Source organism: Macaca nemestrina, chromosome 10, assembly GCF_043159975.1.
Source record: "Macaca nemestrina isolate mMacNem1 chromosome 10, mMacNem.hap1, whole genome shotgun sequence".
NCBI lineage: Eukaryota > Metazoa > Chordata > Mammalia > Primates > Cercopithecidae > Macaca > Macaca nemestrina.
In genome coordinates, this window is record NC_092134.1 from 131,388,929 (window position 1) to 131,461,017 (window position 72,089).

The 72,089-nt window shown below is 48.5% G+C and overlaps 2 pseudogenes; one reads left to right on the forward strand and one right to left on the reverse strand.

The window, feature by feature from the left end:
• Nucleotides 1–366: 366 nt before the first annotated feature.
• Nucleotides 367–48,657, reverse strand: LOC139356823 (SH3 domain and tetratricopeptide repeat-containing protein 1-like; annotated as a pseudogene).
• A 13,390-nt stretch (nucleotides 48,658–62,047) lies between these two features.
• Nucleotides 62,048–69,809, forward strand: LOC139356825 (zinc finger protein 669-like; annotated as a pseudogene).
• Nucleotides 69,810–72,089: the final 2,280 nt, after the last annotated feature.

Below are 72,089 nucleotides of genomic sequence, written 5' to 3' on the forward strand. Positions count from 1 at the left end.
GCCACCGCGCCCGGCCAATGTGGGCCAGACACTTAACCTCTCTGTGCCTCTGTTTCTTCAATGGTGAACAGGGGCACTAGCAGCCCCCACATCCGGGCACAGTGGCCTGAAGGTTAAAGGCAAGGGTGGCATGAGACCTACAGCAAAAGCTCTGAGCAGGGAGCTGCCCAGGGAGTTCACCATCTCCCTTCTGGCCACCAAGGAAACCGAGGCTCATGGTGACCTGGCCCAGGTGTGTTGGACTCAGGGTCCTTCCCATCCCCAAGATCAGAGGGCTGCCACCAGGGAAGGAGCTGGCCCCTAGACACACCCCAGGAAGCACACAGGGAAGGATGCCCCGGGGACTTCGGTAGGTTATTGCAAAAAAAAAAAAAAAAAAACTTTATTGCTATTTGACCCCTGCTTTCATGCCTCCATTTCCCAGAAAATGAGCCACGGGAGGCAGGAGACCACCCTCCTTGCACAAAACCCACTCCCTCGGATGCTGTCCTCAGCGAGGGTGGCTGGGGGCCAACCTAAGGGGGCCCACCCGCAGAGTGGCAGAGGAGGCAGGTGGACCCTGCGGACGTTGAGCTCTGTGGCGAAGGTCCTGGCCTTCTGGTAGAAGAAGAGCGACTTCTCGCGGTCCAGGAGAAAGTTGTGGGAGATGGTGGCCGGCCGCGTGTAGATCTTCAGCTGTGCCTCCTTGTTGCCCAGGTCCACAGTGGCTGCCAGTGCCAGCTTGGTAGTACCTGGCTGCATCAAACGGGTCCTGAAGGGGACAGGCCATGGTCAGCAAAAGGGGGACTCAAGAGTCTGTCTTCCCAGAGGGCGTTCCTGTCTCCGGGTCCTTCCATATGTCCAGCCAATCCTGGCTCACCCCATGAGCCCTGAAGCCTGTGACACTGCTGTGGTCTCAGCTGCAGGTGGGGGGGATGACCCTGACACCCCTGGAATACTTCCTGACTGTCCCTACGCCCCCACTCACATGAAGCCTCCTGCCCCAGTCCCACCCTCTCTGCAGGCAGTGGCTGCTTTCCCCATGGGCTGAGGTCAGGGCCGATCCTGCCTGCTCTGAGAGTTCCATGCAGGACCCATGGCTCCAAGCCCCAGCAGGGGCACAGCGTTGAGTGACCCAGGCTCCCCTCTGGCCCCTGTCCTTGCTGACCATTTCCAGGCCCTCCAAGGGCCAGGCCAGGTACACAACCATCTCCCAGGTGTCCTCTCTGGCAATGTTCCCTGAAATATTGACGGAGTGTGACTCCCCAGACATCCACTCCTGTTTTCAATGCATCTTTGGCTCAAACTCACCATCCCTGGGTTGGCCTCCCATACCTCCTCCTTGACCGTCCCATCCCCCACCCGGCTTCTCCTCAGGTGCCGCCTCCACATGGGGGTCACCCAAGGGACCTAAGACTCGAGCCTGGCCTGTCCCCCTTTACCATCTCAAGATGGCTCCTAGGGCCAAGGACAAAGTCCAAGATGCAGCAGTCCATTCCCTGACTGCCCCGCCCCACACACGGAGCAGGGGCGTGAGAAGGCCCTGAGTCACCGCCCAGCCGAACACTGGACTCTGTGCTGGGTGTATGGCTGAGCCTAACATCCTTGCTCCCAGGCTGAGGGACCTGGGAGTGAACACTGACCATACAGGGTGGCCCGGGCTGTGGTAGAGGGAAGCCCAGAAGCCTGTGGGGGGCCCAGGAGGCCCCAGACTCAGCCAGGGGTGGGAGGCAAGGGCTTCCTGAAGGAGTGGGGGCATCCCAAGTAAACAGGAAGGAGCCAGCCAAAGCATATGTCTCTGCGTATGCGTGTGTGTGCGCCTGTGTGTGTCCTCCAGGAAGGAGTTGCTCAGTGCAGGCAGGCCTGTGTGTGTGTGTGTGTGTGTGCCTGAGTGTGCGTGTGCCTGTACATGTCAATGTGCCTGTAGTGTGTGCAGCAACTAGTGAGTGGCAGGCTGAGCCAGGACACACCTAATCCACCCTATTCCAGGGCTCACTCTCATGTGTAGACTAGAGGGGACCCCATTTTAGAGGCAATCGGCAAGAATGCCCATTTACCCCTGCCTCTCCGCCAGCCTTCCAGGCCCCATCCAGCCCGGCTTTCTCTCCCACTCCTCTGGGCCCTGGGTCCAGAGCCTCCTATACAAGGAGGAGGGCGTGGCCTTGGAAAGACAGCCTCCCTTGGGAATTCCGAGGGGGCCTTCCTGTGGGAAGCTGGCCTGCGCTGACAGCATAGTCACAATGAGGCCCAGAGGGCTGTGCGTGGGAAGGAGGTTAAAGGAGGCTTCTGCCCCTCGACCCCAACCGTGGACGTTGGCATCTCAGCTACTGCTTGGCCCTTTCCTTCCTCCTGGGCAGGCGGAGTGGGCGGCAAGCTTGACCAAGAGAGAGAAAGGCCTCTTCTGGGAGGCCCGTCCCCTGGATCCCAGGTGAGCCCCTGAGCAGTGAGCAGTGTCCCTCTGGGCCTGACACCTGGCACCTCCCTGTCTGGCTGGGACCTGGGAGGCCACCGTGACAGCTTCTGAGCACCAGGTGTCGCCAGCACTGGGCGGGGGCCTCCCGGGCAGCCCCAGGCCTGTGGTGGGGGATTCGGGGTGGGGTCTTAAGGCTGCCCCAGCTCCTCATGTTGTTCTAAGGTCCCCAAGATCTCAGTCCCTGGACTGGAGCGCCCTGGCCCCTCAGCCCATAAGGAGCACTGACACGGTGCCAGTGCGATGCTGAGGAGGGGTGGGCACCTGCTGGCCAGAGGGGTGCAGACATCCCAGGTCTGAGTCTGCCAGTCCCAGCTCTCCACCCCTGCAGGGCTGGGGGCAGAGGGAGTACAGGTCTCAGCACCTTCCCGCGAGACAGACCCGACCCAGCAAGGCCTCAGTCTGGCTGGCTTGGGCCCCACCCCATTGCACCTGCCCTGCGCTGGGGTTTCCCTGTCTGTGAAGCACATGGTAAGACACTGGCCCCACCCCACCCTTCCTGGGTGATGTGAAGATTCAAGGTGTCTCGGGACTCCAGGAAGGAGTTGCTCGGTGCAGGCTGGCACCCTGGGCAGGCTTCCTAGAGGAGGCGCTGGGATTTGGGTTGGATCTTGCAACGTGGATTCAACATGAGGATGATGCCATCCTCCTAAATGTCCTCCTCCCGACCCTGTTTTTGTTAAATGCAACTTGACACTTGATTGTCAAGACTCAGCTTTGGTGTCACCTCCTCCAGGAGGGCCTCCCGACTACGATCCCCCTTTACCCAGAGGCCACCATTGCCCGCTCATGTGTCAGCCTCCTTGGCTGAGACTGAGTTCTTGGTGGGGCCTGGCCAGCTTGGGAGCTGGGTTGTATCTGCTAACCTTGCTGGCTCCTCCAGCCAGGTGCAGAGCTCCCGGGAGGCCACTGGGCCATTCCTAAGGAAGGCTGGAACCCAGGCCTCTGGGGTCTGGGTGGAGATCCCACTCCAAGGGGGCCGGGAACACCCCGAGCCCTGCCCCTCCCACGCACCTTCAGGTCGTAGATGATGTCGCCGAGCACCAGGTACACCTTCAGGTAGTAGAGGGTCTCCTGGTCGAACTCCAGCGGTGAGTTGCAGAGCGACAGGGCCTTGAGGTAGAAGTGCTCCGCCAGCTCGCCGTCGCCCAGCCGGTGGTAGGCCACGCACTCATTCAGCTGGTCCCCTGGGGTGCAGGCCAAAGGGGCAGGTGTGAGGACGTGGCTTCCTGGGGCAGGCAGGGCACAGGCCCCTTAGGAGCAGGTATGCAGACCCCGGGCAGCCCCTGGCTTGCCTCCAGGCACCTGCAGTCACCTGGGCAGCTCTGGCCAGTCCCTTCCGGGTTCCCAGACTCGCTTTCCCATCTGCAAAGCAGAACTAATAAGGCCTGCCCCCGTCTACTGTGAGGCTTTGGCAAAGTCGGACTTGGATGGCCCAGCTCTGCCTACACATAGCCACCTGCCTTTGCTCACTGGTTTTAACCAGGGGAGCCCAAAAACCATGCAGTCCAGGTGCTCCCGGGCACCAGGGCTCCAGGCAACCCACAGACGTGACATCGGACTCCTGGGTGTGTCACGATCAGAGCCCCCTACCCTGGGGAGTCACTGCGTGCCTGAGCTCCAGGTCCCCCCACAGATGTGCAAACCCACCTTGGCTGTCTCTGATATCTTTCCCTTTTCAGGGCGAGTGCCGTGGAGCCTGCATTCAATGCATTCCCACACAGCTGCACACCTACTGTGTACTGGGCCCGGAGCACAAGGCGCTGGGGCATGCGGCCTGCCCAGGGCTCCCTGCCTCTGGAGGCAGACAGACAACCCTGGCACAGCACCAGGGGATGCCCGACCTTAAAGGGCAGGCTGCTGGAAGGGGAACTGGGACTTCATCAGCCAGAGAGCTCTGTGCTTGATGAGGGTGGGAAGGGCACAAGAGAAAGGGAATATGCCATTCAGCCAGGCACAGGGACCAACGAGATGCCTGGCATGTCTGGAAGGCACAGGCCACACTGGGCAGCCCTTGTGGTCAGCAGCGGGAAGAGGCAGAGGAAGCAGAGCTCAGCCAGGCAGGGGGCTCAGCACCGCGTGAGAGACCTCGGGATGTGCCCCACAGCCAGACGGGGAAGCCAGCTGGCCAGATCTGCCTGCCTGGGCAGAAGACCAGGAAAATCTGGCAGGTGTTTCAGCTCCTTCCCTGAAGACCTGGAGGCTGGGCTCTGGCAGAGTGTGGGTCCTGGCAGGGTGGGGGCTCAGGGGACTTACCCAGAGTGATGCTGAGTGCTAGGGCCATGTGGGCAAACTCTGTGCCCTCCTGGGCTTCCTCCAGCGTGGCCAGCAGTGCCACCAGCTTGTTGCACAGCCACAGCTCCGCCTTGCAGTTGCCGGTAGTCACTGCTGGGGCAGGGCCCGGTCCTACCACACAGGCAGGTGGGGTCAGGCTTCCCGCAGCACCCACCTTGCCCAGCGCCCCCCTCAGAGCCCGAACATGTGCTTGGAGCTTCCCACGCCCCAGCTACCCCTGGATCTCGACGCAGCTCTGTGCTCTCAGATAAAGCACAATTCAAACACCCAAGTTGGGGGCTGAAGAGTCACCCGAGGTCCATCCAGCTACACCCGGCAGCCTCAGACCCAGCCTCTCCCACCTGGGCACCGGGGGTCTGACGGGGGGGAGCCAGCACTCCTCTCTAAAAACATATTTATCTCTGCCCAGGGCTGAGCCACACCGTGAGCTCAGAGAAAGGGAGAAGCCGTCCCTGCTTTGGGATGCATGCAGTCCTGGACCTCCCACTGACATGCTGTGTCCTTTGACATGTCCCTGTGCCTCTCTGAGCCTCAGTTTCCTCATCTGTAAGATGGGGACAGGACTTCCTGCTCGTGGTTGCTTGAGAGCATCAGGTGCAAGGGTAAGGCCATTGCCATGTCCAGGCCCCAAGCATTTGTCCCAGGCACAGTATCATTCCCGGTGAGACCACTAGGAAACCAAGCATGTGCATGGGTGGCCCTGCCTCCAGGTGCGAGGCCTCTGCCCTGCCACACCTGTGCCTCAGCCCTCCAGGTGCCCCCTGAGGCTCACCCACATCAGCCCACAGGCCAGCTCACCCGGTAGAAGGACACGGCTTTCTCCCGCTCCCAGGCCCCATTGAAGAATATGTCTCCAGCTGCCTCAAACAGCTCCAGCCCCAGGTTGGGGTCGCCTGTGTACAGGGCCACATTCTGTGCCCCCTGAAAGGAGGCAGAAGTTCCCTCAAGACCCACACCTGGCGAGGTGGCCACGCCCACCCTCGCCAGCCTCCTTCCTGTCACACACTGCAGGTACACCTGAGCATTTTTCAGACCCTGGGCATTAGGGCTGCCCCCACCACTGGATGAGGACAATGAACTGATGAACCTGAGTGCCAGGAGGTGACTGAGCAGCTGCAGCCCGGGAGCCCGACACCTGTGAATCCTACCACCAGGGCTAGCCCTAGCCCACTCTCCCTGCATTCAAACCAGTCTCCGTGGCCCCCAGCTTGCTGGGAGCCCATCCCCTGGCTCCTTTCTGCATTGCCACATCCCTGCCACAGCTCCGGACTGCACACCAACAGTGTTTGTGGGTGGGCCTGGTCCCCTCTTGGCCATGAGCTCTTGATCCCTCTCCTCAGCTCAAGGAGGTATACAGCAGGTGCTCAATGATGAAAGCTTCACCAGGTTCATGGGCTTCACAAGTTGTTCCAGATCACACTGTTTGGGAAAGCCTCTGAAAACAGCCGCTACGATAGATGCATTTTGTAAGGAGATGTGCCACGTGTCGCCTGGAGCAGGTTCTTCTGTGTGTTAACTGAGTGGCCACATTATTTGAGCATGTGCTGTACACCAGCAGGTGCTGGGCACTGTGAGGGGCCCCGCCTCTGCCCTCAGGGAGAAGATGCTGGCCACTGGGGGAGGATATGAGGGAACCAGTTGGACAGAGGGAAAAGGCATACAACAGATGCTCAGTAGTGGCTTAGGAATGAGTGGATGGATGGATGAATGGATCAATAGATGTATAGACATGGATGGATGCTTGGATGGATGGATGGACAGATGAATGGGTGGGTGGTTAGAATGATGTGTGTATGTATGGGTAGGTAGACAACGTATGGATGGGTGGAGGGTAGATGATGTATGTACATATGGATGGATAGATGGGTGGATAGACAAATGTATAAACATATGGACAGATGAATGGAGGGATGTATTAATAGGTAGACTGGTGGGTAGATGAATGATGGATGGATGGAATGATGAAGAGGTGAATGGATGGATAATGGAAAAATGGATGAACAGGTGAACAGAAGGATGGATAGAAGGATGAACAGTTAGAAGGAGGAACAGTTGGATGGATGATGGAAAGACAGATGGAAGGATGGATGATGGATGGACCCACAGGTGGATGGGTAGATGATGGAAGGATGGATGGATGAACAGGTAAACATGATGGACGGATGAATGGATGGGTGGATGGACAGGTGAATGGATGGATAGACGGGTGAATAGATGGATGATAAAAGGATGGATGGACAGAGAGTGAACAGCACAGGGGCCCTCCTGCAGCCCTTGCCACTCACCTGGATGTACAGGTCCACCAACTCGCTCTGCTGCAGGATGTAATAGATCTTCCCTGCTTGCAGCCAGGCATGTGCCGCCACCTCTTTCTTCTGGAGGTCAATGAAAATCCCCAGACTTCATTTGGTGTAGTCCAGAGCGGATTTGTAGGCCCTGGAATCAGACACAGGTGTCAGAATAAGGGCTCTCATCCTCCTGGAACCAGTCTGCCTCCTCCCATAGGTCTGGTGACACATGAATCTGGAATGTGGGGACTGGGAACGGCCCTCTTGTGTGTGCAGTGTTCTGCCCTTCCCAGGCTGCTGGGAGGGCCAGGGTGAACACACACGGCATGGAAAAGATGAAGGACATCCTTCTGAGGGAATCGAGCATCATGCTGCCCTGTGGCAGGAGGAGTGTGCTAGTCCATCTCCCCTCCTCCCAGACAGGGCCTCTGTCTTCTCCAGACGCACCAGGAGACGTTAGTATTCAGAGGCTATCTAGGCCGATGGTTCTCAAGATGTGCAGGCATCGCAGTCACCTCGAGACCTGTCTGTATAGCTTGCTGGCCCTGCCCCCAGAGCTTCCGGCTCCACAGGCCTGGGGCAGACCCTAGAACTCCCACTTGCCACAAGCTCCTAGGTGACATGGATGCTGCTCTGCTGGTCCAGGCACCACACTTTGAGAAGCATGGCTCTAGCACACTGGCCCATTTTCCTTCTGTGAACCTGAGGCCAAGACTGGAGCCAGTCTCCCAGGTCCCCATGGAATCTGGCTCCTTCTCTGCTCTCTCAGTAAGTCCGACAGTCGAGAGGGTGTGACTGCAGCAATGTCACCGGGCCCTGTGAGTGGGGTGGCCAGGGCCATGGTTACCCCACCAGGTCAGGATGCTCGGGGGAAGCCAAGTGGGCCACATATGGGACATGAGACCTTGAAACCCTGCCCCAGGGAAGCGGGTGACACAACGGGCTCTGGCTGCTGTGGTCACATTTAAGGGGACAGATGAAGGCCAGGAGTGAAGACTCGGGGCAGGCAGAGGTCAGATGATGAAAGCCACCCTAGTAGGAAGAATAGCCCAGACTGCACGTACTGCCTCTGCTGGGGTTGAGATGACCTTTGGGGAGATGTGCAGGCAGGGATGGGAAGACGTGTCACCCAACAAGAGAGGCTCAAGCTGGGACTCGGGCCATCCGCAGCCCTGGGACGACTCCAGGCCCAGCAGCTCAAAGAATCTGATGCCAAGAAACCAGATGATCCCAAGGACAGGGGCTGCTGGGGCCCTGGGCCAGCTTCCCTGTGCTCCCCTCCCTGCCCTGCCCCCCCCCCCCGCCCTCTTTGTGCCCCTCCCCGCAGTGGGGGCTTGGGCGCTGGGTTCCTGGAGGGTCTCCTTCTAGTCAGAGAATGCCCCTGGGGAAGAAGCCTGGGTCTGAACCCCCCACCCCTCCTTGGGCAGATGTGTGGGACCGGGGCCCCTTCACACGGTCCTTTCCAAAATCTCATCCCTCCTAGGGCCAGGAAATGGGCAGATTTGGCCACAGCCCCTGGGGCTCTGGGCCAGGCCACAGGAGGCACCTCTGAGTGGTCTCACTATGCCATGACGTCCATCCTGGGAGGATGGACAAAGCGCTGCAAGGCAGAGGGGATCCACAACAGCATCCCTTGTCTTGGTCATTTCCCTAGACTCAACTTCCTCATCTATCCTATATCCTATTCCTGCGGCCTAGCTTTCGGACAGCCCTGCCCACCTACTGTCCGTTCACTGCTCAGTCTGCAGTGACTGTTCTATAGCACTCCATGGCTCCCCAGTGCTCTTGGGGAAAAGGCCAAGCCACAGCCTGAGGCCCCAGGCCCTGCTTAGCTCTCCAGAAGAGCTTCTCACCATCCAGCACCCAACCCACCCACTCCCAACTCTGCACCTCCCTGTGTAAGCCCGGCTCACTCAACCCTGCTCACACTCCCGCTCACTCACCACCATTCACCCACCGCCACTCATCCTCACTAGCTCACCCCTGGGCCTTCACACAGGCTACACCACCAGCCCCTCTCCCCTACCACCACCATCTATTACTTGACTAAATCCTCTCAACCCTCTGGTCCCACACTAAAGAGGCTTCCTTAACCCGGGGCCAAGTGCTGCCCCGCCATCACGCCACTCACCCTTTTGTGGCTTCTGTGGCCTGAAGCTCACATTCCCACGTTCAGCCCCTGCCACCCAAGGACCCCACAAGCCCCATTTGTGGGTGGGGCCTGGCCCACTCTGCACAACAAACTGCTTTTGCATGAACCGCTCTGCGGCTTTGGGCAATCACCTCCCCCGTGTCCTCTGTGAAGTGGGATGACAGGTGCACAGGCTGCCGATATACCAAGCAGATAACATGGGCACAAGAACCGGCGTTCCAGGCCTGGCTCATGGCAGGGCCCCAAGTCCCAGCTCAGCAGAGCCTGCCTCGACCCCAGGGTTATGTCTAGGGATTCCCAGCATGCAGGACTTTCAGTGCTCAAGGCAGGATGGTCCCTGGGCAAACCGGGAAGAGCTCGCTGCCCCAGTAGGGCACAGAGGGCCTGCCCCTGCATGGGAACGGCCTGTCTCCAGGGCGCTTGCCAACATCTGCTGTTGGCCATGACGCAGCACTTTCGATGGTGGAAAAACCATCACTTGTTTCTGAATCACAAACCCCAGGTGTGCCCTGACCCAGGTGGCCCCAGAAGGTGCACAGGAGGAACTGGGGCACTCACTCTCCACGTGGCCCATCTCCACGGCGACCAGACGGGCCCACTCATAGTAGCCCTTGCCCTGCTGAGCCGGGCCCTGGTGGGTGCAGAGGTGGCCCAGCTGCAGGAGCACATGGGTGAAGTCCCGGCCACACTCTCCACAGGGCAGTCTCGAGAACAGCCTCATGGCCTCCAGGAGGTCGTGCTGGGCCAGCCTGCTGGCACCCGCATGCAGGCACCGGGCCCCGAAGTTGGCCAGGACCACTGCCTGGTTCCTCCGCTGGCCCAGGTCCCGAGCCACCCGTAGGGCACGGTAGTAGCCCTCGGCTGCCTGCCTCATCCGGCCCGTCCTCTTCAGAGCCACGGCCCCCATGTTGGCAATCACGCCCTCCTGGTCCTCGCTGGCCACCACTGGACAGACTGCAGGATGTCCAGGCCACTGGGCTCTGCCCATGAAGCACGTGCAGGCAGTCCACGATGGCGCGGACTCCGGTAACAGCACTAGCTTCCACCGCCTGCGTCAGGAAGGTGATGGCCGGGCCGTGGTAGCCATGGTGGCTGTACAGCTGGACCAGGCTGGCGTGGAGAAGGCCGTGCAGCGCCTGGCCTGTGCCCGGGGTTAGGGAGGCCAGCGCTCACCTGAGGTAGTGGGAAGTCTGGGTGGGCAGGCTGTGGGGCTGGAGGACGTTCTGGAGCACCAGGTTCACACTCCTCAGCAAGTCCTGTGTCCTCAATGAGGCCACCTTCACACAGCTCAGCACCAGGTGGGGCAGGCACTTGCAGCTGTAGATGTCAGCTAGGAGTAGGTGACAGTCTGAGAGCCACGAAGCCTCTGGGGCTCCCGAGTCCCTGTGCAAAAGCAGCAGCTGCTCTAGGAAGGGCAGGGCCTCCTCGGGCTGCTTGAGGTGCACGTGGTGCCTGGCCAGCAGGAAGCAGGCCCGGGCCTTGGCCTGCAGGCTCTGGCCACCCACCGCCTGCTGCAGCACCAGCTGCAGGAGCTCTCCCTCCACCTCAGTGCTGCAGATGTGGCCAGGCGTCCCCAGGAGCAGGGCCACAGCTTTGGGAACCACCTGTGTACACTTCTCCCGGTTCTTCTGCTTCCAGTAAATACTGGCCAGGTTGGCGGACACAGCCACCACCAGGAACAGGTCCCCAAAGCTGCCCTCCAGGGCCCCCGGTGCTTCCTCAAAGTACACCCAGGCCTGGGACAGCTTGAGCCTCCTGCTGCACAGCCGCCCCAGGAGGAAGCAGAGCCTGGCCAGGGCCATGACGAGGCCAGCTTTCTTGGCTGCCCCTCGGGCCTGTGCCAGACACCCAGTCAGCTCCTCGTCGCTAAAGCTGCAGAACACGCTGCTCAGCCATGGCAGCGCCACGTCAGCTGGCCTTGTACCCGGGGGCGTTCAGGAATAGCAGCAGTGAGCTCAGGGCCTCTGGGTCCTCCCGGTCGTCCTCAGCTTCCAAGCAGAAGGAGGGCTCCTCGGGGTCCTGCAAGCTCACGTTGCTGGATGCTGGCTCCTGGGGGCAGCCTGGGCAGGTCTTACATTGTTCCAGAACATTCTTCATCTTCCGCAGGGTCTCCTGTGGCTCCGGGCCCAGGCAAGGTGGAGGTATTTCTGCAAGTCACAGAAACACCTAGACAGATTAGAGTCCAGCAGTGAGTCCTTGGTCCACTGGGGAAAGGGTCCCCGCATCCCTGCCCCCTGTGTCCCTGGTGCAGCTTGCCATGAGCCCTTGAGAATTATGCGCAATACAAACCCGGGGCCTGGAGCACGTAGGAACTCCGGCACTATGGGGACAGAACACGCAGGCCCGAGGCCCGACTATCCTACAAAATCACCCTCCCGTCCTGCTTTGTCGCCCACCTGACAGCACGGTTTTAGGGCACTATGTCAGCTCAGTGATCCCTCAGAGATGCCTTTCCCTTTAGAAAGCAAGCCTAACTGGACCCATGTATATGCAGCACTACAACTACAAATGTAACTTTTGTCAGCATATCCGGCCCCCCGATGGGGTAAAGGAATCCATGAAATCCCCAACAGCCAATCAGCTATTGATCAGCTCAAAAGTTGCTATGCAAAATTGGTAAAGCCACCGACAGCACAGGACAGGGATGTTGTACCCATGTACCCAGCTCCGTGCACGGAAACGGACCATCCCTGCAGGAAGGATGGGAAAGCTTCCAGGCCCCTGTGGCCACCTTCACCTTGGATGGTCTGAAAACCTGAACCCCACAGTTCCTAAAGGGTTAACAAAGGCCAGGCTGCTCAAGCAGCCCGCTGGCATCTGCTGGCTTCTTAGCCAAAGCCCCCTCCCAGAGGTGAGCAAACAAGCGCATTTCCTGTTGGAAAACCTGGGATGAAAGGAGGCATTACTGGGAAAGAAAGAACCTAGATTTAAACAGACTCTGTTTCAAGCTCACATGTAAAAAGTATTTTCAATACAAACTGTCTCCTTATTCATCTGTAAAGCCTTGGAATTAAAAAAATAAATATGATTTAGAGACAAATGTCTGACTTGACTACACTAGGTTAGCTAAGAAATCTCCCCCACCCGGCAGAGGCACACAGCCCCTCCCAGCCACTACCCTGGCCTCGAGGGCAGCTGGAAAGCCACGTGCCTTTGTTCCAGGGACTTCGGCAGAGGGTGGAACCACCCCCTCCCCGAGGCAAACCTACAACAGCCTTCCCTTCCCCACTGGCTTCGCGGGCCGCCTCTGGGACCTTGTGCCTGCATCCCAAATGTACTGGGATGGATCCCATTCCCAGGGAACTTCCAAGGGCCCTTGGGGCGTCCACATCACCACGCTGTCCACATGCGGACCCTGTGTGAGGGGAAGAGACAAAGCCGTAGAGGGGAGACGGGAGGGCCTCCCTGAATCAGCCCCTCAGGAAGGAGCAGACCCTTCAGGGACCTCAGTTGAGGCCCCTGCAACCTAAGACTCTGAATTCTGCCACCCACTGAGGGCAGTGTGGCCTCCCACCTCTGAGGCAGAGCACAGGGCGAGCTGCAGCTTCTCCAGGTCATGAGAAAGGAACCCACAGCTACACGTGGGTCCCAGCAGTGGAAAGGATGCCCCGCCTCTGTCGGGGACCAGGCGGGGGCCAGCATGTTCACTGGAAGAAGTGTGGGACCCCACAGCCTCCAGTGCCAGAGTAGATGGCAGGTTCAGGCCCACTTCAGGCGACGTCCCCCCAGCCCACACCACAGAAGGGTGACAGCCGGATCCAATGCCCACCGTACTCAGCTCTGTCACCTCCCCCGGCATTACCCCAAGGCCCAGCTCATAACCAGAGGAAGCCTGAGCCACGGGCAAAACCCACCTCGTTCCTGCGGCTGCTCGGTCTCAGCTTCCTCTACTGAGTCTGGCAAGGGAGAAAAGAGAAGCCATCAACACCCCCAGCCAGCGCCTCTGGTCCCATGTCAGCTTGAGTTGGTGTCGGTGTTGCAGGGTGAGAGCATTGCAGGGTGCAGGGCTTGAAAGTAATATCATTCTCTTCCCTCCTGGATCATGGGAACAACATCACTGGGGGTGGACACTTTCTGCGATATTGGGAGTAACATCGTCTTCTGTGCCTTGGAATATTAAGGACAATATCACGGGGGGGGGAGGGGGCGTGTACATCTTCTGCAATATTGGGAATAATATTATCCTCTCTCCCCCTGCAAATTCGGAAAGCTATCACATAGTGGGTGTTCACCTCCTGCGATATGGGGATTAATACCATCTTCTCCCCTTCCGGATATCAGGAAGAGTATCACACGGGGGTGTACAGTGTCTGCGATACTGGGAGTAATATCAACCTCTCGACCTTGAGATATTAGGAACAATATCCCAGGCTGGGTGTACGCCTCCTGCTCTATGGGGAGTCATATCATCCTCTCCCTTCCAGGATATTAATAACAACATCTCATGGCGAGTGAACACAGCCTGCGATACTGTAATTATTATCCTCCTCTCCCCCTCTGGATACTAGGAACAATATCACAGAAGAGCTGTACCCTCCCTGCGATATTGGGAGTAATATCATACACTTCTGTGAATATTAGGAGCAATATGACCGGGTGGCTGTCCATTCATTGCTATGTTGGGAGTCATGTCATACTCTACCCCCCTGGATATCAGGATCAGTGTCACAGGGTGAGTGTACACCTACTGCGATATTAAAACTAATATCATGCTCTGTGTCCCTGGATATTAGGAATGACATCACAGGTATGTGTACACCCCCAGCGGTATTAGAAGCAATAATATTATAAATTATTAAACATCAATGATTGATTTTAATAATTATCAGTCTGGTCTCGAACTCTTGACCTCAGGTGATCTGCCCGCCTTGGCCTCCCAAAGTGCTGGAATTACAGGCGTGAGTCACCGTGCCCGGCCAACACTTCTTGATATCTCTTTTTGGACCTCAAATTTAGCATGCCCAAAACGCACTTTTGATTCCCCCTGCTATAACCCACTCCTCCCAGTCTTCCCAATCCCAATAACAGCATCTCTAGTCTTCCAGTTACTCAGACTAAAATCCTTGACATCATCCTTAAAACTTCTTTTTCTCTCTCTTGTCATCCAACCCATTTAAACTCTCCTTTCAAAACATATGCCAGACCTAAGCAATTCTCACCTTCCTCATCATTTCCAACCAGGTCCAGCCCTCATCATACCACTCTGGGTAACTGCAAAAGCCTCCCAATCGCCAGGCACAGTGCCTCACGCCTGTAATCCCAGCACTTTGGTAGGCCAAGGCAGGTGGATCATCAGAGGTCAGGAGTTCAAGACCAGCCTGGCCAACATGGTGAAACCCCTCTACTAAAAATACAAAAAATTAGCCGAGCATGGTGGTGGGCACCTGTAATCCCAGCTATTTGGGAGGCTGAAGCAGGAGAATCACTTGAACTCAGAAGGCAGAGATTACAGTGAGCCGAGATCGTGCCATTGCACTCCAGCCTGGGAGATAAGAGCGAAACTCCATCTCAGAAGGTTAAAAAAAAAAAAAAAGCCTCCCAACCCACCTCTCTCCTTCTGCCTTTCACCCTACCCTGCATTCTACCTTCCACTCTCAAACATTTCAGAAAAAAAAAAATTATATCCACAGAGAGAGAAAGAGAAAATACAAATGGGGTGAAATGTTTGGGGAATCTGAGGGAAGAGCATACGGGAATTCTCTCTACTATTTTTGCAACTTTTCCAAAATTCTGGATTATTTCGAATTCAAGAGTTAAACAAAGAAAAAAAAACAAAAAACAAAAAAACCACTATCTCCTTTTGTGAATCCATCCTGTCTTTCCCCTGGCAACTGAAGGACGTTCTCAACTAAACACATCTATTTTTTCATGAACAGTAAAAGAATCCTTGCCTAGTTTTGTCTTTCTGTGCTTGGCAGTAGAAGTGTGTGTGAGTGTGTGTGTGTGTGTGTGTGTGTGTGTGTGTGTGTGTTTCATATATATGTGTATATACGTGTGTGTGGTGTGTGTATATATAGAGAGAAATATATATGTGTGTGTATATATATAAATATATGTTGCATATTGACAATGATAACGTGTATATATATAAATATATGTGTGTGTGTATATATATGTAATACATACCCCATAGCCTGTCCTTAACCAGTTCTAAACTTAGTGGGAAAAATACATACCTAAGCAGAGAATTTCAAAATAATATGATGAATATTTTGACAGAGGGATGCGTTGCTATGGAACACGCTGCTAAGACACAAAACCTCCTAGATGGGACAAGGAATGAACTAAGTTTTGCACCTATAGGCACCCCCACTGATATCCTCACAAACTTTTATAGTTATATGCATTTGCTTCCCCCGGAACCCCCGTTTCATAAGGGTTAGTCCTAGAGCCTAGTAAGTTCCTACTACAGCTGGCACACGTATGCCATTCAAGAAACAGTGGCTGAGTGAATGACGAGTTAAGAACCATTTGTCAGCCAGTGCTCAGTAATACAACACGCACTGGTATGCAAATTATATTTGTGTTGAAAGCAAGGGCAGGATCACAAATTGTCTTTCCAGAGAAAGCAAACCTCAAAAACTTCTTTGCCCTAGTAAAGCACGTTATAAGAAGCTCCCCTTATATAACAGAAAACCTCCTCATTCGTTACCAATGGCACGTAAACCTAGTACGCCTCCGCCTCTGATGACATCTCTTCCATCCCCAGGGCTAGATAAAGGAGGTTCTGGAAACCCTGGTAGTTGTGAAGGTGGCTCCCAGCTCTGACAGTCTTGAACCCTGCGGCGCGGAGGTCACACAGCAGAACAACAACCGAGGGAAGCATCAGCAGGCTCCGAATATGTTTGAACCAGAGACGGCAAATAGGCTGCAACCAACTGAAAACACCAGAGATTCACGGTGGCCACCTGAGGGGTTGTGCTCTTAAAAAACAAAAATTAAAAATAAAAAGTAAAAAAGTGAAAAAGGAAGGGGTCAAGAATCCATCAGGTCTGACTGAGACATGTATCAGTGACTAACACCACATATGGCAAAAGCACTCCGGTACGCTTTGGGTCCCCACAGCTTCAGCAGTATTCAAACGCGTGTGCTGCCCTAAGACTAAGCCATGGGAATACCCCCAGCAACTCTGCCAGGAGAAACAGCTCACATGGATTTGGCTAGAAATACTGTTGTCTTTAACAAATTAACACTGAATAAATCCTGACTTATTAGAGCCTGCGAGAATGACATTCTCAATGATAACAGTTATCACTACAATCTCCAAACATCTGCAATCCTGCAAGGAGGAACTGTGACAGCGCAGGCCACATGTCCAGAATGCTTCCCAGACTGCCTGTTACAGAATAAAAGAAATGAAACCCCCCCTAAGAATGTCTTCACTCACATTTAGCCAGTTGTTCCTTTGTGTGCATCTCTGTGCTAAAATGGCCATTCTTCCCCACAGCCTGAAGTCCTATGCTAAAATAAATGAGACTCACATGAAGCCAGAAACGTTCAGATGCGAGGAAACCAACACAAACGAAATGGGCTGGAGAGTGTGGCCAGGAGGATGGTACTTCCCAGGAAGCAATTACTCCATCTCTGCCCACGAAGCAGGTAGTTGTCACTGTCCCCCAGGCCCACGCCAGCCACTCGAAGTAGGTTCTAACCAAACTACCTCCAACAATCAACGTAAATACACCACACAATTGGCTTCTGAAAGGACACCTTGCAACCAACAAGAAACTGTAAGCACAACTTTGAAAAACTGTGCAACTAAAAACCTTGGAGAGGGATAAACACTGCCACATTTTGACTCAAATACTGTTACGTGGTAGCACTGCAATAATTCACTGAAACGAAAGAAAGAATGAATGAGGAATATGTTTACATAGGAATCAGGGGAAGCATGACTAATCATTTAAAGAAACAGGTCAAGAAACTGCTAGGTTCAGATGCTACCGTGAGACACTCTCAGGGCCTTAGGCAAATTCACTTCTCTTGGTCGTGTTTCCAGGCTCATCAAAAACCAGCTTTGGACTAGGGAACCTGTTGCTTTCCAATGCCTTCCTTCTGCGATTCCAGCCCAGATTGTAGGACTGCTCTCCCACTTGGTATATGAAAGCGCTTTCAGTGTATAATAGCAAGAGTACATTTCTGTGTTGAATGCGGTCTGGGACCTACTCTATGAGGAACAATATCACCATGTAACTTTAAGCATCATGACAAGGCGCACTCTAGAGAAGGATAACACATAGGATGTGGCCACACGCCTGTGCATGCCTGGCAGGGAGATGGGGAATAAGATGTGGCCACACGCCTGTGCGTTCCTGGCAGGGAGATGGGGAAGTCTCATTTAGTGAGGCCAGGGGGGCCGGTTGTACCTTAACATCCGCAGTCCACGTCAAGTTCGCAACGTCCTTCTGACATCAAACCACAGGTATCACATACTTTTCCATCCTTTCCACCCAAGATTAAAATATGCAGAGCATCGTGATAAAGACGCCTCCATCACCAGCATGTTGGCTCTCGTTCTGTAGAATTACATACTTTCGGTGCAAAATGATCCCCAGGCTGCAGCGGCAAGCAAGACTGGCCTCCATGGGGACAGCAGGCCCTGCAGCTGCCACCACTCCTCTCGCCACAGTCTGATGCAGCTGCAGAGAAGCTGTGGCTGAGGCCATTCACTTTGTAAGAGAACCGCACAGGAGGGAAAAGGTAGGGAAGGTAGGGAAGAGGGCAATGTGGGCCTCTGAGTCCAAGCCAAGCCATCACATCCCCTGTGACTTGCACGTATATGCCCAGATGGTCTGAAGTAACTGAAGAATCACAAAAGAAGTGCAAATGCCCTGCCCCACCTTAATTGATGACATTCCACCACAAAAGAAGTGAAAATGGCCAGTCCTTGCCTTAAGCGATGATATTATCTTGTGAAATTCCTTTTCCTGGCTCATCCTGGCTCAAAAACCTTCCCCACTGAGCACACTGTGACCCCCCCCCCACTCCTACCCGCCAGAGAACAACCCCCCTTTGACTGTAATTTTCCTTTACCTACCCAAATCCTATAAAACGGCCCCACCCTTATCTCCCTTCGCTGACTCTCTTTTCGGACTCAGCCTGCCTGCACCCAGGTGATTAAAGAGCTTTACTGCTGACACAAAGCCTGTTTGGTGGTCTCTTCATACGGACGCACATGACAGGCAGGTGCAGAGCCAGGGAAGGACCTGTGATGAGAACAGAAAGGAATTCGCCTCCCTGTACGCACACTCGGATTTTATGACAATGTGGGCAGGGGGCTGAACTGGATGCCTGAGAACATTCCTCCAAGTTCTTTTGCTGATTTTCTAAATATTGATGTAAAATCTGAACTCAGACAAAATTTTTTTAAATCGCTTTAATCAACATCTTTGTCTGGTGCTCAGCATCATGTCCACATGATCATCTAGAAAACCAACTTCTGTTCTAAGGCTCACATCTTCCTATAAAGTCCCAGGGATTTTACAAGGGAATGCACCTCTCATTCGCATCTAGAACACACACAACTACCATTAAAGAAATGCTTAATTTGCTTACACGATTTTTTAAACACCCAGATTTGAAATACAATAGAGAAGATAACTTTTTGATAGTTCCGCTTTTGAACTGCGAACTGCGAACTGCGAGTGGAGAAAATAACCTACCATGATTTCTAACCAGTCAACAACCTGTCTTCCCTGGCTGCAGTAGGAGTAGTGTTTCTGAGCTCTTTCTGGGTTCTTTCTGAAAAAGAACCCAGCTGGTTAGGGGACAGATAATCAGCAGTTGTCAGCGGGCTTCCCGGGTCCCACATCCCCACGTGATACATGGAAGTAAAAAGCTATCAATGACCAAGCATCTGAACGCTTATCCCACCTCCCCATCTGCTTCTTCTGCCACGCAAATTTAAAATTAATAAGCCTGCTATTAGAGAACAGAGTTGGTGCTGCATCTGTCTTCCTAAAATTATGGATAATTACCAGCCCATAATGGCTTCAAATCAGATTTGAGTAGTCCCTTAGACAGGAAGCTAAAGTGCCTCAGCCCTAAACTGAGAAGAAAACAGAAACTGGAAGGCTCTAGGTTTGATTTTTTCCCCCTTGTTCTAAAGTTGCTGTTCCCAAATCTCCTTCTACTGTCTTGTTTATAAAATGTATGGGAAACAGGGAATTTAAAGACATTATAGAAATGGCCACTTTTTCTAGGTACAAACTTTGTGAACATGATTTTCAGCTGCTGGGCTTTTTCTCCACAAACTGTGAGCCTGGAGTATATTTTCTCCCTCGTGGTTACACATTCAGAGTCAGGGAAGGTGGCTTTAGCAGTAAAGAGGGGACTGCAGTGAGAAGTGACTGGGCACTGAGAAGGGCAGACAGGGACTCTACCTCGGTGGCCTGCAGTGCTCCCGGGCCTCGGCCTTTACTTTTCTATCTGTACAAGGGATCTAAAGGCCCGTGATTCTAGGCCACGACAGCTCTTCATACACACATACGCAAACATCACATGCCTATGTCAAAAGCTGTGACACGCGGCTGATTTCCTGAAGAAGTTATCTTGTATCATTTCTACTCAAGTACTCCACCTCCTTCCAGACAAGTATCTGAGGATGATGGGCTATCCCACAGCAATGTGTGTAACTCTCCTGCTCACGATCCCCGTTCACACAGCGTTTTCCAAAAGCATTTGGCGTGAAGTGACAGAAGAAAGAAGAATAAGGTTCTTTCAGCCCATTCATTCATTCATTCATTCAACAAATATTGACTATCTACGTGCCAGGCACTGGTATATCACCAGGGAGATATATATAGATATAGATATAGATATAGATATAGATATAGATATAGATAGATAGATAGATAGATCTCAGATATAACAGGGAACATATATTTTTGTAGGTGGAGACAGACAACCAAAAAGCATGTTCAAGAGTGATCAATGCTGTAGAGGAAACACACCAGGAAACAGGAAAGAACAATACCCCTAGCCACCCTACACTGGGGTGATGCTAGCGTTACAAAATGGAAACAGCGGCCGGGCGCAGTGGCTCACACTTGTAATCTCAGCTCTTTGGGAGGCTGAGGCAGGCAGATCACCTGAGTTCCAAGATCAGCCTCACCAACACAGCGAAACCCTGTCTCTACTAGAAACACAAAAATTAGCTGGGCATGGTGGCACACGCCTGTAGTCCCAGTTACTCAGGAAGCTGAGGCACAAGAATCACTTGCACCTGGGAGGCAAGGTTGTAGTGAGCTGAGATCGCACCACTGCACTCCAGCCTGGGCCGAGATCGCACGGCTGCACTCCAGCCTGGGCCGAGATCGCACGGCTGCACTCCAGCCTGGGCCGAGATCGCACGGCTGCACTCCAGCCTGGGCCGAGATCGCACCACTGCACTCCAGCCTGGGTGACAGAGCAAGACTCTGTCTCAAAAAATAAAAAATAAAAATACAATGTAAACAGAGAATAAGATACCAAAAGAAAGAACATGAAAGATTAATTGTAACGAAAGGCTTTGTAAGCTGATACTTTCCTTTCTTGCCCCTTACAAATGGAAAAAAAGGGCGGGTAGGGGGTAGCATCAAAATGATGGTGATGTTTTAAGCTGGCTTCGGGTTTCAGATGTCTGACAGCCACACTCATGTACTTCAAGGAAAAAGCTCTGTAAGCCATCTGGGCAATGGTTTAATGTCTTTTTTTTTTTTCCAGAGAGTTTTTAAAATACAGGAAAACGTGTGTGTTTCTTTAGCTGCCCTGTGCCCGCACACGTGCAAACTGTGCTAACAGATTTTTCCACGTTTTGCTGAATTTGCAAGCTTGCCATAAACAGGCTTCCATATCTTCTCTTAATTGTCTATAAATAGCACAAACACCCAAAAATGCAAATCAAGACAAGCTGTCCCTTCAACTGCTGCTGCCAATACCACGAGTAACGCCAGTGATAGACTATGTTTAGCCATAATGACCCATTAGCATTCTTTTTCCTCTAAAATGTTGAAAGAATAACATTGAGTGTGCACTCACGAGGTGCCAGGCTCTGAGTTTTATCTCGTTTAGTTCTTGTTCAAATCCTGTAAGATCAGTACCATATTCTCTCATTTTTCATCAGTGAGGAAACTGAGGCCTAGAAAGGCTAAGTAAGTTGTCCATGGTCACAGGTTATTTAGGAACTTTTCTCCAAACTTTCAAAAGTTAACTACTGTCACTATTACAAATGGGTTTCTCTTTGTTTGTTTGTTTTGAAACAGGGTCTTGCTCTGACCAGGCTGGAGTGCAGTGGCGTGATGATGGTTCACTGCAGCCTCGACCTCCCGGGCTCAAGTGATTCTTGCATCTCAGTCTCTCCAGTAGCTGGGATTACAGGCATGAGCCACCACACCTGGCTAATTTTTTAATTTTCATTTTTTGTAGGGATGGGGTTTCACCATGTTGCCCAGAGACTGGTTCTGAACTCTGGGCTCAAGAGATCCTCCCAGGTCGGCCTCCCAAAGTGCTGGGATTACAGGTGTGAGCCACTGTGCACAGCCCTACAAATGTGACTTATACAAAGTCCGAGCAGTGACAGGAAGAGAACAGAGACTTCAGCGAAGTCTCCTGGCTGTTGCAACACCATATCCCTCCTCCATACTGTAACGTGTCTACACCCACCAAGCTCCTAGACGTTGAAGGCAGGCCAGCTCAGAGACGAAACAGCAGTAAAGAAAGAGAAGGTGCAGACATGTGTCTTGATTTCAGCGCCAGCGTGCCTCTCTGCCCTGCAGCTGCACAGGCAGAAACCAGGGGCCGGGAGTCTGAGACAGTGCGTTTGGTTCCTGGCAGGTAATCTTTTGGGAGACCATCCCATACAATTAGTGTTACACTTCTCAAAAAGGAAGTGTGACTTTTATAGAAAAATCGCTTCCATTTGGGAGAAAGGTTTAATAAAACCACAAAAGGATAATACATTCATACAACAAATTAAATTCATCCGCCACAAACTGAAATCCCAAAGCTCTCTGGGCTGCTTTTCTGAGCTGAAATTCAACTCCAGTTGAGAAACAGGTCAACTTTCCTAAAAAGATTTCTTTTTCACATGTCTTAAATAAAAATTCCTTTCTCTCACTTGTCATTTTCCAGATTTAATGGCTCTGTTGGCCTTCCTCTCATTTAGGCCATGAGCACTGACTGCATGTCTGCTACAGCCAGGACTCCAACGGAGGCACCCTGGGGAACACAGATGACCACAGCACAGTGACACCCTCAGGGAACACACACGGGGAAGGCAAGATGATACAATCGCAGCCTTCACACAGAAAAGAACTTGGCATCCATACCCCGTCCCATTTCTAGAAAACAACGATGCTGAGTCAGAAACATTTACCGAACAGCCTGCAGTGTGGAGGCAGCACCAGGGGGTCCATGCGGGGAAGAGCACCTTCAGAAGGGGGCATGCAAACAACCTGGAGGCAGGAGACGCCCCCACGCACAAGGGCCAGCCTGGGGCCCTGCGGAAATGCCCATGCATCTGGGAGGAGGGAAAGAGGACAAGATACTTAAATGCTCCAAAATGAATAGAAACCTCCCAAGAACCTCCTCGGAAATGGGGCAGGGATTTACAAAAGACCAAAGCAAGCATGCGCAGTTACCTGAGCAGAGCGCCACGAGAGCGAGCTATCGAGGAAGAAACAGGGTCCCTAGAAGCCTGAGCCTCTACTCCCAGCTCTGTGACTCATTCACCCTATGACCTTGGTGAAGGCTCTTAGCTTCTGCGAGCCACAAGAGAATCATGGGAAAACAGAAGATATGAAAACTGCTCTTTTTCACAGAACTGCTGAGGGAATAAAATCAGATAATGGATTTTAAAATTCTCTGTGAATTACGAAGCAAAATACAAACATATGAAATCATTCTTACCATTAATAACAGCACTGTAAAATTAAGAGCAGAGTTAAGACTGCAGCACTTTGCACCCCCCGACTCCCGAGAGAAATAGTGAGTCCAGCCGATGTATTCGGGCAACCCCAGTATCTAGGCTGTAATCCCAGCACTTTGGGAAGCCGAGGCCGGAGGATCACCTGAGGTCAGAAGTTCAAGAACAGCATGGCCACTATGGCGAAGCCCTGTCTCTACTAAAAATACAAAAATTAGCCAGGCATGCTGATGGACATCTGTAATCCCAGCCACTCGGGAGGCTGAGGCAGGAGAATCGCTTGAACTCAGGAGGCCGAGGTTGCAGTGAGCTGAGATCACGCCACTGCGCTCCAGCCTGGGCGACAAGAGCGAAATTCCATCTCAAAAAAAAAAGAGCATTCTTTTTTGCTGATGTTAAATTTCCTGTGCTTAACACAGAGAAATCATACAACACTGAAATCCTGAAAAACTTATCATGAAAAGCATTTAGTGACTGAAAAGACATTCAATATAATCTGTAACAGTGAGTTCCCCTCCTCTTTCCAGCCAGCTCCACTAACGCTGTGACCCTTAACAATGCTTTCACTAACACAGAGGAAAATTAATAGGACCGCTTACCCCTCTCAGCTGACAGTTAAAGCAGTGCTTCTCCCTGGGCTCACTAAAGATGACCTTTACCCAAAACCAGGCTGCAACGACCCCGTAAATGTTGACTAACAATTTCAAAATTCCCATGTTCTTTGTCCACTCCTAAGGAAGATGAACTAAAGCCAGGTGTCTCCAAGTCAGAACTAACGGAGGCCTTAAACATCAGATGGCCCATCCCCTTCTTTCATAACCGGGGGATCTAAAGCCAAGATTATGGAAGAAAACAGCCTGTTTAGTAACAAAGCAAAAACCAAAGCCTAGTCACCTAACCTCTGGTCCAGAACTGCTGCAGCAGCCCAGCACCCACACAGGATGCGTCTCCCTAACCAGAAACTCCGAAATCCACAACTTTTTCAGTGCCGACGTGATGCTCAACGAAATGTTCATTGGAGCAGCTCAGACTCTGGAGTTTTGAATTCAGGATGCTCAACTAGCAAGTATAATACAAATATTCAAAAATCCAAAAATGTAAAAAAAATCTGAGACACTTTTGGTTCCAAGAAGTTTGGATGAGGGATATTCAGCCTGCATTTTTTTTTCCCCCTCTAATGAAGGAAATTAAAAATGAGGCCCGAGCAAAGCCATTCAATCCATACTAAAGCCATTGAATAGTTTAATTAGTACCCATTGAAAGTTAAGTGCTACCCACAGATATTTGAAAGGATGAATACATACATGCCCATAATCCCAGAATTTGGAAGGCCAAGGCGGGAGGATCACCCGATGTCAGAAGTTCAAGACCAGCCCAGCCAGCATGGTGAAACTCCATCTCTACTAAAAATGCAAAAATTAGCCGGGCCTGGTGGCTCACACCTGTAATCCCAGCTACTCGGGAGGCTGAGACACGAGAATCGCTTGAACCTGGGGGGAGCATGTTGCAGTGAGCCAAGATCACACCACTGTACTCCAGCCTGGACGACAGAGCAAGACTCTGTCTCAAAAAAAAAAAAAAAAAAATTAATTTAAATTCTGTTTTCACATGGAGCGCATGTTCCCAGAACACAAGCCCTGCCCTATGCTCCAAGGGCACACAGGGTGCCCCTTTATCTTAATACTCACCATATTCTATGGCAGCCGTTGGCGCGTGTCTGTACGTCACACTAGACTTCCTGCGCATGAGGCAGGGATCATATATTATTACCTCTCTGTCCCCAATGTCTGGCCTAGAAGACACTCAGTAAATGATTACTGAACTAAGTCAGTTACTAAGACATTTTAAACTTGTATTAACAAAATTGATTTAATAAGTTTGCCAATGCAGCGTTCATACCACACAGCTTAAATCTCAACCTGCAGATTTATCTTGTGTTCTGCTAGATTATCACCTATTAACATTCAGGAGGCACCTAGTGTGTGCTAGGCATTACTAATTGCTGGGGACCTAGCAGTGACAAAACAACATTCGTTGTTTAAAGAGAAGTTCTAGTGAAAAGAGGAATAGAAGGAACAGGCTAGATTGATGAGAGAGCTAAGAAAAGGACAGGCTGCCATGGGAAGCACCTGGTCTTGTCTGGATGGTACACAGTTAACGAAGTCTGAGTGCTTTGTACAGCGTAAGATCATCTCCTCCAAAGAAGCTAATGAAGCTTTGATTCCCCAGTACCACAAGTCACCACAAAGGTGCGCACAGCCACATGCTTAGTGTAGGAAGTGAAACCAAACAAACAAAGTTCCAACTTCCAGAGGCAACGGTCCAATTATGAAATCTTCTGGCTACGTTCAATTGAAATTCAAGGTATTCAAGAGGCCAATATTTAAGTGATAAATTAACTCAAACACTTAAAACTAGTCTTTGGTTCAAGAGGTAAGGGTATACTACCTTTTACAAATTTATTAGCTCTTAATATTTACATTTAAATATGATGATGACGGTGTAATAATAACTTCACTGATTAGTTTCTATGTGTTAGGCACCAAACTAAGCACTTTACACACACATTTGCACAATCCTGTGAGATGATAATGACCCCTTGTCATCCCATTTCACAGATGAAAGTCAAGTTTACATAAGCTTAAAAACTTGCCCCAAATGACATAGCTAGTTAGCAAAACCCAGGCAGCCTGACTCCGTAGGCCTTGCTTAAAGAAGTAATAATTATAAACTGTCCAGCACAGCGGTGGTACAAACAAGAGTTTAATAAATGCCTAACGAGCACTTCATATCCAAAATCATTTCCTGCCAATCAAACGAGACTTACACTGGTTCTGCATAACCAACTGTCAAATTATTGTTCCATGAAGAAAAGGTGGAATGGGTAGAGGTCACAACAGAGTGAATAACTGGTAAATATACTTCATGGCAGGTAGTAACAGGATGTGGCATTTAGGCTATTTCCACATTTGTTTGCATAACACTTTTTTTCACAGTTCTAAAGCACAAGAGCCATTTTAAGCTGGTGAAAGCATAAGGCATGTCTACGATCCAGGACTCCAATTCACTGTGGATCAGTGGATCTCAACCTTTACGGTATATCAGAACCACCTGGGGGATTTTAACAGCACTATAGCTGCCCAGGCTCCATTCCTGCAGATTCTATTTCAACTGGTTGGGAGTAAGCGACGCATGCTTTTTTCACAGCCCCCCAGATGCAGCTAGGTTTGCAAACCACTGTCCAAGACGCTCTCACACTTCCGCTCAGTTCAACACACACTCGCTGAGATTCTAAGCACTACGAATCGGGCTAAGTTAACAAGTCAGGCTCCACTCCCTAATAATATTGGCAAAGAAACCAATATCAGAGATTTATTCCAGTCCAAACCAAATAAATTGCCAGGTGAAAAAAATGCCCTGGTATAGTTTGTCATACAAAACAACTTCCTGTATCTTCCCAGTCAGTAGTCTAGGGACTGACTCTGAGCGATGAGAATTCAGAACCAGGGGAAAATGCCAGTCTGAGGCATCTGCCACACTCCTAGCACACCCCCAAAAGCGCCCAGCTACACTTCACATCCACTGTCCTAACAGAGGTCAAAATAGAGAAGAGCAGTGCAATACAGAAAACAGAGCCTGCTGGACATCAAAAGGCTGGGGAATTCCAGTCCTAGCCCTGCTACCAATCAGTCTGGTCACTTCTCTCTGGTCTTGGTGTGGCCAACAGTTACGCGAGAGGGTGAGGCATAAAAACACAGATGTTAGGCAACCTCCAGCATCCAAAATACATAGAAATTAAAAAGCATTAAGGTGATATCAAGGAATGTATGCCATCAACCAGAAAAGTAACTGAAGTATTCCTTTTCCCTTTTCTTTTTTTGAGACAGAGTCTCGCTCTGTCACCCAGGCTGGAGTGCAGTGGCCAGATCTCAGCTCACTGCAAGCTCCGCCTCCTGGGTTCACGCCATTCTCCAGCCTCAGCCTCCTGAGTACCTGGGACTACAGGCGCCCACCACCTCGCCTGGCTAGTTTTTTGTATTTCTTAGTAGAGACGGGGTTTTACCGTGTTAGCCAGGATGGTCTCGATCTCCTGACCTCGTGATCCACCCGTCTCGGCCTCCCAAAGTGCTGGGATTACAGGCTTGAGCCCCCGCGCCCGGCCCCCGCTTTTCCCATTCTTAAGAAATCAAAAGTGGAAGCAGAAAATTGAGCAATCAGCCTACCAAGTTGACTGGGGCAACAAAATACACTCACGGATTCTGCTCATAACAGCGGGGGTGACAAACCAACAGGAGAACTGCAGAGCGTCCCTCTCTCCTCTGTCCACCCATGCCACGAGCCCGTGAGTGCGTCCACATGCAGCGCCCAGTCTCCTGTTCCACTGACGCCAGTGTCCACTCACCGCAAGCCTACTATGTGACACATGTGCTATGATGCTCCCTCATCTCATCACCATAGACATCCCTGCTGGAGGTGAGTATGTGACAGACGAAAATCACGGAGGCCTAGGGAGGTTGAGACCAGCATTCCCACTGCGGTGAGGGCGTGCTTGAGAGGGGACTCCACGGCTGGGCCCTCCATGCCGCTCTCCTCAGTGATCACTCCCAGACCAGAGCAGCCAGGGTGGATTGTCTTCCTCTCACTATTTTCAGCCCCTTGGCTGACCCAGTATTCCCCAGAAAGCTATGGAGTCCTGCCAGCTCTGAGGCCACAAAGCCATAAACGCACGGGACACACAGCCCATCTGTCTCTAACGGGTCTTTTACTTGTCATGCTGGTCATTTCTAAGAGCAGATGGGTTAAGAAAGACTTGGCAAGTTACCATGAAATGACCCCTCCACTCCTCCTCCCTGGGGAAGGCTGACTAGCGAGCAGTCAGGCCGGCTTTCTTCCCCCACTCCCTGCATTCCTGTCCCCAAGGAGCCACAGACAATCTCACCAAATATAGGCAGGAGACAGCGGCCTCCTTCCTACAGCTGGAGTGGGGAAGGGTCCTCTCGGGCCTTTCAAACTGCATGAGAAGCAAACTGTGAGCTGTACTGACCCGGGCCTCGCCCATGTTGCAGGCATGTACAACACAGGCTCTCAGTGGTATCATCAGGCAGAACTACGAATGTACTTTCCATTGTTTTCATACAATGATTCCAGAACCGCTATCCACACAGCTCCACTTCTCACACATACGACGTGCTTCACGGATTACACAGCATTTTCACCAAGCCCCTCATCCGCTCCTCCCAGCAGCCTTGTGTGATCCCTTGAGTATGCTTCCTCATCTCCATTTCTTAAGAAATGGAGTTTCTGAGGTTATGAAACCAAAACTTTCCCAAGAACATCCAGCTAGAATTAGAACCAGGATATGAGGGCTTCTGATTCTAGAACCAGTATTTGTGCCACTGTTCCACATGGGCCCCTCCAGGGATTTCTGCCTGATCTTAAAATGCAGACAGCAAATCCGTCTCTCTAGAGTCCTGGGGTTCCCAATACACAAGAAGTCAAACTTTTAACAGAAAGCTTGTACTTATTTGGAAGGCTACCTGGGATATTTCTTTTAAGTTAGTTTGTTCATGTTTTGGAAAGATTGTTCCAATGGCAATGCAGGGAATGAAGTGTAGAAAGGATTCCATGATGAGGCAGAGAAACAATTCGGTGGCTCTTACAACAGTCCAAATGAGGCATGAGGCGCAACCAGAAAGGACGGAGGGAAAATGCATTGGAAAGAAATGCAAAATGAAGTCCACTCAGACCCAGGATGGAAAAAAGGAGATTAAGCATGATGGTGGTTTCTAGTTTGAAAGACTGATGAACAAGGATGTCACTAACTACTGCAGAGTGGTATCTGGGGCCTGGGTGCACCAGTTTGTTTAACCATTCACCTGCTGAGCAGTCTCTGGGCTGTTTCCAGTTTCTAGCCTTTATAAATAATGCTGCTATGAACAGATACATAGAGGCTTTTGTGTGAACATAAGTCTTCATTTCTCTGGGATAACCGCCCATGAATGTGAGTGCTGCATCCTACGGCAATTGCACGTTTATTTTTTAAGAAACTGTCAAACTGATTTTCAGAATGGCTGTACCATCTTCCGTTCCCACCAGCCAAGTGTAAGTGATCCCGTTTCCCCGCATCCTCACCAGCATTGGTCTTGTTACTACTTTTTATTTTAGCCATTCTGACACTTGTATAGTGACTTGGCTTTAGGGTGCATTTTTCTGATGGCTGATGACGTTGAACATCTTTTCATGTGCTTATATGTTATCTGAAATGTCTCTTCTGGCCTTTTATTCATTTTCAAAGTAGATGGTTTGGTTTCACTGCTGAATTTTGATCGTTCTTTATAAATTATAAATATGAGTCCTTTATCAGACATGTGGTTTGCAAATAGTTTCTCTCAGTCTCTAGCTCCTCTTTTCATGTTTATTTTGCATTTTACATTTTGGTCCATGATCCATTTTGAGTTAATTTTTGTACGAGGTATGAGGTTTAGATCAGAGTTCAGGTTTTTTTCCTATGAATAATCAGGTAGCCAGTAATTTTTTTTAAGAGACAAGGTTTCACTCTGTCACCCAGGCTGGAATGCAATGACAAGATCAGAGCTCACTGCAGCCTGGACTCCTGGGCTCAAGTTATCCCCCTGCCTCAGCCTCCTGGAGTAGCTGGGACCATAGGCAGGTGCCACCATGCCCAGTTAATTTTTTTAGTTTTTGTAGAGACAGGGTCTTGTACCGTGTTACCCAGGCTGGTGTGGAACTCCTAGGCTCAAGTCATCATCCCACTTATATGGGGCCAGGCAGTGGCACATGCCTGTAATCACAGCACTTTGGGAGGATGAAGCAGGAGAATCACTTGAACCCAGGAATTCCAGACCAGCCTGAGCAACAGAGGGAGGCCCTGTCTCTGCAAAAAATTTTAAACATTAGCTGGGCATGGTGTTGTACACCTGAGGTCCCAGCTACTTGGGAGGCTCAGGTGGGAGGATCTCTCAAACCCGTGAGGCTGAGGCTGCAGTGAGCCATGATCACACCACTACACTCCAGCCTGGGAGACAGTGAGACCCTGTCTCAAAAAAAAAAAAAAAAAAAAAAAAAAAAAAGCTAGAGCATCACCCATATTAAAGACAGGTATTGTCTTTTTGAAAATTTATTACTGTTATATAATGGACATGTAAAATGTCCAGTTTGAAAGTCTGAAAATATATAAGTCTAAGTATTCTTACCTTAAAATTCTGATTCCTATCTAAGATATCACATACTGTTTACATAAGTATCACAATGCCTGGACAACAACTAAAAATGTGTACGAGGGAGAAAAATGAGCATGTATGCCTATTAATTAAGGCACATTTCCCCCTTGTTACATAAAAAAGTCATCACTGCAAACCCCCGTGACTGTATCCAAAGCAAGCCTACAGTTTTACTTCTCTGTGTTATAAAATGCAAGGCTAAAATTCAAATACTCTACATTTCCTGAAGCCAAGGGTAGTTTACTTAAAATAAATGCCTAGGGTCTATATCAAAAATATGAAAAAGCTAGCTACTTCATAGCCATTCCAATCTAAGTTCAGCTTTTTCTTTTTTAATTGACATGTAATTGTGTCCTGTACATATGTATGGAGTACCCATAGTGATGTTATAATACATGTAATGTATGTGATCAGCGTAATTAGCATATCCACCATCTCAAACATTTATCATTTCTTCGTGTTGGTAACGTTCAATGACCTTCCTCCAATTATCTGGAACTATATATTCTTTTTTTTTTGGAGACAAAGTGTCGCTTTGTTACCCAGGCTGGAGTGCAGTGGTGCGATCTCGGCTTGCTCACTGTAGCATCCGCCCCCCGGGTGCCAGTGGTTCTCATGCCTCAGCCTCCCGAGTAGCTGGGATTACGGGCGCCCGCCACTGCACCCGGCAAATTTTTGTATTTTTTAGTAGAGGTGGGGTTTCACCACATTGACCAGGCTGGTCTTGAACTCCTGGCCTCAAGTGATCCACCCACCTCAGCCACCCAACAGTGCTGAGATTACAGGTGTGATCCACTGCGCCCAGATAATTTTTGTGTTTTTAGTAGAGACGGGGTTTCACCATGTTGGCCAGGCTGGTTTCAAACTCCTGACATCAGGTGATCTGCCTGCCTCGGCCTACCAAAGTGCTGGGATATCAGCGTGTGCCCCGCGCCCAGCCAGCTGCTCTAGCTTACACTCCCCTACAGTGTGTAAGAGCTCCCTTGTCTCCATATCCTCGCCAGCACTTGTTATTTTTTGTCTTTTTGATAATACCCATCCTAACAGGTGACATGATACCTCACTGCAGTTTTGATTTGCATTTCTCTGATTATAAGTGATACTGAGCATTTTTTTCACATATTTTTTGGCCATTTGTATGTCTTCTTTCAAGAAATGTCTGTTCGGTTGGGTATGGTCACACAAACTTGTAAGCCTAGCACTCAGAACGCTAAGGTAGGAGGACAGCTTGAGCCTAGACCAGGCTAGGCAGCATAGCAAAACCCTAGCTCAAAAAAAAAAAAAAAAAAAAAAAAAGGAAGAAGAAGAAGAAGAAGAAGAAGAAGAAGAAGAAGAAGAAGAAGAAGAAAGAAGAAAGAAGAAAGAAGAAAGAAGAAAGAAGAAAGAAGAAAGAAGAAAGAAGAAAGAAGAAGAAAGAAGAAAGAAGAAGAAAGAAGAAGAAAGAAGAAGAAAGAAGAAGAAAGAAGAAAGAAGAAAGAAGAAGAAGAAGAAGAAGAAGAAGAAGAAGAAGAAGAAGAAGAAGAAGAAGAAGAAGAAGAAGAAAGAAGAAAGAAGAAAGAAGAAAGAAGAAAGAAGAAAGAAGAAAGAAGAAAGAAGAAAGAAGAAAGAAGAAAGAAGAAGAAGAAGAAGAAGAAGAAGAAGAAGAAGAAGAAAGAAATATCTGTGTCTGTTCAGCTTTTTGACCTCCAAAAATTAACAGCCCATTTTAGAATTGGATGACCTGCCTGATTCAGAGACAATCTGTGTTTGGTTCTACTCTGCTACTTCCTATGTGACTTTGGGAAGTTCCCTTAGCCACTTTGAGCTCAACTTCCCCAATATTAACCAGGAATAAGTACCACCTGCCTCTGCTGGTTAACGCTGAGGACTGAAAGGAGAACCTCCACAACGCCACTTGACAATGCCGCCTGGCGGAAGCCCCTCAATGCGGGACTGCTAGGATCATCTGAAGCCAAGTACAACCTTCCTTTCCACTTTCCCAGGCTCACTCTACATACGATTAGCAAGGAATAGCGAATAAAGGAAACCAAAATAATTGCTTCATTTTTAATAAGAAATTTTTTAAAAGTGGGGGTGGTGGAAAAGTAGGAGGGAGAGGAGGGGAAGGAAAAGCAGCCAGTCACAAGTTCTAGTCCAGGGCTCATCCCCGGCCTCCTGACTCAGGTAATCACCAGTCCCCACCTCCTGGGGAGGGGTACTTTCTCGGCTGGCTTCAGCCACATGGAAGGCACTGCCACAGGTGTTCAGAAACCAGGAGCACCTTGAAATGGGCAATGTGCTTTGGGTAGCAACTTCCCTAAAGAAACCACGGCACAAAAGTGACCCACATAGGAGGCACCAACGGCTGTAAATACTTGGTGGCAAAAACTGATGTCATACCTTCTGTACAGGAGATACACACCCAAATAAAACTTGCCAAAATAGCAGAGAAAAAAATACAGCAGACATCCAGTGCCATTCTGTTACAGAAATATTTATATCCCAAAGCCAGGGACCTCTCTGGAACACTGTCTTTATTTCCACGTTTCATGGAAGATGTTTGAGTGCACTCACCGGTGTCTCAACAAACTTCTAGCCCCTGCTCTAAACCCTGTGGCTCCTCAGCAAAACCCAAAAACAAGTACCAGTTTTCCTTCCAAATGGGAAATTTCCTGACCTAGCGAAACCAGCATCAAAACCACTTATGAGATAGCTGATTCCAGGCGAAGCCCTCTAGTCCAGGATGACTCCCCTCCTGCAGGAGCGGGAAGGGTGGGCACAGCACTGGCCTGCCAGACCACATCTCCAGGCAGTTTGAAACCATGGCTGCTCAGGTGAGCCATGACAAAAATCAAAACCAAGTATCTCTGAAAAGTATGTATGTCAAGAACCAGACCTCGGACCAGACTCAGCAGAAATGGATGTTGCAAGGCTTGTTCAGACACCTCCTCTCCATGCCCCCTCTCCCCGGGACCTCCCTCCTTTCACTACGGGCCCAGGGCCAATGGACCGCTCCCTTTACCTCTAGTCCAGTGCAATTTCAGGCTGTACCAGACCCTGAAATGTATTCACTGAATGCACTATTTCTTGAAATGATCGTAAATCACCTGACTACAACAACAATTGTTTTAAAAGTGTTCTCTCTCTCTCGGGAATCGTGCCATGAGTTTAAGCAAGCAGCTTTGCTTCTCTCTACTGCAATTCTATCATTTGCAAAATGTTCACAATTACTGTGTTCACCCATAGCATTGTTGTAAAAAGCCTTAAGACCCACTTATGTAGCCTGCCTGGAACACAGACCCTGTCACACGGCAAACGTCCACTGAAGGTGAGTTATCTGTAGCTATTATTACCTAGCACTCCAGCGAACAAAAGGAGTCGATCAGGTCTCATTGTATCACCATGAAAGGATGTCCACGTAGACTGCGGAGTGGGAGTGGGGGGGACTCAATGTTTATCAGGTACTATTTTGTTTTTTACAAAGTGTACATATACATTTGTAGGTACACTGGAAAAGTTCTGGAAGGAAATACACCCAGTGTTAATAGTGACTACCCCAAAGACACATTCATCCAAACACACAACAGAAAAACACTTTCTTTCTGTCTTCCATATCATTTGAACTATTTTCAATAAGCATCTATGGCTTTTGTAAAGTTTTTGAAAGGAATTTATTGCATTTTTTTCTGGAGAAACAAGCAGGAGCATGAAAAAAGTGGAAACAGAAGGTAAAATGGAATGGGACTCAATGGAATGGAGTCCAAGCCAGGCTCAGCAGGCACACGAACCACACACCTCTCACTACAACTCAACACCAGCTCTCTCTTCTCTTGGTCCAATGGCCCAAGACTTAGAGATAAAATGTCTATTGTGATCACATCAATCACACCAAGGAGCTTGGAACCACCCTTCCAAACTCCTGTGGTTCTGTGTACCTGCCCGGGGCTGTTAGCTTTCCTCCTGTGTCTTCGGCTGGCCTGTAGCCCCCTAGTGGTGGAAATGCACCCTGACACTTACCATCATCCCCACAACACTCAGCACCGCAGAGACCAGGGCAGTGATGCCCACTCGGACTGTGATTCTACTTATAAAGCAAAGGACCAGGGGCCAGATGCGACTTGTCTGTGGTAACTCACCAGCTGTTGCTTGAACCAGAACAAAGCCAGGTCTCCTGATGCCCAGAAAAGAGCTAGTGCCTGTTCCGCTAGAAACGTGGTGAAAATGTTTTGCTTGCTGTGAAAAGATGCACTACTGGAGAAGATGGGTGCAACTTCTCATGGAGCCGCTCGGCCCAGATCACCAGGCAACAGGGCTGCCGGATGAGACACTCGGCCCAGATCACCAGGAAACACGGCTGCCAGATGAGACACTCGGCCCACATCACCAGGAAACATGGCTGCCAGATGAGACACTCGGCCCAGATCACCAGGAAACAGGGCTGCCGGATGAGACACTCGGCCCAGATCACTAGGAAACAGGGCTGCCGGATGAGACACTCGGCCCAGATCCCCGGAAGCAGGGCTGCCGGATGAGACATGGGGCCCAGATCACCCGGAAACAGGGCTGCTGGATGAGACACTCAGCCCAGGTCACCCGGACACAGGGCTGCCGGATGAGACACTCGGTCCAGATCACCCGGAAACAGGGCTGCCGGATGAGACACTAAGCCCGTCCACCGGAAAGGAAATCTGGCTGGGCAGTGGAGGGAAATTCACACAGGTTACCCCGGCCTAACAGCAGCAACAACATGAACAAAGCAAAAAATACCTGACTGGAAAGTCGTAGCCTGGCTAGCAAATTCGAAACAGAGCCACAATCCTAGCAGCACACATCACTGCAACACAGAGCTTCCATCAGTGTGTGCACACTTCAATTAGAAATGTAAAATGTCCATGTTTTTGGAACAAGGGGGCTATTTGTGTGTGTGTGTGATGTTAAACAAAACAGCTCAGAAGAAAGTGTTGGCAAGGAAATAGAAGTAGGCACCCTTATACGTTGACAGTGAGATAACGGTATGGCCCTAACGGAAGGGAATCCAGGAACACCCATCAACATTTAAAATGCGCAGAACCCTGGATCCCACAATTCCATTTCTAGCAAAGCATCCTATGAACATATTCACGTAAATATGCAAGAATTATGTACAACTCAGCATTGATTAATCCAAATGGCTGGGAACAACCTAAATACTTACCAGTGGGGAACTGGTGGAGAACAGTGTTTATCTTATGCCAACATCTATGTTTTTAAAAAGAAGACACATAGGCTGGGCACAGTGGCTCACGCGTGTAATCCCAGCACTGAGAGGCTGAGGCAGGCGGATCATGAAGCCAAGATATCCAGACCATCCTGACCAACATGATGAAACCCCGTCTCTACTAAAAATACAAAAATTATCTGGGTGTGGTGGTGCACGCCTGTAGTCCCAGCTACTCAGGAGGTTGAGGCAGGAGAATCGCTTGAACCCGGGAGGTGGCGGTTGCAGCGAGCTGAGATCATGCCAGCCTGGTGACAGAGCAAGACTCTGTCTTGGAAAAACAAACAAACAAACAAAAACTGGCAACAGTGGTCACAGGGCGGTGATGGGAGTAGGACTTCCTTTCACTCTCCAGGACCTTTTGAATGCCGCTCATATTACATATTCAAACTATATGACTACAGTAAATATTTTCAAAGTAACTATGAAAAACTGGGGGAATAATAATATCTAACACACAGGACTGCTGTATAAAGGATGAAAAACATTAAGCACTATCAGAGTTCAAAGGAAGCAAGATTAATTCTAGCTTGGATGTCAGAGCGAGGATCATGTAAAGGAAGTATTTCAAGTCTTGAAGGAGGGAGAAGATTTAAAGAGGCAGAAGTGTGAAGAAGATGTCCCAGATGGAGATAAGAACACAGGTGAAGAAGATGAAGAGATGAGAAGGTATAAATTCTAAGTGCAGTTTTCAGGCTGGGCTTCAGAACAGGGCTTAGGCAACAAGCTGGAGTGCAAGGCTGATGGTGGGAATCGAAACACTGAAACCCAAACTTGCATATCACGCCCAGATCATGAGCCTTGAATGCCAAGCCAGGGAACCCGTCCTCGATCATAACAACAAAAAAGTCACTGGGCCGGGTGCGGCGGCTCATGCCTGTAATCCAGTGCTTTGAGAGGCTGAGGCGAGAGGACTGCTTGAGGCCAGGAGTTTGAAACCACTCTGGACAACACAGCAAGACTCTATCCTTACAAAAAATTTAAAAATTAGCTAGGCAGGATAGCAAACCTGTAGTCCCAGCTACTCAGGAGGCTGAGGCGGGAGGATCACTTGACCCCAGGAATTTAGGGTTACAGTGAGTTGTGATGGCACCTGCATTCCAGCCTGAGCAACAGAGCAAGGGCATGTCTCAAAAATCAAATAAAATGAAATTAAATCACTAAAAGTTTGTATAGACATAAAGTATAAAATCATACCATATATGATTTAATCCAGATATATAATATAAATTAGACGGGGAAAAGAGAAATTAGGAAGCTATTATAAGAAGACAAGACTCAACTAAGACATGAGCAAAGGCCCTGGGCTCACAGTGCTATCTTTATATAAAGGAATGAACTACCACATTTATTTTCATGGCATCACCAACTTAAATACAGACTACATTATTCTGGAACCATCTCTGCATCAGTCAAATCAGATGGCCATAATACCATAGGCAAATACCATAAAAAACACCATAGGCTGTGTGGTTTAAACATTAGTTTATTTGTCCAAGATCAAGGTGTCGGCCAACTCAGTTCTGGGACAGGGACCTCTTCCTGGCTTGCAGACAGCCACCTTTCTTCTTGTTTCCTCACACCAGGGCAGTGGGAGCTCTCTGCTTTCTCCTCTTCTTTTTTTTTTTGAGACAGAGTCTCGCTCTGTCACCAGGCTGGAGTGCAGTGGCACAATCTCAGCTCACTGCAACCTCTGACTCCCTGGTTCAAGCAACTCTTCTGCCTCAGCCTCCCGAGTAGCTGGGATTACAGGCACGTGCCACCACACCAAACTAATTTTTGTATTTTTAGTAGAAACAGGGTTTCAGGATGGTCTCAATCTCCTGACCTCGTGATCTGCCCACCTCGGCCTCCCAAAGTGCTGGGATTACAGGTGTGAGCCACCATACCTGGCCTGGTTTCTCTTCTTCTAAGGACACTAATCCTGTCAGACCAGGGCCCACGCTCATGACCTCATCTAACCCTAATCACCTCCCGAAGGTCCTATCCCCTAATACCATCACACTGGCAGTTGGGGCTCCAGTACAAGAATCTGGGGGAGACATAAACATTCAGTTTATAGCAAGGTCTTTTCAATCCTGTTGAAAAAACAACCAACTGAGTAGGCGAAGAAGTACCTTATATGTAAGCAAGTCAGGATTTTTCATAATTCTGCTAACACATTAAGGTCAATTTAAAATGTCTGATAACAAGAGTCAGAAGCAGAGATAAATGGAAGTTAGTTACTCTGCATTTTAGGCCCACATTGAGCTGTCTTTCAATGACATTGTGGCACAAAGAACATTACTTTCTATTCCTGGTTTTGCCACCAAAAAAGCTGGAACATTTCCCTGTATTTCCATTTATCTCTAAAATCACTGGGCTGACCTAGCAGACCTCCAAGGTCCCTTCCATTCACAAACTCCACAAATAACTTCCTACCAACAGAGGCTACACAAATAAACTACACTGACGAGGGGGAAAGCTAACACTAGCAAACAATGAGATGCACACAAGACAAGACGTATAGAGAACTGGGTCAACCACAAACTGGTGGACGATGAGCCGGCGGTGGATAAAAACACATTCCCTAACGATGGACAGAGAGGCAGTGGCGCCGAGGTAGTATTGTTGAAGATTTCCTGTTTTAAATCTTCAAGATAAATGGCCCAATTGTTTATAGTCATTCTGATTAAATGTGAACGTGAAAACTTCCTCCAGGGGACACAGACATCTAAAAAGTTCCCAATGTATCCAATCCGTCATTTGATATTTTTAATGACAAGAAAAATGAGGGACTGAATATACAAACAGACCATGCCTGATCATATGTATAAAGACAGAACTCAGACCACAACCTGCAGCTGCCCACCCAGGAAACCAATCCCCTATCTACAGTCAACAGCCAGGAGGCCAGCCAGGCTAGCACATCAGACAGGAAGCCAGACTGCTCTCTCTCCACAACCCAGAAACTAAACCACAACTCTGTCCCACGTGGCCAGGACTTGACTCAAAACTAACAGCCACCCTAATTTTGGCCCCTGTTTCCCAGGTAGGATCATTCAGAGAAAGCCAAATACGCCCCTAACCAATCACATAGGACACCCCGCTTCTGCACAGCCACGTCCAGCCCCCACAACAGCCGCCACTGGGAGCCGTTCTTTTCCATCTTGAAGCTTCCCCGCTCCTCATCTGCCACTCACTTGCATGTCAGTCTCTGCCACACGCAAGTGACGGTGCCGACTCCCTTACCACAGCAGCTCTGAGAAAGTCGCCTCTGCCTGTCTCATGTGGGCGGCCTTCTTTTTTTTCCCCCAAAGAGTAAGTCTTAAATGAGGGGCTTCTCTCTATATGGCCAAGCTATGGCAGATTCCAAGCCTGGAAAGACCATACACCCCTCAGGTCCTCTTTCCACAAAACACAGCTTCCTTGAGTTCTTCAGTCACTCCCCACCAACCAGGGAAGGAACCACGTGTTATGGGAAGATCAAGGGCCTTGAAGTCAAACTTCTAAGTTCAGCAAGTACTTCATCTTTCCATTTAATAGATTACATGGCCTTGGCCAGGCATGGTGACTCACACCTGTAATCCCAGCACTTTGGGAGGCTGAGTCAGGCGGATCACCCGAGGTTGGGAGTTCAAGACCATCCTAACCAACATGGAAAAACTCCGTCCCTGCTAAAAATACAAAATCAGCCTGGTGTGGTGGCGCATGCCTGTCATCCCAGCTACTCGGGAGGCTGAGGCAGGAGAATCACTTGAACCTGGGAAGCAGAGGTTGTGGTGAGCTGAGATTGCACCATTGCACTCCAGCCTGGGTAAGAAGAGCAAAACTCTCTCAAAAAAAAAAAAAAAAAAAAAAAAAAAATGACGTGACCTTGAATAATCTTCTTAACTTCTCTAAGCCTCTATCTTCATCTTCAATAAAATAATTTTACCTCCAAGATTGCATTAAATGGAATCCCACATGTAAAACAGCTGATAAATATCAGGGACCTAACAGCTGTGCGCTCCTACTGCTGCCCCACTTTACCACAAGGGAGAAGCGCAAGACGTCCAGAAAAAGCCTGTTGACCCCTACACCTCAGCATCCTGTGTTCACACAAGGCACAGTGGCATCCAGACTTACCGGGGTCGCCCAAATACAAGACATGTTTTGATTTTTCAACTTAGATACACATGGCTTCTAACGTTCACCATATATGATCCATAATTTAGAGGAGATTTTCCTACACTACCCTGCGGTTCTATTTTAGCAGACTTAGATGTGCCATAATAGCTCACTCTCTTAAGCCCTCTTCAGTATCAAAAACAAAACTTTAATCTGTAACACAGTTATCAGCAGTGAAAGTGGAAAAGGTACCTATGAGTCAAAATGACCCTCTGGCCCGCCCCGCCCCACCGTACAAAAAGCCGTTCAGGAGGATTTGGGCCGATTAAGAGAATGCTGTCTGTATTCCCAGGGACAGACAAACGCCTACCCTGGTTAGAAGCTGTGCTGCTCAGCCTCCAGGGTAGAAAGCTCCCCACACCCTCTACCCAAGGAGAAGAGAAGCACATGGGGTGGCCAGGCTCCAGCATGTGGACTGCTGAGTGTGGTTTCTGCAGTCCAGGTCGCCGCCCTGGGTGAAGCTCTTCCTTCCTTCTTTTCCACCCAAGTGGCCAAGGTTGTACGGCTGCTGTAGGGCCTCTTCCCTAGGATGAGTCAGCCCAGCCATTCCCCTTCCCCTTCCTTTTTTTTTTTTTTTTTTTTTTTTTTGAGACGGAGTCTCCCTCTGTCATCCAAGCTGGAGTAGTACAGTGGCGCAATCTTAGCTCACTGCCACCTCTGCCTCCTGGGTTCAAGCAATTCTCCTGCCTTGGCCTCCCAAGTACCTGGGATTACAGGCGCCCGCCACCACACCCAGCTAATTTTTATATTTTTAGTAGAGACAGAGTTTCAACTGGTTGGCCAGGCTGCTCTCGAACTCCCGACCTCAGGTGATCCACCTGCCTCGGCCTCCCAAAGTGCTGGGATTACAGGCATGAGCCACTGCGTCTGGCCCAGTCAGTCCAACCATCCTAACTTTTTGTTCTGGCAAAATTACTCTCTTCCACGTCTACCTTCCAAGTAGCTACATCAGAGATCTGGCCTTGGGGCAGGCTTGAAGAATCCCCGTTTTTGGTCCTCAAGAGGTCCTACCAGGGTCTGGGACAATTCCAAGGCTTGTGTTCTTAAAGAGGAAAGAAACCTCACATACACAGCTCTCACAGAGCTCAGGCGAGCCCGTATCGGAGGCAAGGCTTGGGAGGCGGCCCTAAGGTTTGGGTGTGCATCTATGATAACAGCTAAGAGATCTGAAGCCAGCTGTCTGGGTTCAAACCTCAATTCCAACAGCACTGGCTGTGTGATGTTAGACAACGTCCCCAGCCTCTCTGTGGTTCCGTTTCCTCACTGTAAAAGGGTCACAATAATAGAGCTGCTCTAAAAATTAAGTGAATTCGTGCATATAAGGTATTCAGAACAATGCTTGGCACATGGAGGAATTCAACACACACGTATTGAACAGAGTAACTTAGCAATTAGTAAATATACTCATGCAGGCCAGGGGCGGTGGCTCACACCTGTAATTCCAAAACTTTGGGAGGCTGAGGCCAGAGGGTCACTTGAGCTCAGGAGTTTGAGACTAGCATGGGCAACACAGCAATATTCCATCTCTAAAACTGTGTTTGTGTAACATATATGTATATATACACTCATATATTCACAGTGTATTTATAATATACAAAATAGTTGGAATACAGACTTAACTATTCACAATGGTTACTTCTAGAGAAGGGGGAATGCAAATTTCAGCTTTTTATCCCACACATATATTCTTGTATCATCTGAAATATTTAAGCCAATTGTATGTATAAATTTGCCCCGAAACACATAGCAGAACACTGTAGTTTTGACTCAAAAATCTTCAAATCATGATGGAATTGTTCTGTGAAAGTAAAGTTAGAGAGATGAAAAGTCTCCCTCCAGCCTAAATGCTCTTTCATCTGACCTATATTACACACACCAATGCAGACGCCCCAATCCTTTCCCCACTGTCACAAGAATTTTTCAGAGAACTGCATTCCCCTTTACAAACTAGATGATAGTTAGAGTTACCAGGCAAGAACGTGGATCCAGTTCTGCTTTTTCAAAGCCCAATGTTCCTCACATAATAGCAATGCATTCTTCAACCGGTCAACTGCCCCCAACACCTGAGCTCTCTGTTGTACACAACTCAACCAGGCCTGGGAGAAAGCAGGTGCAAATTTCACTTACTCAGTAACAACACATCCCGCCTGATTCTTCTGCTGGGCTAGTTCTCAAGTCATCTTTTCCTAAGCTTTCATTCGGTTCTACCACACGTACCCAGGCTGGGTCAAATACTTTACCAGGTTTTTTTTTTTTTTTTTTTTTTTTGAGACGGAGTTTCACTCTGTCGCCCAGGCTGGAGTGCAGTGATGCCATCTCAGCTCACTGCAACCTGTGCCTCCCGGGTTCAAACAATTCTCCTGCTTCAGCCTCCCAAGTAGCTGGGACTACAGGCGTGCCACCACACCCAGCTAATTTTTGTATTTTTAGTAAAGATGGGGTTTCACCATATTGGCCAGGCTGGTCTCAAACTCCTGGCCTCGTGATCCACCCGCCTCTGCCTCCCAAAGTGCTGGGATTACAGGCCTGAGTCACTGCACTTGGCCTACTTTACCAGTTTTATTCCTGAATTAAACCTGTTATTACTATCAATAATGTCAATCAGTGCCATTTCATTCACCGTATGACACACACACACAAAGCACTTCATACTCGCTCCACCTATCTGCTTTTCTGCAATGGCCACAGTCTTCCCCATCTTACATGAGAGGCACAGAGAAAGACAATGACTTCTCCAAGGTTCTGTAATTCACAATCAGTGGCAGAACCAACATGCCCAACCAGGTCTGGCCAAAGCCTGTGTTTCAGCCACACCACCTGGTTGCTGCCCCGAAGGTTCAGTGGGCAAGTAACAGATCACTCCGATGCCAGAGGCTTCAGAAATGCCCTCCGCCATGGTACAAGGGACGGTTCGCTCTCAGGAGGGGAGGCAGGGGTGGGAATCAGCACACAGTTCTGCTAGGTTTCTCATGCAGGGCACAGACTATATATTTTGTGCCTTGCTTTGCAGGTGAAATGTCTCCTGCCCCCTGTACAACAGCTTTCTTTGTCCTCTCCACATAAAAGTACAACTGAGTTCCTCAGGGGCAGGCAGTGATCACTGCCCTGTGCCACACCTGACTGATGTCCAAACAGGCGGACACACAAGCTCTTCTCTTATGGCCCAGGCTGCCCCCATCTGCTAAGCATCGAAAACTACACACAGGATTTGCAGAACATGAATGACATGGAGGTGACTGCTTTATCTCTGTTGAAAACTTACTGCACTATAGTAAAAAAGAGAATTCAGGAAAAGCTGAGCATTTGAGGCTGGCTGGCTGTAATCTTCAGCTGCTGAGAAAGCCTCAGCTGCTCGGTTCCACTTTGGAAATCCAACTCCTCCCTCAAAGTCCAACTCAAGTACATCTCCTCTGCGATACCCGCCCCCTTCCTCCCTTTCACAAGCATGTGTTCTCTCTGCAGTCCCAGAGCATTCTATCGTCACCTCTGGAGCCACACTGTCCCAGCCTACAGCCAGCTCAGTGCACAGCTGCCTCTCCCTGTGTGTACCTGCAGGCCCCACCTGGGCTGGAAGGCTGCCTCCTTCTCCTCCACACAGAGGCGGCACTCAGGAACTACTGAAGGAGGGAGGGAGTGGATGAGGAAGATCACCCAAGGGCCACAGGGAGTGGCCTGCAGCTCCCAGCAGGAACAGCCCCTGCCCTGCCAATCCGGAGGTGCTGGCTCTGTTCTCAGCAGGGCCGCTAAAAGCTCCGTTATAACAGCTCTAGGCCACAACGGTCAACTTGGTGTCAGGCCCTAGAGACACCAAAACTCCTAACAAATAAAGAGGCCGCGTATGCAGCTTGCTGGTTAAAAGCACAGGCTTTGGAGTCAGAGCTTCAATTCCACTTATTATGTGACCTTGAGCAAGTTACTCAATGCATCAATCTCATTTTGTCACTGGCAAAATGAGGACATTATCTGCCACACAGTGTTGCTGAAAAAGTTAAGAGAGGTGACAGACACAAAGTGCTTGGCACTTACTTACTCTTACTGGTTTATTACAAAGAAGAGAACACAGGAACAGCCAAATGTAAGAGACGCACACGGCACACCACGGGGCAGAGAGGTCGGGGCTCCCATGCCGTCCCTGGAAGTGCCGCTGTCCCTGGAAGTGCCACCTCGCCAGCACCAAATGAGTTCACCAAACCAGAAGCTCTCCAAACCCAATATTTAGAGGGTTTTATGGAGTTTTCATAACATAGACATGATTAAGTCATTGGCTACTCGTGACTAGCTCAATCTCCAGCCTGTCTCGTCTCCCCTCCCAGAGGTAGGGGTGGGGCTGATATGTCCAACTCTTTACTCATGACTCATCTTTCTGGCAACCAGCCCTAATCCTGAACCTGTCCAGGGGCCCGAAGCCACCTGTCATCTCATCATACAAAAGACACTCCTAACACCCCAGAGATTCCAAAAGTCTTAGAAGCTCTTGTGTCAGGTATTGAAACCTAAGACCAAATATTATAACCAATGATGTTCCTATCACTCAGGAAATTACAAGGGTTTTAGAAGCTCTGGGCCAAAAACCGGGAAGAATACTAAATACATACACTATTGTACTATGTAGCCCACATCACAATAACTTTTTTTTTTGAGAGAGTCTACCTCTGTTGCCCAGGTTGGAGTACAGTGGTGCAATCTCAGCTCACTGCAACCTCCACCTCCCAGGTTCAAGCACTTCTTGTGCCTCACCCTCCTGAGTAGCTGGGACTACAGGTGTGCGACACTACAACTGACTAATTTTTGTATTTTTTAGTAGAGACGGTGTTTCACTGTGTTGGCCAGGCTGGCCTTCAACACCTGGCCTCAAATGATCTTCCTGCCTCGGCCTCCCAAAAATCTGGGATAAGTCACAAGCCACCATGCCTGGCCTCACTACCACAATAATTATACTGAGAGGATGGGGGAGAAAAACGTGGGCGCCGGGCGCGGTGGCTCAAGCCTGTAATCCCAGCACTTTGGGAGGCCGAGACGGGCAGATCACGAGGTTAGGAGATCGAGACCATCCTGGCTAACACGGTGAAACCCCGTCTCTACTAAAAAATACAAAAAAACTAGCCGGGCGACGTGGCGGGCTCCTGTAGTCCCAGCTACTTGGGAGGCTGAGGCAGGAGAATGGCGTAAACCCGGGAGGCGGAGCTTGCAGTGAGCTGAGATCCGGCCACTGCACTCCAGCCTGGGAGACAGAGCGAGACTCCGCCTCAAAAAAAAAAAAAAAAAAAAAAACCTGGGCAACAGGAGCAGTGGGGAGGGTAAGCAACCTGAATCCTTGTCTTCCGCAGTAGGACATCTCCCTGTCTTTCACACAATCTAGAAGCACCAGCTAAAACATAAACATAGTAACCTCCAAGGAGCAGGGATCAGGGTGAAGAAGGGTAAGGTAGGGGATTGCTGGGTTTTGTTCTAAGCCTTGTTAATTTCTGATTCTTAGAGCTGTATGCCTGTACACCTTTGCTAAAAATGAGTATTTACCTGTAATCCCAGCACTTTGGGAAGCCAAGGTGGGCGGATCACGAAGTCAGGAGATGGAGACCATCCTGGCTAACACGGTGAAACCTCGTCTCTACTAAAAATACCAAATATTAGCCGGACGTGGTGGCGGGCGCCTGTAGTCCCAGCTACTCAGGAGGCTGAGGCAGGTGAATGGTGTGAACCTGGGAGGCAGAGCTTGCAATGAGCTGAGACCACGCCACTGCACTCCAGCCTGGGTGACAGAGCGAGACTCCGTCTCAAAAAAAAAAAAAAAAAAAAAAAAAAAAAAAAAAAAAGAGAATTTAATGTTTAAACAAAATCTGATACTTGACCAACAACAATAGTATATTAAGTGATATGTTTTTTTGTTTTTGTTTGAGAGAGGGCCTTGCTCTGTTGCCCAGGCTGGAGTGCCGTGGTGCAATTCTAACTTACTACAGCCTCAAATTATTGGGATCAGGTGATCAACTTCCTGAGCAGCTAGAACCACAAGTGTGTACCACCACGCCCAGCACTTTTTTTTTTTTGGTAGAGGTGGAAGTCTCGCTATGTTGCTGGTCTTAAACTCCTGACCTCAGTGGATCCTACTGCCTCAGCCTCCCTAAGTGCTGGGATTACAGATGTGAGCCACCACACCAGGCCCAAGTGGTGTATCTAAAATTTTTTGGAATCCAACCACTTTGAAAATGTATGGAGAGCTATAAATAGTCTCCCCATAAACACACATGGATGCATATACACAAAATTGTTGCACAGGATTTTGGGGACTTCATAAATTTCTGAAAGCCAGGTTAAAAACCTTAGGATTATAGATTCTAGTTTCTCTTTTTTTTTTTTTTCCTTTTCTTTGTTGTTTTTCTTTTTTTTTGAGATAGAGTCTCACTCTGTCGTCCAAGCTGGAGTGCAGAGGCCTGATCTCAACTCACTGCAAGCTCCGCCTCCCATGCATTCTCCTCCCTCAGCCTCCCGAGTAGCTGGGACTACAGGCGCCTGCCACCTCGCCCGGCTAATTTTTTGTATTTTTAGTAGAGGCAGGGTTTCACCATAGCCAGGATGGTCTCAATCTCCTGACCTCGTGATCTGCCCTCCTTGGCCTACCAAAGTCTGGGATTACAGGCGTGAGCCACCGCGCCTGGCCCTAGATTCTGGTTTATTAAAGGAAATGTATTTGAAGTCAGAGCTTGTCATTTATTGCATAGGAAAATAAAAACTTAGTTAAAAAAATCAAAAACACCCACATGATAAAATGAGGTCCTGCTTGGTTTTAAACTACTTGGTGACCATCAGTTGTTTTCTTGACCTCGGGATGCACCTAATTCCTAACTATGAATAAAGGTACAAACATTGTTTATTGGGCTTTTGGCTTCAGCCTTGAAACAATCAGATTCTCTCAAACTCAAGAATGTGAATCGCTGTTGGGTTGATGCAGCTGTTTGCATTCTAGAAATGGACCTGGAATCGTGTACTTTTCGCCCATGAAGAGTCCTTTGTGTAAAACTTGAAAAGGCAAGGTCCCAAATTCCCCATATGGGTGTTTCTTCCAGTAGAGGAATTACTCTAATGACTTCTTAGCAAAACTTACATAATCAGAGCAGGCCATCAAAATACTCCAAAACACAAAGTTTAGCTCCGTTTCTGATGGACCTCTCTCCACTGCTATGAATCTCACCAACAGCCTCACATCAAGTCAGAGGAATGGTTTTTCATTTAAGAAGGATCTTCCTGGCTGGGTGCGGTGGCTCACGCCTGTAATCCCAGCACTTTGGGAGGCCAAAGTGGGCGGATCATGAGGTAAGGAGTTTGTGACCAGCTTGGCCAACCAAGTGAAACCCCGTCTCTACTAAAAATACAAAAATTAGCCGAGCTTGGTGGCTCGTGCCTGTAGTCCCAGCTACTCAGGAGACTGAGGCAGGAGAACTGCTTGAACCCGGGAGGTGGAAGTTGTGGTGAGCCAAGATCGTGCCACTGCACTCCAGCTCGGGCAAGAGAATGAGACTCCGTCTCAGAAAAAAAAAAGAGGGATCTTCACGTTCCTGCCAATTTGCAAAAAAAAAAAAAAAATTGGTATCTCTTAACCAGAGGCAATGAAAAGCACCTCCCAGGCTGCTGTAGTAAGTGGATCGGTAACTGTGGTGGGAGATTCCAACCCCCTAGACCTGCGACTATGTCACACAGCAAAAGAGCTTTGCCACAGGCCTTAGGAGGAGTATCCTGGGCTATCCAGGGAGGTCCAATCTAATCCCATGAGCCTCTAAGAGCATAGAACTGGCCAGGCACGGTGGCTCACACCTGTAATCTCCACACTTTGGGAGACTAAGGCGGGTGGATCACGAGATCAAGAGATGGAGACCATCCTGGCTAAAATGGTGAAACCCCATCTCTACTAAAAATATAAAAAGTAGTCGGGCGTCATGGCGGGCACCTGTAGTCCCAGCTACTCAGGAGACTGAAGCAGGAGAATCACTTAAACCCGGGAGGTAGAAGTTGCAGTGAGCTGAGATCATGCCACCGCACTTCAGCCTGGGCAACAGTGCAAGACTCCATCTCAAAAAAAATTTTTTAAATAGGGCATAGAACTTTCTCCGAGTGGAAGAAGAGAAATGCACACACGGGAACTGGAGAGCCTGACCAGGTCCCTGGCCTAGCTAGTCCTGAGCTGATGGGACCACATGCAAAGACCAGATAGAGGCCTCAGGAGCTGAGGGCAGCTCCCAACAGATGGCCAGCAAGGGAACAGACACCTCAGTCCTGCAACCACAAGGAACTATATTTGGCCAAAAGCACTTGGAAACAGTTCTATAGTGAGGAATGCAGCCCAGCCCACGTGGTGATTTTTGCCCAGTGACACCCACGTCAGACTTCTGCCCCACAGAACTGTGAGATGATACAATTTTGATTGTTTTAAGCCACCAAATTTGTGGAAATGTGGTAAAGCAGCAACAGAAATGAATACAGTGATTTACGTGGAAACCCCTAGAAGTGTCTGGCACAGTGTTGACACCTGACAAGCGTTTCCTGATTTCCTTACATCGCAAGGCAAGGCTGGCCACACTCCATCCAAAACAATAGATGATAGACTTGTTCTGACAAAACAGATTCAGTGAATTATAAATGGCCCAGAACACCTACAGATTTTAGGTTTCAGGTCAGTGATTGCCTTTCCTTTCACTTAGAAACCTCCCAATGCTCATCTTACTGATAATCTCTAAGTACCATGCAGGAGACTAAACACCAGACAAACCCAGCCCCAGATGCCCCGAGGGAGCCCATCCCAGCACTCACTCCGTTGCACTGAAATGATGTCCAGGTCAGTTGATCCCACTAGAACAAGAACTCCAGCTCTCCATGTGTGAGTCACCAGTGCTGCCTCTGCATCTCTGCTTCTAGGATGGTGCTTCTGCACTTCACAGGAAATCTGTATCAATGTTTGTCAACACTATGTATGACAGTGTCACTTAATATCTGCACAGAAAACATCAATTCTCTGAGGACCAGGGCCGGGTTTATTAGCCTTTGTACTCCCACTGCCACTCTGGGACATCAGAGGCACTCGGTAGAAGTAGGTGAAGAGAAAGAAAAGGCAGAGGAGAGAGGAAAGCAGGACCAACACTGCAGACACAGATTCTGAGGTGGCTGGAGGACAGACAGTGCAGAGAAACTTCCTGGATGCTGGAATGGGGTTCACTGTGATACCTGCTGCTGGATTTCAAATGTCAAAGGTGATGCTTTGCTGACCTTGACCTCTGACTGCCCTTCAGCTTTCCCAACCTCAAGACAAGGCACTTAGAAACTGCAATGTCAAGAAATTATGCTTCATTAAAGCATGGGAATGTTATTTACATGGACGTTCATTACTTCATTTTTTACGTGGGAATGTAAATAATTGAAGAGATTGTTAAAGACTAAATCATGCACATTCAATAACTTTGTAAAATATTAATGATACCTGAAACACAAATTTTGATGTTCCCCAAAAATGCTAAAATATAAAACAATACTGGCCAATTAAAGATAGAAAACAATCCTAATGAAGCTCCCCAACAGACACATTAAAACTTCTCTGTACATTAAACACTTGGGATTTCAAAGGAAAACCCAGATTCATTCCATTCTTAAATACAGTGTTTTTGTTTTGTTTTGTTTTGTTTTAATCTTAGGTAATACAATATTTCATTTAAAATTTACAAAATTCCATTACATTCATGATTTCATTTGATCCTCAAAACAATCTCCTGAGTTAGGCAGAATAGATATTATTAACAATTAACTCCATTTTATAGGTAAGGGAACTGAAGTTCAGAAAGTATTTGGACTTAACGAAAGCTTTAATAGGGCCACATATCGAAACCAAATCCTCTGCTCAAAAGAACTAGAGTAAGTTTTTTGTATTTTTAGTGGAGATGGGGTCTCACCTTGTTAGCCAGGATGGTCTCCATCTTCTAACCTCGTGATCTGCCTGCCTTGCCCTCCCAAAGTGTTGGGATTACAGGTGTGAGCCACCACACTCGGCCACAAGTGGTAATTTTAAACTATGCTTCAAACCATTACACAAAGCCAAGTACATCTACTCAAGGCACTCTCAAATTTCCATGTATTCCCATTTTACTCAACCAAATAAAATGTTAAATTAGAACATATTTCACATGACACTTAAAAGGTCAAAAAACTGCTCCTGAAAAGTTCTGAGCTCAACAACTCCATTAATGAGAAAAAAACAAACCAACTGGATATAGTGAAGATGCTGCACATAAAACACAATTGTGAAGAATATGCAAGATATTGCCAAAAAGCTGCTTAAGCTTTCATCATAGATACTTGTCCTTAACTCCGAGATAAAGTATATACTCATGTAACTAAACTCGTTTAAAAGGAAAAAAAGGGGAAGAAGAAAAAGAATTTCCATTTTAGAATCCACATTTTCAAAGGCCTCCATTACTTACACCATTGCCGGGAAGAGAATTTTTCTCTGCTATATTTGCTTGAAAGAATTAAAGGTGTAGGGCAAAGATTCTTGGAACTTATGTAGTTTGCCATCCTCAAAAGTAAGAAAAATGAAGCCCAGAAGAGAAGGCCTTCCAGGAAAATTCCAGAGCCGGAGGTAGACCCAGTACATTGTTTTTGTTTTTGTTTTGAGACGAAGTCTCACTCTATGGCCCAGGCTGGAGTGCAGTGGAGCCATTTCGACTCACTGCAACCTCCGCCTCCTCGGTTCAAGCTATTTCCTGCCTCAGCCTCCTGAGTAGCTGCGATTACAGGTGCCCACCACCACGCCCAACTAATTTTTGTATTTTTAGTAGAGACAGGGTTTCATCATGTTGGCCAGGTTGGTCTCGAGCTCCTGACCTCAAGTGATCCGCCTGCCTAGACCTCCCAAAGTCCTGGGATTACAGGCGTGAGCCACAGCGCCCGGCCGACCTGGTAAGTTTTAATCAAGTACTCCGAACTATGCAACAAACACTAGGAACTAATAGAAAAAAAAATTAATCTAAAAGCCCTCTGGAGAGTCAAAGAATTGCAGATTTAAAATAGCATGAATACTTGGATTCATGGTATTGAAAAAGGACCTCGCATTTACCCGCATGTACAAACTGCCTGCCCACCTCTATCAGAGCATTTTTCAAGCTGTGCTACAGTTAACTATGTACTACCCAAAGCCAATCTGTCCCTGCAGATCATAAGCTCTTAAAGACCAGGACTTCAGGAGAACAAGCAAAACTTCAGAGAGAAGGGAGCCACCGAAACAGAGTTCATAGCAATGGGTCGGCAGGAGCTGATGACTGGAGGTGCGCGTAGTGTTGGGGTCTGGGACAGTGGAGGGCAGAGAAGGCAAAAGGGTCTGCATGACACGCTACAGGGCTAGGAGCCACAGCTGCGGTGATTAGTTCAGTTTTCTCTTGTATGCCTGTTATTTATACACCATCTCTTGTTCAGAAAGAACTTCAGGTTGAGTATTTGGACTCCTTGAACCTTCTGCTGTTTGTCTCCGGGACTTTTAACACTCTTAAAAGGGGGAAACTGTCTAGTTTGATTTTGCTTCCTGGGACATTACAGGTTTTTCAAAAGTTTGATGAAAGCATTCACTAAGGAGTGATTCCACTTTCTTTGGTGGCTGAGAAATACAGCGTCTGAGGGGCAGCATCAGGTCTTCCCATCAAGCTGAGGTCGGAGTCTCCCCCACCCATGGACCTCACCCTGGCTCTCTCCTCATAAATCTGACCTCTAGCTGTAACTGCCTTGGCCTCATTCCCTGCGTGTGGATGCTCCTGCTTGAAACGCATTTTCCGGCCCGCCAAATTTTTGGGAGAGTTTCTTCCACTCTCCAGGCGCTGAGAGCTACAAAGTTTAATCTGGCTTTCCAGATTTTTTTTTCTTCCCATTACTAACGGAAGAAATCAAGAAGCGCCAGGCAGAAGGGCCGTGCTTCCTCCAATCAGAGCTCAGCCCGGGGCCAGAGCTGGAAGCGCGGCGGTGGGACGCGGTGACAGCCCCTCGCCCCCCCCCCCCCCGGACGCGCCAGCCAGGGCAGAGGTCTGTGCGGCCACTGCGCGACAGCTTCGGGCGCGCGCCTCTCGCTTCCTCCCGCCCGGCAAGTGAGAGGATAAATCACGGGTTGGGGGCAGTGCGCCCCGACCAACAGCGCCCCCAGGGCACAGACAACCACTACACCCGCGTCCCAGGTGGGGTCGACCCAGACGAGCCACGGGGCGGCGCACAGCCCCACTAGCAGGGCGGCCAGGACCCACGCGCGCGGGTCCACGCAGCCACCTATATAGGTGACAAAACACTCAGGAAGCCGTCATGCGGGCCGGGAAAGAGCCCCCACCCAGAGTCACGGACTCCCTCGTTCGAGGGTCCTCGCAGTCCCTTCGGTGATAGCCAAGCAGTCTCGCTGCGAGGGAGGGCGGGGAGGGCGACGGAGTGTCCCACTCGCGGTGACCCGGACCCGTCCCACGAGTGGGTCCTCGCAGGACGCCCTCTGCCGCACACGGGGACCAGCCACGCCGCGGGGGTACCGGGCAGAAGTCAGCGCCCGGGTCCATGCAGTCCCCTCCGCGGCAGACGCGGGGAGCCGGGGAGCAGTGGGGACCGGCCCCCACCCGCAGGGCGACCGGGACCACCGCGCGGGCCCACGCGGTGTCGCAGGAGGCGCGAAGCCCCCGGTGGCACCAGAGGCCGAGACAAAGCCCAGGCGCACGGACCCCGGATCCCGACCCCGGACCCTAAGGAGCCCAGCTCGAAGCAGCCACGCCTGGGGCAGAGACCCCCGCCCGGTCCGGAGACCCGGTCGCCGGTCGCGCCGTCTCACCTCAGGCCGCCGCCTCGCAGCGCTCGCTCCTAGCCGCGGCGCCTGGGCCGACTGGAGGGCAGCTGAGCAGCCGACAGAGCCGCGGCAGCCTCAACAATGAAGCCCCGGGGCGGGGCCGCAGCCTCCGCTTCAGCCCGTGTTCCCCGCTCAGGATCCGGCTGGGATCACTGAGCTGCAGCTGGCGCTGGGCTGCCGCGGGGACACACACACACAGCGCAAGCCACACGGCCCCGACCGCCGCCCCGCCCCCAGTGGAGCCGGGAGCCCAGGGCCCGCCCCCCGGCCAATGGGGAGCGAGCTGCGCGGAGAGGGCGGGGCCTGGGGAACAAAGGGAAGTTGGGAGGGGGCGGCGCTGGGACTGGGCGTGCGGGGTCCCTCGGGAGGACCGGACCCTAGAGCTGGCCGGATTCTGGCCTTCTAGAAGACCCAGCTCAACGTCCACTTGAAGTCTGCTCTACGGGACCCGCTCATCTCAAGCCCAGAACTCAGGCTTTTAGGGCAGAGAGCGAGATACAGGCTTGCTTTACAAAAAGGGAAACTGAGGTCCAAGGAATAGGATTGCCTGCTGCCCAAAGTCACCTAGTCCCATTCACTCGTTCACCTTGTCATTCAGCAAACATTTGGAAGCACGTATGGTGGGCGTTAGGAGTGAAATAGGGCCGGGCACGGTTACTCGCGCCTGTAATCTCAGCACTTTGTGGGGCCGAGGCAGGTGGATCACTTGAGGCCAGGAGTTCGAAACCAGCCTGGCCAACAAGATGAAACCCCGTCTCTACTAAAAAGACAAAAACTTAGCCGATCGTGGTGGCACGTACCTGTGGTCCCAGCTACTGGGGAGGCTGAGGGAGGAGAATCGTTTGAACCCGGGAGGTGGAAGTTGCAGTGAGCTGAGATTGTGCCACTGCGTGCACTCCAGCCTGGGCGACAGAGTGAGACTCTGTCTCCAAAAAAAAAGAAAATTAATAGATGGGAAGTAGAAGCGAACTTAGGCCTTCCCTGAAGGAGCTCGGCCAAAGAGTACCTGAAATGTCTCTGCATCTCTTTAAGGTCTGATAAAGGAACGAGGAGCGAGCACTAATCACCTCCCTTTCCTGCCTCAGAGCTTTCATGTGTTTGCTGTTCCCCGCCTGAAATGCCAAGTACCAATGATATTTATTTGTTTATAGAAATGGGGTCTCCCTATGTTGCCCAGGCTGGTCTCAAACTCCTGGCCTCAAGCTATCCTCTTGTCTGAGCCTCCCAAAGTGTTGGGATTACAGGCATGATCCACTGTCCCCAGCCCTGATCGTTTTTAAAACCTCTTTCCTCATCTTATTTGAGCTTCCTGCATCATGTGACCCCACACCCTTGGTTTTCCTGTACCTCTATAGCGGCTCCTCTGTGGGTGCCGGGGACCCACCCCTTTCTCTGCCCAACTTGTATATGTCTGGGCTCAGGTCAAATGCCCTTCCATTTGCAGTGGGCACTGCTACAGGAAATCTCTTGCCCTTCCGGGTTTCACAAACCATCCACATGCTCTGCTGCCTGCCAGAGACATCCATCCCAGTCAGATGCCCAGCCCTGACCTTTCCCAAAGCCCCAGCTGGACACAGGGAAGCATCTCAAATTTTCTGCGGGCCAAAACAGAGTGCTTTATTAGTGCCCTAACCTGCTCATCCACATTCTTGTGATTCTCTGTAAACAGCCCCTCCATCCACCCACCTGCTCAGGTGAAAAATCTCACATCCTCCTTCAGTCCTTCCTCCCCGAACCTCTCAGCAGCCCTCTGCCTTCCTAGGACGCTGAGCACCCCTCACTCCCAGCGCCAGCTGGGGTGCTGTCTGAGTGGCTGCCTCCCACGTGGCATGAAGTGTGACCTCTCGCCCAGTGTGGTGGCTTACACCTGTAATCACAGCACTTTGGGAGGCTGAGGCGGGCAGATCGCTTGAGGCCAGGAGACTGGGACCAGCCTGGCCAATATGGTGAAACTAAAATACAACAATTAGCCAGGCATGGTAATGCATGCCTATCATCCCAGCTACCCTACCCAGGAGGCTGAGGCAGGAAAATTACTTGAACCTGGGAGGCAGAGGTTGCAGTGAGCCAAGGTCACACCACTACACTCCAGCCTGGGCAACAGAGTGAGACTGTCGCAAATTTAAAAAAAAAAAAGAAGAAGAAGAAGAAGGAGAAGAAGTGTAACCTCTCTAAGGCAAGGCAGTGTCCCACTCTGATTCACTTCCATGTGCAACACAGGACCTGCACTCTGAAGGCACTCTGTCAGGGAGGCTGCTGGGATGGGTGGATGCACAGTTAAGGTCTTCATGGTGGCTGGGGCTGACCCCATCCCCATCGCTCTTCCCACACACACCTGCACACTCATCACTGCCACACTTGCACCCACCACTGAAAGCCTGGCCCCTAATCTGATTTGCCTAACAAAGTCCCCGGATGAACAACACATGCTTCCCTACATCTCCCCTGCTAGGGCGCCACCGTGTTCTGGGATGTACTCAGGGATCAGGAGAACAAAACCTCAGGGAGTGAAAGGACATTCCAGGGTGCAGGCCTCTGCATCCCCCTCCATGCCCTCACCCCTGCCTGACACACCCTCACCCCTGTACCTGGCCAGCTCCTACCAATCCTTAAAGTCTCACCAAGTTCAATGGTGGCAGCCACACCCTGAAGTGACTGACCCCCCAATGACCTATGCCCTTACATAGTCTTCCTGACCTTGGGTACGAGCAAAACCGGTGACTGGCTTCTAACCCACAGAGCCTGGCAAAAGCAATGGGATGTCACTGTCACAGTGCATCACCTTCGCACACTAGAGAGAGAGGTTCCGCCTGCAGGCGCTGCAGGAGGGAGATGCTGTGCTGAGAAAGGACGTTTGAGGGGGCCCCGTAGGCAAGGAAGCAAAAAGCTGGGCCCTTGCCAAGCGGGTCCGAGGAAATGAATTCTGCCAATAACCTCAGCGGACCTGGAAATGGATTCTGCCCTGGTTGAGCCTCAGATGAGGATGCAGCCCAGCTGCTTAGCGTGAGATCCCAAGCAGAGGACCTGCTAAAATGTGCTCAACTCCTGTCTTGCCAAAATTGGCTTAAAGGTGTGTGTTGTTTTAAGCTTCTAAGTGTTTAGTTATTGCCTAGGAAAGTGTTAAAGCATGAGACAATAACTTAGGTCCCCTCCCCATCACACACACTCTTCTTTCTGGCATTCATCACAGTTATACTTATTGATTTAAAATCTCCCTCTTGGCTGGGCACAGTGGCTCAGGAGTTCCAGACCAGCCTGGCCAACATGGTGAAAATCCATCTCTACTAAAAATACACAAATTAGCTAGGCGTGGTGGTGCATACCTGTAATCCCAGCTACTCAGAAGGCTGAGGCAGGAGAATTGCTTGAATCCAGGAGGCAGAGGTTGTAGTAAGCCGAGATTACACCATTGCACTCCAGCCTGAGTGACAAGAACAAAACCCTGTCTCAAAAAAAAAAAAAAAAATTGTCTCTTGCCACTAGCATGAAGGTCCCATGAGAAGAAAAATGGAAACTCTTGCTCATAACAGTGCCCCAAATGCCCAGCACGGTGTAGCTCTAGGGCAGTTGGTCGATGGTGGACGCTGCTGGTTGGAGGGCCCAGCTGGCCCTCCCAGCTGCCTTCTTCCTGGTCACATTCCATTATAGAGAACAGAATAGTTTCTTGCCTTTCCAGAGTCCCTCTTAGTGGGGATTGGCCAAGTGACATTGTCCTGCCCCGGGAGACATAAGTGGAAGTTGGCTGAAAGGTTTCTAGCTGTGGTGTGCTGGGGCGATTTGAACCAGGACATGAGAGCTGACCGTCCATTGTTCGGGAATTCTGCAAGTTGGCTGTTCAACACATTCAGTACTTAAAAATATTAAATAATATAAACTCACAAACTAAAAAATGCATTAGACCAGATGCAGTGGCCCACGTCTAACACATTGGAAGGCTGAGGCAGGAAGATCAGTTGAGCCCAGGAGTTTAAGACCAGCTTAGGCAAAAAAGGAAGACCCTGTCTCTACAAAGAATTTTAAAATTAGCTAGGCATGGTGGGGTGTGCGTGCAATCCTAGCCACTCAGGAGGCTGAGGTGGGGGCATCGCTTGAGCCCTCTGTGCAAGGCTCCAATGAGCTATGATAGTGTCACTGCACTCCAGCCTGGGTGACAGAGCCAGACCTTGTCTCAGAAATAAACATATTTTATATATTAATAAATTTATAATAAATGTATTTTATATATACATTTGTGTATTATAATTATATATTTAGACATAAATATATATTTTTTGTTTTATTTATTTATTCATTTCGAGATGGAGTTTAACCCTCTTTGCCCAGACTGGAGTGCAATGATGCAATCTGGGCTCACCGCAACCTCCATCTCCCGGGTTCAAGTGATTTTCCTGCCTCAGTCTCCTGAGTAGCTGGGATTATAGGCACGCACCACCACGCCTGGCTAATTTTGTATTTTTAGTAGAGATGGGGTTTCTCCATGTTGGTCAGGCTAGTCTCGAACTCCTGACCTCAGGTGATCTGCCCACCTCGGCCTCCCAAATTGCTGGGATTACAGGTGTGAGCGACCGTGCGCAGCCTATATTATATATTTATATATTATAATTATGTATATTAATTTTATATAATTATATATAAATATAAATATCAAAACTTTCCCTGCCTTCTCTTGTTTCTACCTACAGTCAGTCCCATGACTTCAAATACTATCCACACGTAGTAATTTTAAATGTATATTTTACATATATACATATATATATATATATATATATATATATATATATTTTTTTTTTTTTTTTTGAGACGGAGTCTCGCCCTGTCGCCAGGCTGGAGTGCAATGGTGCAGTCTCCGCTCACTGCAATCTCTGACTCCCGGGTTTAAGTGATTCTCCTGCCTCAGCCTCCCAAGTAGCCGGGCTTATAGGTGCCCACCACCACGTCCAGCTAATTTTTGTATTTTTAGTAGAGACAGGGTTTTGGCATGTTGGCTAGGTTGGTTTCGAACTCCTGACCTTAATTGATCACCCGCCTCGGCCTCCTAAAACGCTGGGATTTCAGGCGTGAGCCACTTTGACCAAAATATTTTTCTGTTTCCAAACATTTTACATGACAGGAAAGCGGAGAATAAATCATCTGACACTCTACTGTAAAAAAAAATCTTTGTGCCTCTCTTCTTTTCATCTTTCCTAAGTGTACATATTACCAAAATGTCTTTAGGTTGAGGTCCCCCTGTGAAAACTTTACAGGGTGTTGTGTCCTCAGCCACCCTCCTGTCTTTTCCTAGTCCTGGCATTTTAGAACTGTCTGGGGATGACCCAGGATACCCACTGTGGCCATGTCTATTGGAGGGTCTAGTGAGTATGAGTATCAGCCCCGGGGTCATCTCATCGCCAAGGACAGCCTGAGGTAGGGGGTAGAGTCTCTCAGTGGAGCAGCTGGATGCTCTTGGCCTTAGAGGAATCTCCTGGTATAGTTTCATCTACAGTGGTGACCCCTTAGGGTCATTAAAATTTGAGGACATTAAAATTATGGACAATACAATGTAATGTCATTAAAGTTAGGTCTTTAAAGTTGTTCCTCCAGCCCGAGTTTTTATTCCTCGGAGACACGTTGATGGTCTGCCAATCGGATGCTGACATTGAGAGGAAAAGGCAGAAATGATTTCTGCTCTCTAGATTGTCCCAGACTTGTGAAGAGAGAAAAACTGTCCCAAAGGACAAGGAAAACCCACCCCAGAGAGGATGTACAAGAACCTGAATATTCAAATGCACTTAAGGCACACAGGAGGACAAAGAGCAGTGCCAGTGCCTCCTACGTGGTCACTGAGTACTTTACTGAACAGGATGGGTGTCCCGAGGGATAGAATGGCCTGCCGTGACACTTAGAAAGGTCTGCGTTGGAGTCAGCACTGCCTCTCCCTGAGTTTGTTACCTTGAAAAGGCTTGTCCGCTTATTTGAGTTTCAGTTTTTCATTGACTGTAAGATACATTTTGTCAGTACAGCTTGAAAGATAAAAATACTATTTCCAAAGAAGCAAGGTAAAATGATATATTTTATTTGCTAAAAATTCATATTTATTTCTTCCCCAGAGTGAGTGTAGTAAGTTTTAAAGGTCTGTTCTATTTATGGATAATTTCAAATGGAATTGTATTACTTAGCTTTGTAAATGCTACTAGTGAAATAAAAGTGTGATAGATAAATTGATGATTTACAAAGATTCACCAAAATGTCACTTCCCCTCTTGTAGCGTGGTGAAGAATTTATAAGAGTGGACACATCTGTATGCTCTTATCTGGATATATGAGGGTTTTTGTTTTGTTTTGTTTTGTTTTTCTGAGACAGAGCCTCATTCAGTCACCCAGCCTGGAGTGCAGTGGCATGATCTCAGCTCACTGCATCCTCTGTCTCCCGGGTTCAAGCAATTCTCCTGCCTCAGCCTCCCAAGAAGGTGGGATTACAGGCGCCCACCATCACACATGGATAATTTTTCATATTTTTAGTGGAGACGGGGTTTCACCATGTTGGCCAGGCTGGTCTTGAACTCCTGACCTCAGGTAATCCAACCGCCTTGGCCTCCCTTAGTGCTGGGATTACAGGTGTGAGCCACTGTGCCCGGCCTCTGAGGGTTTTTGTTGTTGTTGTTGTTGTCGTTGTTTGTTTTTTTGGAGATGCTGTCTTTCTCTGTAGCCCAGCTAGAGTGCAGTGGCGCCATCTCTGCTTACTGCAACCTCCCCCACCCAGGTTCAAATGATTCTCCTGTGTCAGCCTCCCAAGGAACTGGGATTATAGGCACCCACTACCACACCTAGCTAATTTTTGTATTTTTAGTAAACACGGGGTTTTAGGCCCGGCACAGTGGCTCATGCCTATAATCCCAGCACTTTGGGAGGCCAAGGTGGGTGGATCACGAGGTCAGGAGTTCCAGACCAGCTGGCCAACATGGTGAAAACCTGTCTCTACTAAAAATACAAAAAAATTAGCTGAGCATGGTGAGGGGCACCTGTAATCTCAGTTACTCAGGAGGCTGAGGCAAGAGAATTGCTTGAACCCGGGAGGTGGAGGTTGCAATGAGCCAAGATCTTGCCACTGCACCCCAGCCCAAACGACAATGCGACAATGCGAGACTCTGTCTCAAAAAACAGACAAACAAACGAACAACAAAAAGACGGGGTTTTGCCATGTTGGCCAGGCTGGTCTCAACCTCCTGACCTCAGGTGATCGTCCGCCTCAGCCTCCCAAGGTGCTGGGATTACAAGCGTGAGCCACCACTCCCGGCCCATTCCATTTTCTTTTTATTCCCTAAATTTTAATATGTTTGAGTTTGTCTGTTCCTTTATCACTTTTTTCTTACATAAAAAAAATTCTGCCTAATCCTTCATAAAAAAAAAAAATGTTGCTGTGACTTCTGAAAGTGTTTTGGTTTTTTTTATCTTTCATATTTGAATATATAATAAGTTGACTATTGTTTATGGAATAGAGAAGAATGCAATGCATTTTCCCAAGTAGATGCTAGCCTGGTTTGCCTCATATTTTAATGTGCATGTGATTTCTTTTTCTATTCTACAGTGCCTATTCTCTCATTCATCAACTTTCCATATAAATGCTGGGTCATTAAGACTTTTTCTTCCCTTGGTCTGCTTGCTCATCTCTCTGCTAATACTGTGCTGTCCTGAATATTTTCGTTTGAAAATCTTAGAAGTATGTTAGACAAGCAATCACTCTTTTTTTAGATGACTAAAAATCATTAGACATTTGTCATTTTTACTCTGTATGAAAAAGTAGTTTTTCTTGCCTAAAACAACCTGATTTGGGAATTTATGTGATTTCATAGGATTAACATCTGGAAGTGGTGACATTAATGTCATTTTAAAAAACATGTGTCATATTTCCTCTTATTCCTTTCTGCCTTGACATTGTGCAATAGAAATTTTAAAAATTATTGTATTAGTATTATTAAATATCAACTATTGGTTTTATTTTCTTCTCAATTGAATTTAATAAGCCTATTCTCTCTTGGTGTAATCACATGGAATGGGCTCAACTGCCCAGTTAACAAGCGACAGCACATGTAAAATATTGTCTACCAGGGAAAGTCATTGAACACTTACTGTTCAGACTTCATTGAACACTTACTGTTCAGACTGTGTTTTGGCGTCTGGTTCCCTAAGCACCACTGCAGTGACACAAAATAATAGATCTTCAGCAGAAAAAGTTCTGGCAAATATATTGCATAAGTAATTCTTATTCTTGTTACTTGGGTTGGTGGAATCCCTTTCAAAATGTAAGTTACTAATACAAACGAAGATTGAACTTTGTGAGCAGGCATTTTTAAGAATAAGTAGTCTCAGGACTGATAATATTAACTCACTTATGCACATCAGGTAGGACTTTATTATGGCAGATACTAGAAATGTACAAAGTGAAGTTACAAGGTAACTCCTGGCAGCACATCTTACTCCCTGGATTCTCTAATGAGATGGGTGTTTCTACTTTGCTGTTGTCTTTTTGAAGAGTTCAATTCTAGCATTAGTACTGCTGTGTGGGAGGGAGTATGTGTGAACAGAGTAAGAGTTGTGACAATCAAGTCATAGAATATATGCTTGGAAATTTTAGAATCATGTACATAGCTTATGAATTGAGTATAGGTTCCCAGTGCTGTCAGTCTCACCTATCCTTCTATACATATGTGTGGAATGTTCTAGGACTCCGTGGCTTTTGAGGATGTGGCTGTGAACTTTACCCAGGAGGAATGGGCTTTGCTAGATTCTTCTTAGAAGAATCTCTACAGAGAAATGATGCAGGAAATCTGCAGGAATCTGGCTTCTGTAGGTGAGAATGACAACACCTTTCACTTAATTACAGAAGTATTTCCCTATCATCAGTGCTATTTGTGATTTGGAATGTGGCAAGGGAATGATTTGGTGAAGAAATCAGACATGGGCACTGTGTACAATGAACATGAAATCTAGTAATGTTTCTACAGTTTGTAATAATTCATGATAATTTTGTGGGTCTGCATTTTAGGAAACAAATGGAAAGACCAGTATATTGAAGATCACTTCGAAAAACCTGGGAAAGATATAAGATAATTTGCACTGAGAAGAGGAAATAAAGTCCTCTGAAAGAATCTTAGCATGTCATGAACTTAAAAACAAGCAATCAAAACAAATAAGAGTCACTGTAAATTTATTTCTTTTTAGAAAAATTTCACCCAAAATGTAACGTACTTCAGTGTAGCAGTCAGTGTTTGGAAAACAGTTTACTTGAAAATAGTACTACAAAATTGTGTATATGAATCTTACTATGTTGGTCATAGCCATGCAGGTGGTAGCTGTGTTTTCAGTAGTAACCCATTTACTTTCAAATAATTTGGTCATGGCAAAAAAAAAAAAAAAAAATGCATTTTCCCTGGTATTGGCAGCAGTGTAAGTCCAAGACCTATTAATAAGTAGAAAGTTACTAAACCAAGCAATAAAAATGTGCTTGTCATTTTTTTTACAGAAATCATATGGCACAGAGACTGTGTGAAAGCAAAGAAGGTAGTCAGTATGATGGACAAGTTGTCAGCCAAATTCCAAATCTTGATCTGAATGAGAACATTTCTACTGGATGAAAACAATGTGAATGTAGTATTTGTGGAAAAGTCTTTGTACGTCATTCCCTCCTTAATAGGCACATCCTAGCTCACTCAGGATACAAACCATATGGGGAGAAGCAATATAAATGTGAACAGTGTGGGAAATTCTTCGTTTCTGTTCCAGGTGTTAGAAGACACATGATAATGTACAGTGGAAATCCAGCTTATAAATGTACGATATGTGGGAAAGCTTTTCATTTTCTCAATTCAGTTGAAAGACATCAGAGAAGTCACACAGGAGAAAAACCCTATAAATGTAAACAATGTGGTAAAGCGTTCACTGTTTCCGGTTCTTGTCTAATACATGAATGAACTCACACTGGAGAGAAACCCTACGAATGTAAGGAATGTGGGAAAACATTCAGATTTTCTTGTTCTTTTAAGATGCATGAAAGGACTCACACTGGAGAAACACCCCATAAATGTACCAAATGTGATAAAGCCTTCAGCTGTTCCACTTCCCTTCGTTACCATGGAAGCATTCATACTGGAGAGAGACCCTAGGAATGTAAACAATGTGGCAAAGCCTTTAGTCGATTGAGTTCCCTTTGTAACCATAGAAGTACTCATACTGGAGAGAAAGCCTATGAATGTAAACAGTGTGACCAAGCCTTCAATCGCCTCAGTTCCCTTCACCTCCAGGAAAGAATTCATACTGGAGAAAAACCCTATGAATGTAAGAGGTGCGGTAAAGCCTACACTCGTTCCAGTCACCATACTCGCCATGAAAGGAGTCATGATATAGAGGCTGCGTGTAGTGACTCAGCCTATAATCCCAGCAATTTGGGAAGCTAAGGTGTGTGTATTGCTGGAGCCCAGGAGTTCATAACTAGCCTGGATTAAAACAATGTGAAACAACCTGGGCAACATGGTGAAACCCTGTCTCTACAAAAAATAAAATAATGCCGGGCACGGCGGCTCACTCCAGGTACTCAGGAGGCTGAGGCAGAAGAATGGCGTGAATCCAGGAGGCGGAGCTTGCAGTGAGCCGAGATTGCACCACTGCACTCCAGCTTGGGAACAGAGTGAGATTCCATCTCGAAAGAAAGAAAGAAAGAAAGAAAGAAAGAAAGAAAGAAAGAAAGAAAGAAAGAAAGAAAGAAAGAAAGAAAGAAAGAAAGAAAGAAAGAAAGAAAGAAAGAAAGAAAGAAGAGAGAGAAGAGAGAGAGAGAGAGAGAGAGAGAGAGAAAGAAAGAAAGAAAGAAAGAAAGAAAGAAAGAAAGAAAGAAAGAAAGAAAGGAAAGAAAGAAAGAAAGAAAGAAAGAAAGAAAGAAAGAAAGAAAGAAAGAAAGAAAGAAAGAAAGAAAAGAAAGAAAGAAAGAAAGAAAGAAAAGAAAGAAAGAAAGAAAGAAAGAAGAAAGAAAGAAAGAAAGAAAGAAAGAAAGAAAGAAAGAAAGAAAGAAAGAAAGAAAGAAAGAAAATAATTAGCTGGGCATGGTGGCACATTTCAGTTGTCTTAGTTCTTTTTCAAGGACATAAAAAGCCACGGGGGGTTGGGGGGAAATCCTGTGCATGCCGATCACGGGGTCAGGAGATCGAGACCATCCTGGCCAACATGGTGAAACCTCGTCTCTGCTAAAAATACAAAAATTAGCTAGGTGTGGTAGCATATGCTTACAATCCCAGCTACTCAGGAGACTGAGGCAGGAGAATCACTTGAACCCAGGAGGCGGAGGTTGCAGTGAGCCGAGATTGTGCCATGGCACTCCAGCCTGGCGACAGAGTGAGACACCATCTCAAAAATAAATAAATAAATAAATAAATAAATAAATAAAGCCCCTTGAATGTAAGAAATGTGGTAAAACATTTACTCTTTCCCATTGCCTCAAAAACATGAAAGAGCTCACACTGCAGAGAAACCTTAAGAATGTAGGAAATGTGGTCAAGCCTTCAGATTTTCCTGTTTTTGAAGATTTGGGAGGACTCAGAGTGGAGAAAAGCCTTTTTAATTTAAAAATTTTAAAAATTTTAAAAATTTAAATTTGTGGTAAGGCCTTCAGTTGTGTTAGTTCCATTTGAAGACATCAGCTCATTCCTGAGAAAAACGCTATGAATGTCCCGAATGTGGGAATGTTTCATTTCTCTCATACCCACTGAAGGACATATGAAAATGCACACTGTAGCTGGCTGGACCTTGTAAATACAAGAACGTATACAGGATTAAAACTCTAATAGTTTAGAAACTGCAAGAATATTTTCAGTTTTCAGATTTACTTGAAAAGTCATGTGAAAACTCCCACTGGAAAGAAGTTCTATAAGTGAAGCTTTTCTAATTTGGAAAGCCTGATGCAAATTAATTATCGTGCAGTGCTTGAAAAAACTGTATGAAATCTAACACAAGTTACAAGTGTATTGTTTTCATCAGTGGCTCATTCTTAAAGAGTCTTGAGTATGCATTTCACCTTGTTTTGCAGGGAAACCTTGAGGTGAGAGTTCTGTCAATGCTCTTTAAGCAATAGTACTTGAATTTCATAGATAATGATATTTTCTTAAGTTTGTTGGTAGAATTTTTGTCTCTTCATTTGATAATGTGCTGGATTCATGGTTGAATTTTGATGTTTTTCTAATATGTAGGTAAGTTTAACTTTTTTATTTCATTATTATTATTATTTTTTTTGAGGTGGAGTCTCACTCTGTTGCCCAGGCTGGAGTGCTGTGGTGTGATCTCGGCTCACTGCAACTTCCGCCTCCTGGGTTTAGGCGATTCTCCTGCCTCAGCCTCCTGTGTAGCTGGGACTACAGGTGCCCGCCACTACGTCCAGCTAATTCTTTGTATTTTTAGTAGAGACAGGGTTTCGCCATGTTGGCTAGGCTGGTCTTGAACTCCTGACCTCATGATTTGCCCGCCTTGGCCTCCCAAAGTGCTGACATTACAGGCATGAGCCACTCCATCTGGCCAGGTAAATTTCATTTGTATGTATTGTCCTGTGATTAATGGACCAGTGAATAATGATTGTGAATTGTTGGGATTATCTTACTAGCCTCATTTGGCAAATTTTGATTATCCCTTGTCCATTATACACATTCCACCTTTTTTTTATTAAAGGAAAAACTACTCTTGATGTGAAGATGTTTATTTTTTGCTAATAATGAGTTGATATTAATTCCTAAGTACATAAACTTTACCATAGAGTATCATCTCGTGAGTTCTTTGCATCTGTTGCCCTTTATTCACTATTTCTGTCTGTTATTTGGATCATTCACTTCGAATGAAGGAGAGAGAATTGTAATAGGACAATATGTTGCAACCAATCTGAGGGAGGAAACATTCAGTCTCTCAGTCACAATATGATAGCGTTGGGCTTTTCATCGATGCCTTTGGTGTTGTAGTAGATAGTATTACACCATTATGGCATTATAATTTATATATTGTATTTTACAGTATTACAGTCTTACCAGTCAGTGTCACGTGATCCAGTTAACAGACAGACAAACCAATCACATCCTCCTGTAGGAACAAAGGAGCATCCTCAGCCAGGTGTGGTGGCTTACGCCGGTAATCCCAGCACTTTGGGGGGGCTGAGGTGGGCAGATCAGGAGGTCAGGAGTTTGAGACCAGCTTGACCAACATGGTGAAATCCTGTCTCTACTAAAAATACAAAAATTAGTTGGGCGTGGTGGCATGTGCCTGTAATCCCAGCTACTCAAGAGGCTGAGGCAGGAGAATCTCTTGAACCCAGGAGGCAGAGGTTGCAGTGAAAGTCGAGATTGCACCTTTGCACTCTGGCCTGGGCAACAGAGTGAGACTCTGTCTAAAAAAAAAGAAAAAGAAACCATTACAATGAACACATTTTTGCCAATGAGAAATAAACTTGTTTATTCTATGTTTTCAGGGTTCAATGAACTCTTGGAAAGCGTTTTCTGCATCCTGCTGGTTGTGTAAGTGTTTTCCCTACAAAAAGTTGTCAAGATGCTTAAAGAAGTGGTAGTTGGTTGGCGAGAGGTCAGATGAATATGGCAGATGAGGCAAAACTTCATAGCCCAGTTTATTCAACTTTTGAAGCCCTGGTTGTATGACATGTGGTCAGGCGTTGTGGAGAACTGGGCCCTTCCTGTGCCGGCTCCAGATGCTGCAGTTTTCCGTGAATCTCATCGAATGGCTTGGCATACTTCTAAGATGTAATGATTTCACCAGGATTCAAAAACTGCAGTGGATCAGAAGACAAGCAGCTGACCACCAAACAGTGACCATGACCATTTTGGTGCAAGCTGGACTTTGGGAAGTGGTTTGGAGCTTCTTCTCAGTCCAACCACTGAGCTGGCTGTTGTATGAAATCCACTTTTTGTGGCATGTCTCAATCTGATCAAGAAATGGTTCATTGTTTTTTCACAGAATAAGAGAAGACGGCACTTCAAAGGATGCTTTCTAAAATATTTGGTCAGCTCATGAGGCACCCACTTATCAAGCTTTTTCAACTTTCCAATTGGCTTCAAATGCCAGATGACCATAGAATGGTCGACATTTAGGTCTTCGCCAACTTCTCGTGTGGCTGTAAGAAGATCGAATTCAGTGGTTGCTCTCAATTGGTCGTTATCAGCTTCCAGTGGCTGCCCACTATGCTCCTTATCTTCAAGGCTCTCGCCTCCTTTGCAAAATTTCTTGAACCACTGCGCTGTACATTAACTAGCAGTTCCTGGGCCAAATGCGTGCATATTGTGAGTTGTTTCCCCTGCTTTAGGACCCATTTTGAACTCAAATAAGAAGGTCGCTTGAATTTGCTTTTTGCCTGACATTATTTCCATAGTCTAAAATAAATAAGTCATTAGCAAAAAAAAAAAAAAAAAAAAAGGCAAGAAATGCCCATTAAAAGGATGAATAACATAACCACATTTATTTAAGAGGGTATTCCAGGATCAAACAGCAAATTCCAAGAATGCAAAAACTGCCATTATTTTTTTACTCACCTTATAGTAATTTGTGTGATTTCTTTTTTTCTTTGTTAGCTTGGCTTGATAGTGACCAATTTTGTTGATCTTTATGAAGAAACAGCTTTGTTCTATTGAGTTCTTCTGTTGATTTTCTGTTTTCAGTGCCATTGACTTCTCATCTTGTTTTTATTTCTTTTGAGTGAATTTGGCTTATATTGTTCTTTTTCTTTTTCTTTTCTTTTCTTTTTTTTTTTTTTTTTGAGACTTAGTTTCTCTCTTTCGCTCAGGTGACCTTGCTCTGTCGCATGAGGTCAGGAGATCAAGACTATCCTGGCTAACAGGGGAAACCCCATCTCTACTTAAAATACAAAAAATTAGCCAGGCATGGTGGCAGGCACCTGTAGTCCCAGCTACTCAGGAGGCTGAGGCAGGAGAATAGCATCAACCCAGGAGTTGGAAATTGCAGTGAGCCGAGATTGTGCCACTGCACTCCAGCATGAGTGACAGAGCAAGATTCCATCTCAAGAAAAAAAAAAAAAGAAAACATATTAGTTGGGCGTGGTGCTGCATGCCTGTAATCTCAGCTATTCGGGAGGCTGAGGCAGGAGAATTGCTTGAACTGAGAGCCAGGAGGCGGAGGTTGCAGTGAGCTGAGATTATGCCACTGCACTCCAGCATGGGCTACAGAGCGAGACTCTCTCTCAGAAAAAAAAAAAAAACGGAAATATATATATATATATATATATATATATATATATACACACACACACACACAGACACACACACATTTTTACATATATATAAATATAAATATATATATATATATATTTGAAGTATTATCTTATGAGAGCAGGTGTTCCGGAAGACATCATTTACATACAGAATCTGAATGGGGTCCCATGTCACACCTGCCATTTTTTCGTCTTTGTAGCTGGGCTTTTCTCCTCTTCTCTGCTGGACTCTGCTGTTTCCCACAAGGTCTTCAGAGAGTCTGCCCTGAATCCTATAACTAGGAGATGAGAAACACAGAGTGACACCAGCAGGAGACCATAAAGATGTGGTGATAGTTGTCCTCCTCCTGCAGAGTCCAGAGCAGGGCACTCCTACTGCTGGTGCGATAGCTAAGCCTGGGGGCCAGCATGCCTGATGATAGTCTGGGAGTGCTGCAGTCAGGGTCCCCACAATGGGCACCCAGCCTGTGCCCTTGCAATCTGCATAACCGTGGCCATTGTCACCTCAGAGCCCCTTGGTACATATCAATGCATCCTACCAGAGCTGCATGTGAGGAAGGAGACCACGTGAGTCCTGGGAAAGAGCTGAGGCCCTGCAGGGGGAGGTGGCCAGGACCAAGACCTGATGCCCGTGTGGATAATCATCCGTGGATGTGAGTGGCACGATGGGGTCAGTTCCCGGGTTCTGCTGCTCCCCCTCCTCAAAGATTAGGGCCCGAGCAGGGGCTGGCATGTGTGTGGCACCTGGAACTGTAGGGCCACCACCCATGTGTGAGGCCATCATGGGGACCTGAACACAGTGTCGTCTGCAGACCCCACCCATCCATTGGCCCCAATTCCTGGCCAGCTTCTGCCAAGGTGAGAGGGTGGAATCTGGAAGGTGGGTGTAAGCTGAAGCCTGTCCCCCAGTGGCTGACATACAGCGGTGACACTCTCTGTGTGGGGGAAAGAAAGAGATCAGACTGTTATTGTGTCTATGTAGAAAGATGAAGACATAAGAAAGTCCATTTTGATATGTACTAAGAAAAATTCTTCTGCCTTGAGATGCTGTTCATCTGTAACCCCAGCCCCAATCCTGTGCTCACAGAAGCATGTGCTGTGTTGACTCAAGGTTTAATGGATTTAGGGCTGTACAGGATGTGCCTTAGTGAAAATGTGTTTGCAGGCAGCATGCTTGATAAATGTCATTGCCATTCTCCAGTCTTGAGTGCACAGGGACACAGTGCACTGCGGAAACCCTCAGGGACCTCTGCCCAAGAAAGCCTGGGTATTTTCCAAGGTTTCTCCCCACTGAGGCAGCCTGAGATATGGCCTCCTGGAAAGGGAAAGACCTGACCATCCCCCAGTCCGACCCCCATAAAGGGTCTGTGCTGAGGAGGATTGGTGAAAGAGGAAGGCCTTTTTGCAGTTGATATAAGAGGAAGGCATCTGTCTCCTGCTCATCCCTGGGAATGGAATGTCTCAGGGTAAAACCTGACCATACATTCTATTTACTGAGATAGGAGAAAACCGTCTTATGGCTGGAGGTGAGACATACTGGTGGCAATACTGCTCTTTACTGTATGGAGATGTTTGTGTAAAGTCAAACATCAATCTGGCCGACGTGCACATTGAGGCACAGCACCTTTCCTTAAACTTATTTATGACACAGAGTCCTTTGCTCACATGTTTTCCTGCTGACCCTCTCCCCACCACTACCCTGTAATCCTGCCACATCCCCCTTGCTGAGATAGTAGAGATAGTGATCAATAAATACTGAGGGAACTCCAGAGACCGGTGCCGGTGCGGGTCCTCCACATGCTAAGCGCAGGTCCCCTGGGCCCACTTTTCATCCTCTATACTTTGTCTCTGCATCTTATTTCTTTTCTCAGTCTCTCATCTCCACCTTTCGAGAAATACCCACAGGTGTGGAGGGGCAGGCCCCCTTCACTCTGATGCCACCCTTGCCCTCACCTAGCTCTCTCATACCTGGGATTCTAAGGGGTCTGCCCCAGGGTTGCATGCCCACTGCCAATCAGAGGTGAGCACGTCGATGCCTCCTGGATGTGGGGTTACTGGTGATCAAGGCCTGGTAGTGTGTGGAGGATCTTCTCAGAGGGGCCATGGGGCCAGGGAATGGGATGGGGCACTAACTCCACCCTGCACAGGAACCGCAGTCCGCAGCCAAGCCAGCCCAAGTATTCCAGGTGCTGTCCACCCCGCATGCACACGTCCAGGCTCCAGGTGGCCTGGCAGAGAGGGATGGCCTGGTGGGCTGCTGAGAAGCCAGAATGAAGGGGGCGTGCACCGCCATCTGCAGTCTGGCAGCCAGGAGCAGGGAGGCTGTGGCCTGGTAAGCGAGGGGGATTGGGGAAGAGCGGGCAGCCGAGTCGCCTGATTTACCAGTGAATGAGCTGTGGGCGGAGCCGCTCCTGGCTGAGGGCTTGGGTTGGGGCAGTATGTTTGGACCTCCTGGGCTCCAGGCTGCCAGGTGCCTACCCAGGGTCTGAATGTCCTACTGTGACCTATTTCCTCACCTGGCCCAGAGGACAGATAGGGAAGGCTTCTTTTGAGGATAAGGCAGGGTAATCCCTGTAGGCCCTCATTAGCTTGCCTATCCTCCAGGTCTTTTTGATTTCTTTTTTCTCTTCTTTGTTATGAAACTCTGGAGAATTGTCCTCCAGCCTGTCTTCAGCTGGGGAGGTGGAAAGGCTGGACCTTGCCCTTGGCTTCAGGGCCCCTTCTGGGTGCCCCCTCCTCCTAGGGTTTTTAAAAGCATATACTTGGCAACATACCCTGTACCTGAGAGAGCTGCAGAGAACCTCCTGCGTGTCCAAACCAGAACACTTTGTTCCCTGACCCTCATCACATCCCAAAGCCCAAATCCTTTCAGGTGGCCAGCTTCAGACAAGAGTCTGAACTCAATGCTTGTTTTCTGGGGTCTACACAGGCCCGTATGATGGGGCTATCTCCATTCTACCCCTGTGCCTCCCCCAATCCATTAGGAGCCTCAATTCCAGTGATCCCTAACTGGGAGCAAGGTTCCCCAGGCAAGGAATGCAGCCCTCCCCAGGATGCTGGCCTGGCCATGTCCCAGTGGACATCAGTCCTGGAGCAAGAGGTCCAAGGCAGGGAGTTTCACCCCCCATTTCTCCAGGTGTGGTGACCTTTCTGGGTTCCTAGCCTTCAAGATGGGATTTTTACACTGTACCACAGTGGGGGAAACTGAGGCACAGGGCTGGTGAACAGTAAAGAAAGAAAACCTCTGTGACTAGGAAACATGTCCCTTGCCCAGCACAGCCACTCCAGGATAGCGCCCTTTGGGATGTACCGCTGAGCTGTTCTTGGCACGTGGCATGGCAGCTTGTGGAGTTGGGGGTGGGGGTGTGGCAGGAGCAGGTAATTTTGGACCCACCATGGGGAGGAATGGGACATTGCCCCTTTCCCCACACCTTGGGCACAGCAGCAATTTTCTTCTCTGATGTGTGTGGGCACCAATGCCTATGTGGGTGTGGGTGCGTCCTCCCCTTTTGTTGATGAAGAACCTTCCTGCAGCCGTTGGGGTGGGTATGGGCACCAGGTGTGCCTGGCAGCAGGGTGGTGCCTGTGGAGGCTTGGCTGCTATATATCTCACTGCCACCTCCCCAGGGGAAGCAGACCCTGTGCCCTTAGTGCCCCTCATGCCCAGTCCCTCACATTCTTCACTTGGCATCCCCCTGCCTGATTCTCCCAACTCAGCCCCTGCCAGGTTTCTCCAGGGGTTGTGGGCCCTGGGATGGGATCAAAGGAGGCAGCAACTGTGCTGCCTGCCTCTACCTGAAGTCGGGGATTCCTGGCCGCTACTGGCATCTGGTGGGTAGGGTAGGTGGGGAGGTCAGGGGTCAGTTTTTCCACTCCCCAGCCGGCACTGCCTAGGTCACTAGGTGTAACTGGCCTGGAGGCTGATCTGTGTCCTCCACAGTCCCTTGATGCATTATATTGAAGCCAGCCCTTGTGTGAATGACAAGACCTGTTGTTACCACCCGGATGAAACCAGAACCGAAAGACTGTTGCACTTGGGCCCAGAGCCTGGGGCTGAGGCTGCCATGACCACCCTGTTCTCTTCCTTCTGGGGTCCCCAGGAAGCTCCCAGGACTGAATGATCCCCACAAAACACAGTGGCCAGGATGGGAGGGCTGGAGATCAACTGCCCCCCCGCCCCTACCACCACAACCAAGAGGCCCCCATGGAGGTTGGCCCTGAGCTGTGGGTCCCTGTGGGATGCAGGCTCCCAAGGATACTTCAGGGGATGAGCATGGGTCCTCCTGACTGACAGGAGCCTGGTG